The sequence below is a fragment of the Populus euphratica genome, unplaced genomic scaffold (assembly GCF_000495115.2).
Source record: "Populus euphratica unplaced genomic scaffold, PopEup_1.0 scaffold88.1, whole genome shotgun sequence".
Taxonomy (NCBI): Eukaryota; Viridiplantae; Streptophyta; class Magnoliopsida; order Malpighiales; family Salicaceae; genus Populus; species Populus euphratica.
In genome coordinates, this window is record NW_011499956.1 from 333,956 (window position 1) to 402,171 (window position 68,216).

Consider the following 68,216-nt stretch of genomic DNA (forward strand, 5'->3'; position numbering starts at 1 on the left):
CTAAGATTTCATAAGTTATAAGATTAATTTTGATTTAGAAAATTTGTTTGGATTCACTTGATTTTTCATGTTATTAAATTGATTAAATTAGAGTTGTTTTATTTTTGTATATATTATTAGATTAATCAAACTTATTAAATTAAATTGACTCAATGATCCGAGTTTCAAATTTCTTTTACTTGTGTAGAAATCTTAGCATCTTCTTAGATTTTTTTTAAAATGAAAAATTTGTATAACCCCAAGACATAGCACCAATCACTTAACAATTAAAATAGATTTACTCAAGTTATTTTTTTATTTTTTTAAATTAAGTTTTTTTTGTCACTTTTGACCTTTGATATTTGGTTATTTGTAATTGGGTTTCTATTTTGTTTGTTATAAGTTTCATGATTTTATCATTATTTAATATTTATATTGCGAGTTTTGTATAGTAACCATAATTTATTTATATTAATCTAATATATTATTATTTTAATACATTTTTTTTAAAATATGTTATGTAATATATAATCATTTAAGTATTTAAAAAGCTTTACAATTAGTATGAATCTAATTTTTTACTTTCTAAAACTTTTATATATTTTTTTATGTTAGAAGAAAATAATTAAACTTGCAGCGTAGCATTGGTTTTTTTTAAAAAAATAGTTTTCAATAAAAATAAATTATTACATGAAAACTAGAGCCTAGAGGCTAGAAGACCCTAGATCCGTCGGAGTCTTTGCAAGGTCCCCGCAACGTTGATTATTTTAATGTTATTTCGATCTATCTCTCTATACTATGAGAGTAGTGTTACATATACAAATTTTTTATATGATTTCTCTGTATACAAACACATGTTAGGGTCATTGTTTTATGAAAGATCAATTATTTTAATTAATAAGACTGACATTTTACCATTCATATGTTCAAACATAAGTTTATATAAATAAATTTAGTCTGAGAAAATACCTGTATCAGTTTTTCTATATTTCTCAATTTCATATATACCCTTCTAGTTCTTAAAGAAAAATAAATTGAGGCATTAGACTATGATGTCATGGGAGCTTTGATTGATGGAGTCTTGCTGCAAATAGAAGGTATGCGATGTGCTTTTCTTGCCCCTTTTAATTCATAGTTATTAAAATCAATTTAGGTTTATTTTGGTGCAAGATCTAGAATATGGGGCAGAAGAATTAACTGATCAATAAAAATTATTTTTTAAAATAATAATATTATTTTTTAAAAAAAAATCAATAATTTTTAACTTGATTATAAATTAACTCTTCAAGTCAACTACAAATTAAATTTTTTTGAAACTCGATTTATGATATGGATGAATTTATCGGGTGCTAAATTACCCCACCAAGTTGCAATTAGGTTTAATAATAATAGATGAAAATATTTTTTTGAATTTTAAATAATTATTTTTTTATAATTATCAGTACAAGTAGAATAACTTCTTTCTTTTGTTATTTTTAATTTAATTTCATTCTTAATTTTTTTATTTTTTATTTAATTTCTTTATGGTTTAATTTTACGAGATAAAATTTTAAATTATAACGGAAGGATAATCTCAAAGTTTTTACAATTTTTATTTCAATCTAAAAAATTATTTTGTTTATTTATTTAGTGGTTTGAGAGAGGAGATAGAAACTTGTTGGGAAAAGATGAATTATTGGTTGTCCACCAAATAAAAAAAACCTTTGTATCAATGATGAGAAAAGTTGAATGATTTCACTTGATTTATTTTAGGTTTTTAGAGTGTTCTGGAGATGTTAAATAGTTTTATTTTTGGTAAAAACAAACTAAAATTGGGTTTTAGAATCCAAAAATATGAATCTTGATGTTCTAATCACTAAATATAACTAAAAAACAAAAGACAATAGTTTGATTAATGGTTTTTATTTTTTAAATATATTTCTACCCCTTTTCATTAATGGTTTCTATTTAAATATTAATTTTCTTTTATTTTTTCTTAAGTTGTATGGTACTTCAAAGAGTTAGTTTGATTTGTATTAATTACTTTCCTCTTATATTTTATAAGAATTAATTGTATTTATATAACTTTTTTATAAAAATAAAAATCATCTATTATTAACAACAACATTTAGCCCCTAAATAAATTAAATAAAAATGTTTAAATTAAAACAATAGTTGATGTAAAAATTTGAAAACACAATTATTTTTTATTTCTACTATAAAAATCAACCTTTTACTTTAATATTTAATAAGTGTTAATAATTTTTTTGGACATATTCGTTCATATATTTATTAGTTTATTTATAAACAATAAATAATATTTGTTTTTCAATTACAAAAATATAACACATGGGAGCATATCCATGATGTATTTTTTTGTCATGTTAAAAAAATTACTTGAAATCCTATTTGCAATGGAATAGAATTTTGTGCAAACAACATGTTTTTCTTTATGAATTTTAAAACACACAAAATTTATAAATAAATTTACAATATTAAAACATTTTTTATTACAAAAGAATTAACTTTGAATTGTATATGCGGGTACCGTTTTTAATAAAACTAGAATAAATACAAAGTGAGTTTTTCATGTTTGAATGTCGTGAAGGTTATTATTTATTTATTTTTTTAAATAATTTTTTTTATATTTATACATCAAAATAATTTAATAAAAAATAAATATTTTTTTTAAAAAATAACATGCGTTTATACTCCATGGCCCCTGATCATATGGGCAGACACAGCTTCAATGAAACCAGCAGCAAGAAGAATCAAAGAGCTGGGGGGGAAAAAGAGAAGGTAAAATAAATCAAGCAAAGCAGAAATGCAACAAATTCAGGATCAAAGAAAGAAGAAGGTGTTAGTAAGTTGCTTCAAACAAATTGGGCGATGTACAGTTTCGTGCATATTGGTTTTGCTAACTCAATTTGCTCTGACTTTAGTCCCCCACTTCTTCCCTGCTTCCTCTCTACTCGTCCAACTGACACTCTCAGGTCTCTCTCTTCACATATTTGGTATTGCATGAATTTTTTTATTTTATTTTACTTGAAGACTTGAAACCTTGTTTGGTTTTTGACAGTTGTGGTGCTAGTGTTTGTTTTGGGATTAGGGAGATGGTGCAGGCGGATTGTTGGAGTGTATGCATCCGCTCCAGCACTCGTTTTCTTTAATATAATCTTTATTTGGGCTGTCTATATCTTCATTGCTAGACAAGGTGATTGCATTTTCACCTTTTCTTTGTTTCATTACTAGTTCATAATTTTCTGGGGTTTTGGGTTTTGAATTGTTGAAGTAAAATTTTAGTCGTGTTTGCGGGCTATATCCCTTCTATCTTTACAGTGAAAGAATTCATATCTGCACAGGCACAATTGTTATTAAATTTATCGAGTTTCATTACTTAGTTTTTGGGTTTAGGACAACTTGGAGAAATTGATTTTATGACAAAAATTAATATAGAGAGCTGAAGGATGGATTTTTTTTTAAAAAGCTAAATGGTTTTGGAATGTGTAAGGGACTGGGGTTTATAGGAGCTAAAGTTGGAATAGGTGTAGTATCAGAACCATCATGTTCAGGGGCCGTTCACAGCAGCAACTTTGGTAATGTCAGTAGCAAGTTTAGGGTTTTTAAAGGAAACATTTCTAGAGTTTTTAGGATAGAAAATGTAATATAAATTCTAACAGGAATGTATTCAAGTTTGGGGAAGAAAAGGAAACCCGTTAGGTTTCACAGTGAAGGATAGCTGAATGCTCCATTGGCATCATGGCTGGAGTTAGGATTGCACTGAAAATCCCAGTTTAAGCCAAAAACTTCAGACTTTCCTTTTTTAACTTCACTTCATCGAAGGAGGCTTTATAAGCCTACATAAATGTTCTAAATAATCTTGACACTATAAAGATTTGTATTCCAAAGTTTGACCACCTGACTATCTGGTGTGTTTAGGGGAAAAAATGCAAAGAATTTAGGGAGAAGGCAGGGATGCGGGGTTCAGGTCAATGCTTATGACTAAGCCTGCCATATGAAGTGCTACAAATGGGATAATTGATGTATATGAACTAATAGTGGTGATTGTTTGGGAATAAATCCAATTTTATATTTACTGAAACTAGCTCTAAAAATTGTTAGCTGATTCTTGCAAGTTTATGACTTCCTTGTTTTCCTTATTTCGCAGCCATTCCGTATTTCATCAGTATTGTGTTCAACATAGAGGTTACCCTGCTCATTCTTGGTGTATGTAGGTTGTTTTCTCTCTCTCTATCCCCAGCATAGCTTCACCTCTTATATTTATCTGGGACAGGGGAAGAAATTTTCTATCTGAAGTTTTCCTGGTCATCTGATCATCAAGCCGTGTGTTCTTAATTGCAGTATCCTATCAAGTGATCCTGGTTTGGTAACTCATGGATCTTCAGATGCGAACAAGCTCATTGAAACTAAAGCTTTTGGAGTTGAAGCTCATAACAAGGTTATAAATTTTAACTGAACTACAAATGAAAGGAACTTCACCCGAGCGGAGATCATTTTATTTTTTTTTCACTTAGGAGGAGCTAGAGACTTAACCAAGGGGTATATTGTATGGGCTACTTGCAATTTCATTTTATTTTATAATCTTGAATTCATCAAGATTTCTGTTACCATGTCTGTCTTAGCTACTCCTTTCCCATTTATTTTTATTTTTTAGTTTCAATAACTCAAAAGGAGATGTGATAGCTTTGTGTTTATTTATTTATTTATATTTGCCTCTCAATGCAGACAGAAACATGCTTTCAAGGAAATGTAATGGTTTGATAGGTCCAAGTAGCAGAAAGCTGGACAAAATGCTTTTAATATAATATATCTTGATCATCAACAATTTAATGCTTCTTTTAGCTCCATACTAGTGTTGCTTTATATAAATCTGGAGCTCTCAGTTTCTCCATTAACATCCAATCACGCATTACTCAACTAGATTAAGAAGATGGGCTTTTCTTTCTTTGAGCTTTTAAAGTTATTCCTTCACATTTACATGCCAGTATGTTCTTTGGACTGTTATTGTTCATTGGCTTTTCTGACTCCTGGCTCTTATTTGGTCCTTCTTCTGTTCTTCTTTTCTCCCTAACTCGTAACTTATTTCAAACTTTGATATTCAGTCACCACTCTCAAACTACATGTTTCCAGCTCAATTCATGCTTGACTGTTGCTTTGTAATGGGATGGTGCCTTTTCTATAACAGGGTTCTGCTCTACTCAAGAGGGTGAGGTATTGTAAGAGTTGCAAAGCATATATAAAAGGATTTGATCACCATTGTCCTGCTTTTGGTAACTGTATAGGTAATTCTTATCTGATCCACGCAATTTCCAATGTAACTTATCCATCATTTTGTTAAATTGATAAGAATTCTGTCTCTCTTTGTCAAAGATCTGTTAGTTTATTCACTTTGGAACTTTTTAATCCTTCGCTACACTGTGCAGGACAGAATAATTATGTCCTCTTCATAATTCTTCTAGCTGGATTCCTTACCACCGAAGCTTCTTACATTGTTTGCTCGTCCCAGTGTAAGCTCATGCCTCCTTGATCTTGTATGGAATTGTACTTGTATTTCCTTTCCATTTTATGTCTCAAATTATGATGATTACAGCTTTTTGACCGTCCCTAAGGATAGATCATGGGTCAATAATTCAGATAGATGAGCATGCTGGGTTTAGGGTGTAAACTCATCTAATCTCCTTATTCCTGTATCCCTTCAGTTTCCAGAGGATCCTGGATTCTAGGTGGAACTTGGTTTGAGGTAAGTCATTGTACAGCAGATGTTACTTTTACTGTATATTGTCCTATTATTCTAAATTTCTTTTAAGGAAGCCATTAGTGCCTCTACTGTTTATGCATTTATGTATGTGATCCTTGGTAGACTGATCTAGCTGGCAGTTTGGTTGTTAGCACAATGTTATTCTCTCTTCTCCAAGTGACATGGCAGGTTTCCTTCATGTTTCATCTAATTTTTCATTCTGTTATTTTCCTAAAGCTGTAGTAACAGAAAATGAAAAGAGCCGCTTACATTTATAAATTATATTTTTTGTTTTGTTAATGTAGGGGGTGTTCTTCACATGGCATCTGTATTGTATATGCTTCAACATCAGGACTGACGAATGGGTGAGTTCATCTGTGATGCTATAAAAGAGAAAGTTCCTGATTTAAAAGTGCAACAATAGGACAGCAAATTGTGTCAGAGTTTTGTATCTGTGTGCGAAGTAAAGAATAGGGATTGAGTATTCAGCTCTATACCCTGTAGGTTTTTACATAAACAAGTTCTGATTGAGTTGCCCACCTATCTGACTAACATATAGTTTGAAATAAAAAAAAAACCTGAGAGTAAATTGTTTGTAAGACATGTTCTGTTGAAGCTTCGCAATTTTCTGACTGATGTATGGAAATGCTTTCTAAAGTACACTGTTCATTTTGCAATATAGATATTTATGATTAATGCACCCTTCTTCAGATAAACTGGAAGAAATACCCAGAGTTTCAATTTGTCATTCAATCCCAACCAGGTATATATATTTCTCAATATTGTTACTGGTGATTAATATCCATAGCCTCGTGTGTAATTTGAGTTTAATCTTCCTGATGCAGGGGAAAGCTTTACTAGGGTTATGTTCAAAAATCCATATGATAATGGCTATCTTCAAAATGTTAAGGAGTTTTTATCAGTAAAAGGCTGATAGTGCATCGATGCGTGTTTTTCAATGTGGAGGGGTGCCCACTTACTCTAATTGTTCTTAACTGAGATCCTGAGGTTTTGAACTCTAGTATTCATGCATATACTAGTTGGAGACTGGAGGAGATACGGATTGGAGTTTCACTAATTAAAGTTCTTGGCTGCTAAGGGGAGATCAGTTTGCTTAAATATTGAGTTGATATCCTTCAACCAATGCACAGACTGATGTAACACTAGAGTAGAACCTTCTTGCATCTGTTCCTTGAGAGAATCAACAGAACGATGTCTTGACAAACCCTATATTGCTAAAGTATAATGTTATAAAAGTTCATATTTCTTTTTATCATATGTTCTATGATTAAATTTTTGCTTTAAACTTGATGACACAGCTTAGGGGATGCTACCCATGCCAATCTTTTATAAGTCTTCCTCTGGAATTATTTTCCTTGAATTCTTGAAGCGAATGTGGCCTTTAGCTAGAAATCTCAATGGCCTTGACCTCAGGCTACTTTTCCTCCTTAGGAATGGTCACAGTAAGCACACCAATCTCCATGCTGGCTTTCACCTGATCCATCTTTACTTTCTCAGGCAACCTGATCATCCGTGAATATTTGCCGCAGCTCCTCTCAATTCCTTAAAATTCGATGCCACTTATCATTCCTTGGCTTCCTCCTGTTCTTTGCTCCTCTCTCCACCGATTTGCGGGATTCTACCTTCTTTCACCTCCACTTTCACCTCCTCGTTCTTTAACCCTGGAAGGTCAGGTTTGAAAATGTGAGCTTCTGGAGTTCTTTCCGATTGATTCTTGCTTTGACAAAAGATGATGCTTCCTGTGTTGAGGCAGGAACATTGGCCAATGTAGTCATCTAAATGATCCCAAATGTCTAGAGAAAACGGATCGAACACATTGGTCCTTCGGCTGCCGAAGAAGCTAGGAATGAGGGATGCCATGCTTGAACTAGTGAGAAATTGATGCTTTGCTTCGATCTGTTCACGATGAGAATGATTGGTTAGAACAAGCTACAGATAGGGGGTGAGACGAGGCTTCTAGCTATATTAAAAAATCAAGAAAAAGAAAGAACATTCCTGTACTTCGTTGCTCCATCCCTCGAATCATCTCGAGCTATAAATATTATAATCTACATCTACAGTAATAGACGGTACCTTCCGTTTTTTCTCCGGTCTTCTAATTTCGTAGGTGTAGATACCCGATAATACAACAAAAAAATGAAAAATTAAAAAATAAGAGAGATAGAGAAAAGCAACTTGATTGGGCCAAGACACTCGGTTGTGCCAGGACTCTAATGAGCTTCAATTCCTTTTCTTTTCTTTTTTCTTCAATTTTTTAGATTAGTATTGGTATATTAGTTTGTGCTTTGCAATAAGTTAATATTGATATTTTTTTAAATATAAAAAAATATTAAGAATATAAAAACTATTTTAAAAGCATTAGATCTGAAAGTCATGCCAGACCCACATGACTTATATCTGATAATCATATCAGATTCATGATATTTGGGCTTGATGTAGATATCATACCCAATAATCTTGGATTTGTGAGATTTATCCGTTCTCTACCTCGATGGAGATATCTTTTGTCTTACCAAAGAAGAATTGATTAAATCATTCAAAAATTAGAGCATAAAGTAGCAATAAAGTTGCTTAGATCTGGTGTGGGCGCCGGACCCAAGGTTCTTGAACCTAAAAGGGCTTCCAGACCCAAGTTTCTTGGGTCTACCGTGTTTGCCAGACCTAAGTGAATTGGGTTTGACATCCAAGCTAGGCCTAAGGAGTTTCAGTTTGACATTCCATGTTAGATCCAAGTAAACAACAAACAAAGAGAGGATAATTGTGTACTTTAATTATCATGAGAGAGAAAATAAAAAAACACAAACAATCAATTATCGATGATAATCCAATTATAATATGTCTATACATGTCGCACCATATGTCAGAAGATATGACTGTGTATCTAGTGATATGACAGATGATCAAATTTGACCACGGAAAGTGTCTCATATACTTTTTTAATGACTCGGGCGTTGTTCACTTATTAAGGCGTGTGGAACACATATTAATAGCTTTATGATTAAAAAATAAAAAATAAAACATGAAAATACTAAAACACTTCTCATGATTCTTTTAATTACATAACATACCATGTAATTTAACTATTATAATCCACAACAATTTGTGTCTGGAGCTAAAGTAAAATCCATATACCATTGAACTTTCTTTGTAATAATAGTCTCATTTATTATTTGTGAATAGTATTTGCTATGCAAAATTCATTTAAAGTGAATTTCTAACATGGTTATACTATTTATGGTCACTTATACTGAGCCCCGCCTTCTCCTCTCTTCCTCGTCCCTTAGCTTGATATAATCTCATTTACTATTTATAAATAGTGCTTATTATGCAAAACTCATTCATAATAGGTCCCGAGTCCTTAGATACGGTTAGACTAGGCTTCATACCCTCCTCCCTCTCTTTCTTTCATTTCTTTTTCCCTTCTTTCTTCAATAGAAAAGAGAAAATATGGCGAGACTATTCATTACAAATAAATAATATCTTTTAACTCCTTAGAGTTACAAGGTAGATTTCTCTCAATTTCTATCCTCCTTTTCTCTCTTTTTTTTGGCATCTCTACCCTCCTTCTCTTTTTTTTTTTTGGCATTATTTTACTATTCATGAATAGTTTTTTATGAATAGTAATATTTACATGGTATTATTCATGTATGATACTATCAATTACTATCATGCATAATACTTTTTTTAGATATTTTTTAGATATTTTCAAAGCTATATATTCTTTTATTTTAAGAGAAAAAAGAGGGAGATCCGAAAGATTATTCATCCAAGAACACTTCAATTACCATCTTATTTACTATATAAAAACACATATCTCTTCTCTGCTCTTGAATTTTTACCTCCTTGTCATGTGATAGAACAAAATCAAATGTTGACTTAAGTATCAATGTATTCCTTGTTGTACGAGAGATTTGTTTTACATGTATAATTATAATATAAATATCATTAGTCAGGAAAAATCAATATTTTTAAAAGAATATTTTTCTCTAAAGAAGCTAGTGACTTTGACATACAATAGGGTCAAGAAAGTTGATGTGTTATTAAACATGGTTGAGCTGACAGATCAATTTAGTGATTCACCAACCTGGAACTTGGTTTGAAATAAGTTGTATAATTATAATATAAATATCATTAGTTAGAAAAAATCAATATTTTTTAAATTAAATTAAGTGGGAGTTAAAACAATCAAACTTGATCAACTTGACATGTTAATCTACAACATAATCGACTCGATTAAATTTTGGTTTGATTTTTGTTTTAATAAAAATTCAAAAAGAGTTATTTTAATTTTTTTAATCTTTGTATAATAATGTTTTAAATCCTAGTCAACTCGTAAGCCGATCCTTGGGTCAGTTCATATGTTTAAATAATTTTAATAACTTTGAGTATATTATTTATATCCAAACTAATATATTTATAAGAAAACAAACTTCTTATAGCCATATAAAACTTCCATAAAAAACATAAATTTTGTACCAATTAATATTGCAAGTGATATATGACATCATTACCTATGTTATAAATAAAATGATGTGATATAGTAAGAAAAGATGCTTTCCACAGGTTTAATATTAAAAACTGAGTACCCATTAATTAAAAAAATAAAAAATAAAAAGAGAAATACAGTTAACCTAGTCTATGATCTAATTCACAATAATCAGGGAAACAAACACGTCAAAGAATAATTAAAAAGAACATCACGTCGCTTTAACCCCTAAACTGCAGAAGCCAAACCCTTCACGAAGGATTAATGATCGCTCAGAAAGGACCCATGCATGAATGCCAAGCTTGTCGAATTCTTAGTTAGGTGAAGTATGCTGCTAAACATTATGCTTTCTGCAATTAACAAGGCAAAGGAGGCAAGTTGTCTCTCGAGAGTAATAAATTGATCCGTCTGATTCCAGGCACCATTAACATCCATGGGTCCATGGAAATGGCGTACAAACCATTTCTTCTACAAACTTGCTTATTGTATTCGTAAAATTGGACTTGGTAGTTCCATCACTTTATTTTCCTGTGAAAGCTAAGGCATAAATATCTGTAATCTACCAATAAATTGCTGTCCAATGAAGTTTTATATGTGGCCTCTTGATGGAATCCATCTTGGAATCTTCAAAGTTGAATCAGAAGCTTGCTAATAACGTACAAGCCACAACCACCCTCTTGTTCATGTCATTATACAAGTTTAATGAAGTGTTTCTTTCCTTCTTGTTACCTTTTTTTTTTATTCAAAGATATTAATTTAGTTTTGATTAATATATAAATTAATCCAGAGACGCTTGATGTTATCGAATTCAATAATATATTAAACATCTTCGTAGTTTTTCTAGTCTGAGGATGAAAATATTTAATATTCTCATCTTTCATGATTTTCATAATATACATTTTACAACCTATATTAATTAGTATCTATTTTTTCACCATACACTATGTGTGTTTTAATCTTATGCAAGGCAGAGCCACGAAAAATGGTCTCTCTATATTTGCCCCCCAATCTTGGCTCCTTTTAAGAAAATTTCCTGGATTCATGTCTAAATTTTCATGTGATTAGGCATGTAAAGGGTGTTTAGAAATATGATAATAATTGTTTATTAAATATCATTTATTTAAAAATATATTAAAAAAATATTTTTTTAAAAAAATATTAAAATAATAAAAAATTAAAAAATTTAAAAAAATTAAAAAATTAGATTTTAGCTAACCTCTATTTAGATTTATATCGCAAACCCAAACAAGAGCTAAATCAAAAAGAAACTAATTAAGCCAACCCAACTAATCCTCCTCCTAAATGATAAAAGCAATACTTAACTTGAGAGACTAACATAAACTTGATGCGCTAATATTAATTACCAAATCACTTTAAAGAAGTTCCATTATGCTAAAAGCTAAACTTATACAACAATATGGCGTTTTATTCTTGTGTTTCACTTACAAGTAAATTGAGAAGAAGCTTTCCAAAAAGTATGATAATGTCTTCTTCACTTTCTCTGTGCATGTATGGTTACATAGTACTTATCATCTGTAGAAAAAATGGTAGGACAAATTCGTGATAATTAAAGCCATTTCTTTTTCTGATTTTCTTTTCTTCTACTGAATATTGGTACGTCTTTATTTTTTGGTAATTAGTTCTTTTAATGCTTGTAGGGGAAACCCATTTGCTATGAAACTTCTTGCTTGTATTCCAAAATTCAGCTGTTTTTTTTCTTGTAGTTCACTTCTGTTTTGATGTCCCATTCCATCTCTAGGGTTTGCCCAATGTTTAAGAATTCAGTATATATATCGAAGACCCGATAAGAAGATGATTTGGTGATAATTAAACAAAATCTCCATAATCACAAGAAGAAGTGTAATGCTTCCATGGTGATTATATATATAAATGGTAGGCCAATGTTGTAAATTCTGTGTCAGTGATATTTGGCATTGCAACACAAAGGTAAAAATTATGATTTTTTTAGTTTTAAATTAGTTTTTATATTTTATTATTGTTTTGATATGTTAATACAAAAAATAAATTAAATAAATTAAAAATATTATTTTAATATATTTTTAAATATAAAAATACTTTAAATTTTCACCACACTTACCAAATAACACTTAAAAAGTGTTTGGAAACATATATCAACTTATGTTTTAATAAAAATAAGTTTTTTTATTAAAAATAAATTTTTTATATTTTTAAATTGTTTTGATGTGTTGATTTTAAAAATAATTTTTAAAAAATAAAAAATATTTTAAAATAAAAAACTCTTTAAAAGAATAAGTACATCCCCATTATACCGAACAGGAACCTATGCTTTGCTTTGGTTTGGAAACCGCAGCTTTAAAGTAGGTTCCAATTGTTTGTTGATTGAAGTCAAGGTGTCGATGAAGTGATTCTAAAGAGAAACGCTTTGGTCTGGGATCTGATTTGCTCTCCTCTCGTACAAACTGTTGCTTTCCAGATTCACATGAATGGCTTTCCATGAGCACTTTCCTTACGATTTACGAGATAAAAATTCAACATTTGACATCTCCCCCTTTTTGACATTTTTTTCTTAAATAGCTCCATTGCTTTCGGTGACAGGGAAAATAATCAAATCCATACATATGAGCATATGATCCTCTTCCTCCCTGCTAGCTCGTTGTTTGTTAATAAAAGAGAATATAAGATCCAAGTGCATATCTATATTTTTATCAAAATGTTGTAAGCAACGATATTTTTATATAAAAAAAATCTATCATATTTTATTTTTAAAAAAACAACAATATAACTAGTGGTAGAGACAAAAAATTTTAAATGAGAAAGTAAATTATAAATACTTAATATTACATATTATATAGACATGTGTTTTATATAGAGAAATCAATTTCAAATTCATATCCTAACTCATATCAACTAAAATTAATTTAAGAATATTTTTAAAATAAAAAAACTTATATTATAATTTTTTTTTCAAGTTTTCATATTTTAAAATTACTTAACAATGACTTTATTATTAATTTTATTAAAGATATTCTTTCTCAATATATATAATAAATCTTTTATTCATGTATTTCTAAATCTTGTAGGGACTAATGGCATTATTAGCAACAATTCTTTGTTAATTTTTTGTTTTACATAATAGGTTAAATATAAATATAAATATAAATATATTTTTTTATTGCATCTCTAATTTTTTTAGTTGTTTAGTATTTTATTTGTAATCACTAATATGTTAATCACTATTATTTCTCATATAAAATTCATAACAAAATACATATTATTTCATTAAAACTCATTTAAATTTATATTCATATTCATATAATATTATACATAAACATATTAATTTAACAGATCCATAACAAAATATATATAAGTTTTTGGCATTTCTTCAAAGAAATATGTCGCCATCCTCATACAGCAAAGGTCTCATTGGCGTCGTCATCTAAAAATATGATGTATATTATATTTAATAATAAGATGTATATTATTTTTTAGAAGTATTTTTTAATTTTAATATAATGATATTATAAAAACATTATTTTAAATATAAATTCCTTAAAAATCAACCGTTTGAAAATATAATAAAAATGATGGGAGCTTATTTATTGGCCACCAATACCAAACAACTCCTTTTCTGGCTGGCTGCTAATAATCCAACGGACAATAGGAAACCACAGCGGGACTGAATGGCTGAGATGAGTCCGAGACTAACATGTTGAGTCAAGAAAAGCACTCTTTCGAAGGAGAGAAGGCCCGGGGAGCCAAAATTTACTGTTTATGGAATCGATCAATCAAGCTGCCCGAACAAATATCTAACTGCTGCCCACACTCTCACTTACGCTCTCTCTCTCTCTCTCTCTGACACGGTCAGCTTCTGGGCAGCTCCAAACTCCAATACAAGGACTCTCTCTCTCTAGAAACAAATATGATAAAAATACCATTCGTACGACTACACCTCACTTTCTTTCTATCTCTAGACTTGCTTAAAGAGTCTAACTTTTGTTTTGTTGCCCGATAACTACTCTGAAGCAAAACTGAGATAGAGCGGGGAGAGGGAGAGAGAGCTACTTCTCGCCAGAGAGGTGGCGGTTAGGTAGTGGTGCAGCTGCTCTCCGGTGAGCGGAGGGTGAAGTGCGCGCCTTTTTTTATATAGAGAGATATATATCATCATGGGTCAGGGACTAAGTTGTGCAGAGAGTCAAGACCATGCGTTCTTCACTGCTGTGCAGTTGGGTGAATTCGACACCGTAAATGCTATGCTTGAGAGAGACCCATCTCTCCTTCATCAAACTACTTATGATCGCCAGTATCCGCTACATATTGCTGCTGCCAATGGCCAGATCGAGGTCCCTTTCTTGCTTTTCTTCTTAACCATTGATTTTGGGTTTTTGATACTGGTTACCTCTCGTCTGGGTTTTTTATTTTGCGGTCTGAACTTTTAACATTTCTCTTGGTGAAAGTCTTTGCGTTTTGCTGAATGCTGATAAGAATGGATTTTGTGACATCTGTTGTAGATTTTAACAATGCTTCTGGAGCGATCTGTGGATCCTGATATGGTGAATCGTCACAAGCAGGTAATATTTTGGTAATCTTGTGTGAATGGGTATTCTCTTTTTGCTTGATCTTGTGGTATAGCTAGCACCTTTTGCTTTATAGTGATCTTGATTTGTTGATTGTGAATGGTGATAGACTCCACTTATGTTGGCTGCAATGCACGGCAAAATCTCATGTTTGAAAAAGCTCATCGAAGCAGGGGCAAATGTATGTCAAAGTTCAAAATCTCCGTCTCGTTTTTATTTTAGAGATTAGCTTATTCTTATTTGAAACTGTGAAGTAGCATATACTGATAAGGTTATCTGTTTGGTTTTTATCAGATTTTGAAGTTTGATTCACTTAATGGAAGAACTTGCTTGCACCATGCTGCTTACTATGGCCATTCGGATTGCCTTCAAGCTATTATTTCTGCTGCTCAATCAAGCCCTGTTGCTGTTTCTTGGTAACTACGTGTTTCATTCTGAAGATTTATTTGGTTTTTTATTGTTCTTTTCTTTTCTTCTCTTTTGATGATTTTGCCTTTTAGTTTTTATGATAATAGCTTCTTTGGAAATTGAAACTAGGGGATATGCACGGTTTGTCAATATCAGAGATGCTAGAGGAGCAACACCATTGCATTTAGCAGCCCGTCAAAGACGGCCTGGATGTGTACATATCTTGTTAGGCAATGGTGCTCTTGTTTGTTCTTCGACAGGAGGATATGGGTAATAATTATATTGATTTTCTTACTCATTTCTTGCCTTTGATATGGTTTGTTGTTTTAATTTTCGTTGATGTATTGCTGCTTACAGTTCCCCGGGGAGCACTCCTCTTCATTTGGCAGCCAGAGGGGGATCTCTTGATTGTATCCGTGCATTGCTGGCGTGGGGGGCAGATCGTCTTCAAAGAGATGCATCTGGGTATTACTTGATTCTATCCTTCGTTAGTTTAGAAGCTATAACACATTCATAATCTAATACTGGGTAACAAAGCATGTGATTTTCATGTTCTTTGATGTATTCTAGAAAATGTTTTCCAATGATTTCAAATAGGCACATAGCATTGGGGACCTTAATTAAGAGCTGGGATAGCCATCATATCTCTTGATCTCAGGTCTTTTTTATAGCTTGAATGTTTTCTTATGTTTATATGGTCATGCAAATGCAGGAGAATACCCTATGTAGTTGCTTTGAAGCACAAAAATGGAATGTGTGCAGCCCTTCTTAATCCTTCATCAGCAGAGCCTCTTGTCTGGCCATCACCATTGAAGTTCATCAGTGAGCTGAATCAAGAGGCAAAAGCTCTGCTAGAGTGTGCCTTGATGGAGGCCAACAGGGAGAGGGAAAAGAATATATTGAAGGAGGTCAACAGGGAGAGGGAAAAGAACATGTTGAAGGGATCTGGGCATTCACTTCCATCGCCATCACATTCTGCTGATGGGACAGACTACAATATATCTGAGGTAATTTCGATGCTTATCTGCACGTATGGGATCATGTTTAATTTTATTCCTTTCAATCAACAGGAAACAAATGTAAACAACCAGATACTGCAGTTGTGGATTTGTTGAGAGCTGGAAATTTTTACACGGAAAATGGATGAGTTTGGCCAGTGTTTCAAAACTGAAACTAGTTTTGAAAGCTTAAACTTTTAAAGTCTCAAGTTTTCATGTGAACTCATGTTTTAGTTTCTGAACTATTCAAGACACAAATAACATTGATTCCACCTCTTGATGAGTCTCTTTTGCCTACTAACCGGTTACGTGCTCATAACTGAATAAAAAACGTGACAGCTTATTTGTTATTCTGCCATAGATCGTGATATTCATGCTTAAGCACGGGTATGAATATGGTTCTCATAGTTGATTCTTCATCCGAGATTGGAGCTTTGCATTCTTAAGTATTATTAGATGAAAGCAAAACATGTGTCTTGCTTGGCCAAAAACTCTAGTTTCTAGCAGTTAAATTGTTTCCTGTTTTAGCTGCCAAAGTCCTTTTTTTTTCCTGCAATTTCTTTATTAAGCTCTGCGGTGGCCAAACTGCTTGGAACAAGAGTAGCAGATGGCTTGATATTGTAACTGACGTGTCTATATTGATACCCTATGTAATGCAGGCAAGCGATACAGAGGTGTGCTGCATATGCTTTGAGCAGGTATGTACAATTGAAGTTCAAGACTGTGGCCATCAGATGTGTGCACAATGCACACTAGCTCTCTGCTGCCATAACAAACCCAACCCTACAACCGCATGCCTTAACCCTCCAGTTTGTCCATTCTGTCGAAGCGCCATTGTCCGTCTAGTGGTTGCTAAAATCAAGAACTGCAATGATGCTGATCAAGACATTGGGGAAATTGGTTCACCAAAGCTGAGAAAGTCCAGGAAGTCACGGAACTTCAGCGAGGGAAGCAGCAGTTTCAAGGGGTTATCAGCAACATTTGGAAAAATGGGTGGCCGTGGCTCAGGAAGGATTGCTGCAGAAAATGAGTGGATGGATAAGCCTTGATGATACTTGGTAGCATTTGGTAATCGAAGATTCCATTTGGCAATCAAGGATTCCTTGTAATCCCAAACAAGGGCAAAAATATCAAGGAATCAGTGTCGGTGCTGGACATAATCGGGTATATATATATATATATATATTATATATATATTGAGAGAGAGGGAGGGAGGGAGAGAGATGGCGACCCCCTTTGGCAATGTAGATGTAAAAACTAAGCGAAGACGTGAGTTTCAGGTTTGGATTGGTAAGTTTGGTAATGTGATTGCCGTGGGTCATATTGTTGTAGTCTTTGTTTTACTTGAGATTGAAGTAGCATTCGTTATTATTTTGGTCGGTCTGTTCAATATCTGAATTGATAAAAGAAAGATCTCCTTTCTTCTTGGAAAATAAAACCTCCATTTTCTTGAATCCCTGCTCCTTAACGTGTTCTGAACAAAAATCCAAGTCAAGCCTCAATCATGGGCTCTGTAAACCAAGGAAATATTGCTATTGGTAGCAGCAGTCGTAATAAAAAAAATGATGCTTGGTTGGTAAAACCAGATGGTTGTGTGAATATGTGATAATGTCCCCGTTGGTCAAACTCTCTCGGCAGGAGAAAACTCCAAAGAAATAGAGATAAATACAAAAAAGAAATTCAACCAAGTCAGGGTGGTGGGGCAAAAGGGTAGGGACGCGATGAACCTGATCTGACATGAGTATAGGTATGTGGATGGATTCTGGGCCTATGAGTGTGAGAAAAGCCACAAGAAATTCACACGCTGCAAACTTGCATTGAGGGACCCATAAATGGCTGTTTTTAATTATATTCTAACTGGTACATGTGATGATGACTCTTCAGACATGTTACAAACTAGGAAGTACCTCATTCTGCAGAAGCATTAGCTATAAACTTACAGGAGGAGTTTTTCACCCCTCCTGACAAGAGCACTGTTAATTAGAACAGTGCATTGCTTTTGTTTTTTTCAATTAATTTATTTCGTTTTTTAATATGTGATTAAATAATTAGCTGAGTTGAGTCTCATTATATTTTATATTTTATTATTTAATATGAATATAATTAAAAATTAAATTTTATAATTAAAATTATTGATTTGACATTTTAATTATAACTAATTCAAATTACTTTTTATTTTTTAAGAATTAAACGTAATCTCATAACTCAAATTATATATTATTTAATATTTGATTTTTTTAATAGTTTGTCCCTATTATAATTATAACTAATTCAAATTACTTTTTACTTTTTATTTTTTAAAAAGTAAACGTAATCTCATAATTTGAATTATATATTATTTAATATTTGATTTTTTTAATAGTTTGTCCCCGAGTTATTGTTTTACTAATTAACCTAATCAATTAAGTTTTTTTAATATTTTTTTTAATTTCATCATTTAATATTATATTTGATTAAAAATTAAATTTTATGATTTATTTTTATATATTTTTTATTAGATTATTCCGATTTTATGCTATTTTTATATATTTTTTATTAGATTATTTCGATCTTATTCGAGAATAGTAATTAATAAATTAATACAGGTTAATTTGGCTCAATTTTTATATTATTTTTTAATAAAATTTTTTATAAATTTTATTATTCAATATTGAGTCCAATTATTAAAAAAAAAAGAGAAAGAGTTTTTGGATATTAACTTCATATAAAATTATACTATATATCACAAATAGCAAACTTAATTTGTAAAATTGTACTATATTTCCAAATATTTTGTATCTGGAATTACTTTATCTATTATTTTTTTTTATTTTTTTTAATGATAAAAAACCAAAAAACTCGGTCACCGGCTTGCCTTCCAGGTCCCTAATTCTTTCTCTTTCGTTGGTCCCAAAAACTTTTGGGATGGTTACAGGAGTAAATGCCCCGGTTTACACTCCTTTTACCAAAGAGTAATATTTACATATATGATCTGCCTTCAATTAGATTACAAAGGTAAGTTAATTTTAATCAGGATAATGGATATGGCCCTCAGAAGAAAACATGCCCCTCTAGGTTTGCATGTGGACTTTCATAAAATTATTGAGTTTCACTTAATGATATTCTTTTAATTATAACATAACCGATAAATCATGATATTCTAGACTTTCCTCCAGCCGCAAAAGATACAGCATCGACTTTCCTTCCTTGCATATTTTCCAAGCTTGGGAAGGATAAGCTGGCGTTAATATAGCTAGGTTTCCCTAACCCTAGCTAGCTGCCGATGAAGGCGATAATTCTCAGAAATATCATTATAAACCAGTGCTTCTTTTACCCGGCAAATGTTGTTTTGTCTTGTCGTTTTTCCCACCAAACACGCAATATCTTCATTGGTTCTCTTTAAGCGTAAGAGGATGTTCTTGTTTGCCATCAATCAGTCAAAAAGATGCACTAATTAATCCCTGTCTTTTCGCTAACAAGCATCATCTTCTGACCTTTGAGCGAAGAAATGGGGAGCTCCATTTGATTAATAAAAGAAGACAGAGTAAATTGTGGACCGAAGTTTCCAATCAAAGTAGCTGAATGTTATGTTCACATGGTTCTGGGAACGTGTTGTTCACGCACACAATAAGAAAGAAATAGCAGCCAGTTACCGGTGGAATCCGCAATCGGCAGTTATGAATTAGATTAGTCTCCGCAGGCGGCCATCAAGAATGAGACCAGTTAATTGCCATTTATCAATTCTTCCACAAACTTAAAAAATACTCGGTGCCGTCGTAAAGAAGAAACGACGTTCTTCTCTCACGCAGGCTGCAGGCATTCAAGCCATTCATAAAAAATAAAAATAAAAATTAAATTAATATAAAACTATTCTTCATTCAAATCTTATTATCTTCATCCTAATTTATAAAAATGAAATATAAAAGAATATAAACTTATACAAGTAATTTTGTGGAAGTTTTCAGCATATAAATAGTTCCTCGACGACTGTGCTTTACGACCATGCTTTTGGTAGGATCTTGATCAAATTCTTTTGGGTCTACAATGGAATATTATAATACCCCCCCGAAGTCCCATGTTGATGAATGGCTTTAAAGTAGGGTATCTGGCTTGACTTTTGTTTGATCTTCTAGTCTTGCGACTTTTTTTTTATTACTTTCATGTTGTATTGTGGTATTCATTATGTTACTGCATAAATCTTGGTATATATATAAGGAAGGTCACTTGTACATAAGATGAGTACATTAGCTATGGTTATAGTATCTTATGATGGTTGGAAATCCAACAATGAATACTTTGTTGATAAAATCAATAATTTCTTTTAAAGAGGGTAATAGCAAGAAAAAGAGAAAATAAAAGAAAGTTTTAGTTGCTAGAAAACATATGCTGAAAGTTGATTTAGACTTTTTTATACAATGATAGTTAGTGTGTGTGTGTGTGTGTGTATATATATATAAGTTTATATGTACTTTGATGGCAGGAGATTTTCAATTGTAGTCCAAGCGACTCTCTTTTTCTAAATATCCAAGAGAAAATTAACCGTTCCATAATAAATGTATTTTACCTATAAAATATTATAAGATCATAGCTATTATCTATTTTTTTCTTAATGTTTTTGTTTAGTTTGTTATTAAATTTTTTAAATAGAAATATTGTTAGATGCATGAAATTAGAAATTAGTCAATTTCCCTGTGAAATTCTTTATTATTATTAGTATGAACTCATGGTTGTAAATTTTATTCTAGTTGATGTTCTATTTTTTTAATTAAAATAATATATGTTGATTTTGGGGCATTTCATCATGCCCGTTGTATTGTTTATATATATATATATATATATATATATAATTCAATATATATATTCCAATTTAAATTCAAAGGTAAATTAATTTGAAATTATATAATTTAAATTTTAAACACAATGTCAAATATCTAAATATTAATTTGAAATCTAAATATTCCTATTAATGATTACTAAAGGGTTGACATGTGCTACGTTGCGGGTGGGATCAAATTTTTTATCATAAAAAAAATCCAAACATAGCTAACGTTTTTTCTAGTAGAAAAAGAAAGTTAAACCATATGAGTTGATCATTTTGAGCTAATTTTCTAGTTGCTAACATTTTTTCTAGCTAATCTAATTTGATTGACACAATAAGTCTAAAGATAATATGGATAACTAATAGTTTAACTAAAAAAAATTAAGATGACACACACACACACACACACACACACATATATATATATATATTAAGAAGACAATATAATAGTTCAAATCGGGTTAGCCTTTCAAATTCATAATTCAAGATGAATAATCTTAAAATAAATAAGATAACATAGAATAAAGTCTGATTTGGATTGCGATTGCCGATTTAAAAGATTTATTACTGATGAGCCGTGACAATCGTATCTATCAAAGCAACTAAAAGAATTATTGAAATAAATTCAAATGAAAGAAAAAAATCTGTTGATAAATGAATTCCAATTTGTTGACCACTACTTACCAAATCTTGCTTTATAATCTGGTTATGAAATTATGATAACTTCAAATAAAGAAAATTAAAATAAATTATGATACTCAATTTCTAATAAATTTATTATTAAATGATAAAATTCAGGAAAAAAAATTAATCTAAAAAAGAACACAATAAAACAATCTAAGTTTAATCTAGTTAACGCGTAAAACTCATGACCCAGGTTATAGGACTAGGATGAAATTATAGACAACAAACCAAAAAATGACAACCTAATCATAATTAACAAAATATTGAAGAAGTTGAATGATGAAATTAAAAACAAATATCAATAAAAAAAAACTTAAGTCAACTATGTTAGCTTGTCAAACTCATTATATGAATTATGAGATTAAGACAACTATAAAGAAAACAAATCAAAATAAATTATAAAGTCCAATATCTCAAAAACTAAGCGTTAAAGGATGAAATTAGAAAGACAAACATAGAATTTTTTTAAAAAAAACAAAAAGACACTATATATGAAATGTAATGGTTATAATGAAACCAAAATATCTCAATTGGAATTTGGCTAAAAATTCAGAATGGAACAAAATTCAGAGCGAGATAAAATTTATTTTGAGTTGTTTTATTTTTTAAAATAATATAAGATATACCGATAATTTCAGATATAATATGACATATTTAACAACCTTGCGTACAATAATTTAAAACAAAATAACATTTTATTCTTCACATACTTTGTGTACACACTTATAGTCATTGTTCATCACACACTATTCATAGGATATTGAATAAACTTTTAATATGGACTCTGGTGTTTCCATCATTTATTATTCCATTATGAAAATTTATTTCTTTTATGTGTTAGTACTATTCACACATTTACAATTTATTGTTCATCATTCTATTCATTGAATATTAAAGGTGATTTATTTACACTTTAGTCCTTGTAGTTTTCAATATTTACATTTCGATCATGAAACTTTATTTTTTTTTTATGTTTTAGTCCATAGATATTGAAATAGGAAAGAAAGAGTCATTGAAAAGGAAGAGAAGTGAGAAATTTTTTAGCTAACCGCATTGCGACAACAAAAAAATAATTTTAATGTCAATAAATTCATTTTGAATATGAGAATATAATGGAGGTGACTTGGACCTTTCGTCACAAGATAAAAAGTAAATTAAAATTCCAAAACTTGTTTTATTTTGAATTTAAATTTTTAGATTAATTAAAATGTGTTTTAAAATAAAAAATATGGTTAAAACTCATAGACTAGACTATGTTGATGGTTCTAAATGAAAACATATTAAAATTTGGATTGCTAAAAATACTCAAAACTAGAATTTTTAGTTATTTATGGTGATAAAAAATTATTGTAATGGATGACATATCATCTGACCAAGTAGATAAAGTGAAGTGTTGTCCACTGTTTTTTTATTTTTATTTTTTTTCTTTCAACTAAAAAAAAACTCTTTTTAATAAAAAATATTCAAAATGATATTTTAAAAATAGATTATGTAATATTTTTCAAATAAGATTAGATTTTTTATGGTAATATTAATAATTAATTTATAAATAATTATATATGAACCAAATATGTAAATTTTTAAAAAATATTTCTCATGAATATTCAATGAGATGGAATATTTATTTTTTAAAATAATTTTCTCAAAATATTGTTTTTTATTTTTTCATACTTGTCACATAAAAATTACCAAGATATTATTTTTATTTTTGATTGAAACTTGCTTTTGAAATCTTGATATGTTTTTATTTAAAAAATCACACTACTAATAAAAAAGATATATTTTTTTCCAAAATAAAAAAATAGATAATGAAAATGAAGTTTTGGATAACAATACATTTTTTTCTACTGAATTTAAATTATTGAATTCTTATAAGCTTTATTTTTAATAATCATAAAACTAGTTTCAGATACATTTTTTCTCTTAAATTTAAACTATTAAAATTCTTATAAATATTTATTTTAATTATCATAAAATAAAATAGAAATTATTTTACAAAATGACCCCAACATTATGCTTCATATTATCTAGTGATTTCTAAACTATTAATAAAACACTAAAAAAGAAGGTGTTTATATTGTTCATTCTCACCACAAAGCACTATTCATTTCAATAATATTTTTTCTTTTTAAATCTATATTTTTTTTTCAACTTGAACTTCATCTTCTAACTTATGGTTTATTAAGAATTGAATTTCATATTTTTTTTTCAATTTACTTTTTATTCAGTTATACTAGTCTAATGATCTAGGTTGCAAGGTTAACTTGATTGACTTAATTTTTTTAATTTGACTTAGTTTTTTAATTTTATTATGTAATATTTTATTGAATATGAATTGGATTTCATAATTTTTTTTTGAATTATTTTTTAAAGGGTTATCCCGATCTCATGACTCAAATCAAAGGTTTGGCGGGTTAATTTAAGTTTACTCAGATTATTTTTAGTCATTTTTAATTTTTATTTTCAATTTTTTTCTTTAACATTGAGTTGATCAAGAATTGTGTTTTATAATTTTTTTATAATTTATTTTTTACGAAGTTATCTAGTCTCATGGTCAAAATCGTGAGTTTGGTAGGCTAATCTTGAGTTGACTCGGATTATTTTTTAGTTTGCTTTTTATAAAGTTATTTTGATCTCAAGACCCAGGTTATAGGTTTGGTGTGTTAACACAGGTTAACTCGAGTATTTTTTTAATTGATTTTTAAAAAAAATATCATCCTTAACATTTGGTTAATAAGGAATCAAGTTTGATTATTTGTCTCGATTTACTTTTTATGAGGTTATCCTAATCTCATGACCTGAATCGCGAGTTTGTCATGTCAGTTTTCTTGTCCTTTTTTATTTGAGTTTTTTTTTTAGTTTTATTCATCAATATTGGATTAATTAGAAATTATATTTCATAATTTATTTCAATTTATTTTTTTAGCTTGTCATAGTTTTATGATTATGGTTGCAGATTTCACAAGTTAATTTAAGTTGAACTGATATGACTTGATATATTATGATTTATATTTTTTTTTTAAAAAATATCTTGATTTTTTAATAAAATTATATTTTTATTAATTATCTAAATTATATTTATGCTAGTCAAATTAACAAAATTATACTGGATCGAGCATGATTTTTTTCTATTACAGAAACCTTTAGTAATGTCTTAATATCTTCATATATTTAATATTTTTTTAAATAACTCGCAATCGAGCGCTACCAATCATCTAGTTTATGACTATAAGCACACGGCCCATGGCTTCAGCCGGAGGACAAATCTGGGCTGCTTGATTCGTGGGATCAGATAACCAACTACTGTCCATGTACGGACAAGGCAGAAACCGGAGACACGGATGCATCTCCAATCCAAGACCGTTGCGCAGCAATCTCCTCGACACTCTCAATCCTGCCTTGTAGTCCCGCAAATTGGGAGCCCCACTCTAGTTATTATGCTCTTGTAAAAGTATTATAAGATAGCAGTAGCGCAGGTCAAGGCCTCTGGATTCATCGGCTAATCGGTTGGTCTTGATATAAAAATAGAAAAACACGCCTTGCAAGGTCTTGGATTGCTTTAATGGTGGCAGAACTATCATGGTCACGAGGAGATTGACAAAATCATAATCTCGCGAAATCTCAGTATTTGTTGTTCAACACCAAGCAAGAGACCACCCTATAGAGAGATATCAAGTGCATAGACGTGAAATAGATTTCTTTTAGCCTGAAACCAATAAAAATGACAAGCTCCTTTATAGTTTTCTACACAGGACATGAAATTCAATCATCAACAGTTACAGCAGGAGAAGGATTTTTTTTGTTTTTTTGTTTTTTTTGGTGCGTAGAAGGTGATTCAAAGAGAGGGTTGTCCACATATGCATGAAAATAGAACTGGCACTGCAGATTCACCACAGTGCTCTAGTTCTTCATTTCCTCTCCTTCCAGCTTCGGCACTGCAGCTTTGACTTGGTCTAGGAGGAGCAACATGGCCATTAACAAATAGTGAGTTGGGTTCCGTAACAGGCTGAGCAAGTTCAAGCTCATCATGAGGTCCATGAATAATTGGGTCGTGGTTCCTTCTATATTCACTAGATGCTCGTCTCTCCACAGCAAGAAAATGGCCAAGAGATGGGGTATTATTCACAACTTTGGCATCAGTAGTGTCTCTTGAACATAGAGAGAAAATCCATGTTTTGGATTTGCAGCTCTTCTTGTCTTCAACTACTTCAACTTTCCTTGCCCTTGTTGATTTTCTAGAGAGCTCTAGTATGTTGGAAACACCTATAAGACTCCCCAGAGTAATGCTCTTGTCATGGAAGAAAGATCCTGTAGACTGGAATCAATATGAATAGATGAGCCTTATTAATTCTAGATTGAAGACATTCAGTTTATCTATTTAATTACACGGCCAAATCAAAAGATGGAAAAACTGCAAACCAGGTAGCATCTTCTACAGAAGAGGTCCGTTAAGGACTGTAAAGCTAGGCAGCTGGGTTTTGGTTCAGATGGAAATGTACAAGGTGATTGAATCCTTTCTTAAGAGTCTCTTATTCTATTTTTTTATACTGTATTTTCTGCACTTTATTTCTCCTATTAACAAAATATCCAAGGTTTGATCCTAAAAATGGAATACCAGATAGGATCTGAAATTGATGTTAACACAAATTGGACAACTGAAATCAATCCGCAGGCGTTAATTTGTGCCCTCCTGTAATATATATCACAAGGGATGCCTGATATGACAATTATGAATTGCTGGTGCATTGAACTGACTACTGATTATGAAAGGTACCTAATTGTTAGTCATTGCACCGTTAAAAAAGAAAGAAAAGGCACTTTGAGAGCGAATTAACAAACAAGATTGACGAACAAGGTCACCAACCCTAACCACTACCATACTTTTTGGATGGAGAAAAGAGATTTTCAATGCTGCATTATTACTCATTCAAAGAAAATGTCGAAGGAAACACTAACCAGTCTTCATTCAATCAATGACATTGTTCATTAAGGTCACTTGCTATATTTCAAAATGGAGAAGAAAAATCAGGAAACCAAAATCTCCTTGTCAAACCCCATAATTACCAAGCAAATTAAGGAATGTGAACAAAACAAACTGAAAAGAAAAGGGGAAAAAAAATCAGGTACGTTTTTATGGAAAAGACTAATAAAAAACGTAATGAAGAAAAATTTCACAGTAAGGTCTTGTCATTTTACTGACCTCAGTGTCTAAGTCTGATGAGGAATCTGTTGAGGAACCAGTGAGTAAGGTGTTGAATGATATTGATCCAGAAAAATCTCCATTTCTAGCTATCCCAACTCTCACATTCAGGGGGTGCAAACCCAGAGGCCAACCTTCTTCCTGCAATCAAATCAGTCAGTGAAATTATTCGAACCCGTTCAACCTCAACATCATGTACACAAAAAAAAAGAAGAAGATAATTGTACTTTAATAAGAAACAAGAAAAACTTGACAAAGAAAAGGTAGACCCTTCAATCAGGTAAATGATAGGAAAAGAACACACGCCCTCATCGGAAAATCAGAGAAACATGAAAATCTAAGAGACAATCCATGTGGGATCATCCAAGAAGTGAAAAGGAAGACAAAGCTATACCTGCTGAGCCATATCTGCCAAGAGTAATTGTGATAATTGTATAAATATGGCTATCGAAGTAAAAGTAAGTCACAGTTAGGAGGTCATTTCCTTTGTGTTTTCTACCCTCCAAGACAAGATAAGACAACTAACGAGGTGTGATTGACTATGAGAAATTGAGAAGTTTAGAAAGTAAATTCCAAAATGGATGCACTTCACCTATACAGTAGTGCAAGAAACAAGGGTTAATAATGATTAAAACCGGCTGGGCTTTAACCTGGTTTAGTGATTGGTCCGTGTCATACGAGTTAATTTAAAAAATTAAAAATATATATTAAAAATATTAATATTTTATATAATTTTTTTTAAATAATACATGTAAATATAAACTATATAAAATAAAAGTGAGATATGTAATGTAATATAGTTATTGTATATCTAAAATTTAAGAAATAATTAATATGAATGTAGATTATAAAAAAAAATATAAAGTGTAATAGAATTAATATAAAAAAATAATTTAGTCATATATAGTTTTCTCATATCATCAAAACATTAAAAAATAATGCATATGGATATAAATTAAATAAAAAAATGTGAGACATTAAATATAGTATTTTTATTCCCCGTAGATTATATATAATTATTTCATATAAAAAAATAATAATTTATATGAATGCAAACTATATATATATATATATATATATATAGTTATCCTACATGAAATGGTTAGAAAAACATTATATATGAATGCAGATTATATATAATTATCTTACATAAAAAAAGTTAAGAAATATTTTGTAAATGTATGCTATAAAAAAAATGAAGAAGGTTAAATATTCATAGATTAATTTTATATTTTTTGTTTTATTTAAAAAAAATATTTAGAAAAATTGGGTCTCACTAGGGTTTCAAATTGCTCAGGGCTAATTATAAGTTCGGATTTTTTCTACTTCAAACTCGATCAAAATTCTAAATCACTCGAGCTCCAGGTGAACCCGGTAGCTCAGGCTGGTCACCCTGCATTGGTTACGTGGGGGAGAGTAAAAAACAAGTTGACGAGGGTCAAAAGGAAAAATGACTTCTCATTTGTATGATTTCTTTTCTTTGCTTTAATGAAATTTTGTTGACTAGAAAGAGGAAACAAAATCATATTGTACCAATAAAAAAGATTAAAGAGAACCCACAATTTGGCTGATGTTCATTGCAAGATCAGATATTGTGCACGGGAAAATCACAGAACTAGCCCTACATTCGATGTCCATGGCAAGATTGAATGTCGATATCTTCAATTAACTTTGTTCCAAGTGTTTTACGTGAAATAATTTATTATAAACCTCTTGGTTTTTAATACCCCATAGTAAATCCCTGTGTTTTCACATATTTTTATAACTTAGTCTTTCAATTTATTATTTTATTTTCTTCATATCCTTATAACGACAACTTATTGGTGTTTTAAGAGAAAACCTCACAGTCCTTTCCTAAAACAATAAATAATAATAATAATAATAATAATTGGAGCATCCAAGCGTTGCCTTCATTCTCCTATCAAAATGGGAGTGGGACATGTGTACTGAAAAGACATCATGGGCATCTGAGAAAAAGGACTTGGAAAATATAGGCATCCACAAAGATTTCATGGCTATTCATATCATCATGAGACCTGTGATCTAAGGAGGATCCAATGAAGATCACTACGGGAAGGAGGAGGCCACACCCTTGGGATTTGGTGGATGACAACATGTATAACGTGGTGGCAACTGTGTTACTTTTGGTTTTCCATAGAAAAAAAAAAAACCATCTTTATTTACGTGAATTGAGTGTGTTGATATGCAAGCAGATAGTCATGGTTTAATTGATTATTTATAAAATATAAAATATAGTTTTGATCATAATTTCTCCCTTATTTCTTTCAATTAACACACAAAAGATGCTAGTGTTTTATGTAATTCTTTTAAAGGGACATGAGCAGCTATCAAGGCGCATCATCCCTTACAAAATAGAGATCAACTACAATGTGTTTCATGCAAGAATGCATGATGAGGTTAAGAATGAGATGGGTGGCAGCCATGTTTCACAAGCAAAAGTGATTTGGCCATGTAATTAATTTATTTTTGTATTTTAAAAATATTTAAAAAAATTAAAAAAAATATTTTTTTTATTTGCTTCAAATTAATATTTTTTGATATTTTCAAATTATTTTTATGTGCTAATGTTAAAAATAAATTTTTTAAAATAAAAAATATTATTTTAATATATTTTCGAGCAAAAAACACTTTAAAAGATAACTATTACCATACTCCTACATACCCACTTTTAAACCAAGAAAAATAAGATAAGTAGTAGTTGATGTTTGATCACTATGATTACCTACCTGGTCAGTGTCTAAAAAGACACGAAGATATATAAGGGATAATCAACAATAAAAAAAGGTACTATGGTGAAAAAGTATGCTTTAAATAATGTAGAAGTCGTTTAGTAGCTTGCTAGTGAGTGAAACTCAGGTTATGAATGAACTTCGTCAATTTATTCATTGAAAAAATTATGCTAAGCCTTGCAAATGAAAGATAGTGCAAGAAACCAATCATTTTGTAAAATTAAGTGCAGTCGATAGGAGAAAACAACTATGACAGATGCAATTTTACACTTGTAAATAGGGGTATAAACAATTTTAGCTCCTTCCATACATGTATGTTCAAGAAGTGTTATTTATTATGGTTTACCACTCATTAAAAGGTTATTTACCCTTCATTAATACTATCATGATAAAATTACACTCCATCCTCTTAACTTAAATGAAAGGACAAGATTTTTAATGTGTGTGTATGTGTATTGTAAGACATAAGCCTACAACTTTCATATCGAGTAAGATTTAAAAAGGTCATTTACAAGTTTAAATTATAGCAATAACAAAGAAGTTCGAATATGTCCTGTAGCCCGAATACTGTTCAGTATTTGACCCATATTTAGAGTTCTAAAAGTCCAAATGCCTCCATTTTTTTCAGCTAGAAAGTTAAGACAAGTTCCTACAACTTTCATATTTAAATGATTCCAATTCTAACGTTATCAATGATGTTTTAGGTATAGAAGAGAAGATAAGGATTGTCACCAAGTCAAGAGTTGGCCACCCACTCATCAATTAGTCATCAAATCAATAGTTCCTAATTTTGGCCTATAAAAGGAGGCATTTGCCATGCATTTAGGCATATTGGTTTCCAGATCAAGATCATGCTCTTCCTTTCTCTCTTTGTATTTTTTGTAATGTTTATGCTTTACTTTCATTAATATCAAGTTTATGCCTTTCATTTCCTTTCCTTTACTTAGTTAACTTTTATCTTATTTTGTTTATTTATTTTTCTTTCTTTCATTATGTCTAGCTAAGTTAATTATGTCAAGGTGAAAAGGTTACACTAATGGTGTAAGAATAAGTATAATGTAAACTTAATATGGACTTTAATGTTTGATACTAACATGTTTTATATTTGCTATCTTGTTCACTCTTTAATACTTTGCTTGTTAAATGACTAATCTTGATTTATGTTGTATAACACTTGGTACAACAAATGCTTGGCACTTTCATAGCCCATAATGTATGGTATAACCGACACCTGAGCTATGAAAGGAACTTGATTTGTTGTTAACATAAGTTATAATCATGAATGCTTGACGAGATTTACAAGTATTAGCATTAATTGAATAAGATGACTAATGTAATCATGTTAACAATATATAATCTGATTGGAACCTCCTTTGTGTGTGGTTTCCAATTCAATAATAAGAGTTTATACTATACTTGTTTGATATACCATTAGTGGAACCTCTAACCTTGACATTTGTTATTATCATTGTTTAATCGTTACATTAATATTCCATCTCAAAGTTCTCATCTTCTTCTTCTTCTTCTATTTCTTTATTATTATTATTATTAGTACTACTACTACTACTACTACTACTACATCAATCTTTTAATCGTGTCACATATCAAGCTACTAATTACTAGCTACATTGGCTTCCCATATCAAGATCTCAACCACCAGTTATCCTGGCGTGAGAGAATGAGTCATTGCAAAAACTAAATGATCTACTTATTATTCAACCATATAAACCTTATTCTTAAATACTTTAGTTTTTTTAATATCATTAATTGGTATCGCCTGTGAAAAATTAATTAAAAAGCCATTAGTTTCTTCTTAGAACTTATTTATAATATTTTTAGGTCATCCTATAATAGACAACCAAGATACATCTGGGTCAGAACACCTAATGAATTTATCGATCACCAGGGGCACTTCTACCTAATTAGATTTTTAACAACTCATCAATTAAGTGCAAGTCCTTACTAGGAACGTATTAGCAACTCACGTATAAAATCAGGTCTTATCATCCTAACAAGTTTTAACACTCTCAGCAACATACAATGTCTAGTGCCATCATCTTCGACCGCTCTTAACACCCATAAACAATTGCACTATCTAGAGGTGTCTGGGCAAAATAACATTCAAAAAAGTATTTTAACTCAATAATTCTCAAATCCCTCAAAGAAAGCACTCTAGATGTATTCTCACTCCTACTAAACATTAATTATTAAACTTGTCATTCCATGCCAAACTCTTTGGGCTATGTGGAGCTCAATAAATAAAGGATTAAAAGACGATATGTATTTTTGAACACCCCTAACAAAATGTCTACAACCCTTATCAAGTGTGAGGCTCTTTTTTTTCCTGATGAGTTTTGAATACTCAAATCTTCTAGGACTATATTTCCATAAAAATAAGCTTGAACAACTATGATGGTCTCATCGATTTGATGGGGCATGTGTAAAATATATATAGTAGCTCGGAGTTACTCATCCAAGGTAGTGACTTAATGTGTAAGATCTTTTCCACAATCTTCAGAGGGTTTATGCATTCCCAATACAACAATATAGAGTTAAACTTTAATGGAGGGTTTAGTAAGCTTTACGACAAGATATCAATGTGTTTTGGCATGAGAACACTGGCTAAAAAAAAGCTTCACAAAACTATTTAGTATTACTCAGTTAGAGAGCGATTCTACGAGGGCATACTTAAAGAGGTTTAACAAGGAGATACACAAGATGAAAGAGTTGTTTGAAACAATGGCATCAAAGGCCTTGATAAGTGAGGTAAGAGAACATGCTCTATAGAGAAAGATTTATGTTTTACCAGATAAAAACTTGTTCAAGGTAAAGCAAGTAATGAAAAATTATATACGTGTGGAAAAAGCAAGAGTGCTCCTGCATGAGTCTTTCTTCTTCTTTTTTACAATGATAACCAATATGAAGGACCTTTGAAGCGAAATCATTATCTTGATAGGAATGAAATCTCAAGGAAAAACCAAGAGGGATCGGTTCATGGGTGCTTGATGTATCCCAAAGGTTTGCTACACCTCTGAGTTATAGTGGTATAACTTAGTTAAAGTTATCAAAACAATCAAGATAAACACCTACTATCTCTAAGATGAAGGAGGAAAAAATCTCTCACACACTTAGTACTTAGATCACCTCTAAATATATTATCTTTGATAGGAATGTAAGGTTATTTCTAAAATAAAAATATTATATCTCTAATATGCATTTCCTAACTTTCACTCTCCAATGTAGTCTTGAATTGACATGATTCTCTAGTAGGGCTTCCGAGCTTTATGTTATCTTCAAGGATTGATATTGATCTCCTGCTTTTTAGTATAGTCTCGGATTGACAGGCCTCCCACTATAGTGTGATCATCAATTAGAAAGCCACAAACCTCCCTCACCCCAGTATAATTTTAGATTGGTACGGGGATTTCGAGCCTCATGCTATCACCAAAGCTTACCCTTTATGGGTTCCTCTCAACCTCTTAAAATTTTTCTAAGTATGAGCTTCCTCTCCATGGGTTCTCTCAACCTTTTAGAATTATTTTTCAAATATAGGCTCTTTATCACTAGGTTACCCTTACCCTTCTATAGAATTTTCTAATTATGATTTTCTTCATGGTTTTCCTCTACATACTTAGAAATTATTTCCATCATGGTACGCACCTCTACACATGGGTTCTTCAATAAATAACACCAAGGTTTCCACTATTCTTTTCATATAAAGAAAAAATCAACAAATACATTATAATAACCAGACATTTTTATAAAGTATTTGCGTATCAATATTACAAAGATTTAGGGGGCTATTAATGGATCAAGATTTATTTATAGCTTCAAAAATAATTTTTTTAATATATCCTGAGTCTAGATTTAATGGGCTTAAAAATCCACAGGTCCAAACAACCTACTTCATCCCAATTACCTATGCGCTCAACCTTGAAGAGCCTAACACCTATGGACTCTTTATAGATAAAGAGTCTAACTCTCGTGGGTTAATCATTGGAAAAAAAAACCTGACACCTATAGAATTAGCCTATAGAAAAAGTCTAACCTCTATGGACTCAACTTTGAAGAAAAGCCCAGCCCTTATGAGCCCATCTTAAAGGAATAGCCTAACATGTTTGGTTATAAAGCCCATCATTTTTTAGCTTAGGTGATGTATCTTTTATTAGGTACCTCTTAGGCTTAACCGCGTGACCCGAGCCCAACGTTGTAAGCCTGATTTCTTAGGACCCTCATGAACCATGAAGATTTTTTACTAACTCAATACATTTTGGATCTTATTCTCTTTACACCCCTGGGTATATAAAAACCTCACATGGCCTATCACTTTTTTATTTTATTAATTTTTATGTAAGAGATATTTATCTCACATTAATGTATGTGTAGGGGATATTTATTTTTTATTAATGTTATCAAGATAAAATTATACTCTAGTCCCTCTACATAAACAAAAAGATAATATTTATGGGCTATAACTACCACATGAATAACTTATGTAAAATGTTCACAATCTTTTCATTCTTAGTATTTTTAGCATATATATTTTCAGAGTCTATCTCTCTAAAATATCATTATATTTTCTCTCTATAGAGTTGCTAACTTAAGTATCTGATAGTCCCCATATTCATTAAAGAAGACCTTTTATATGCATTTGGCTTTTCACATCAAGTTATCAGTTACCAACCAACTTGGATAGGTAAAATAAATCAAATTACAAGAATTAAATGATCGGCCTATTATCCAACCACATAAATCTTATTCTTACGCACCTTGAATTTTTTAACATCATCAATTATATATATGAATATTTATTTAGTTAAGTAATTAAATATTATGTAAAATTTGAGATAATGGATATAAAAAAAGTACTTAGAAACATAATCCTATAATAAGCAAGTATCAAAATATTTTGTATAAATAAAAAATATCCAAGACAGCTACTAAAATAATAATTAGAATATTGCTAATAACTTTCATATCTTTATAAGACACTAACAAAATGCCTATATATAACATTCATTATATAAAACCTCGCTTTCATTAAATGCATACCTCTTTTTCATTAGTTTTACTTCATAATTGTTGTCGTGACTTTATGGTCATTTAGGAATGCGATTATCCATATGGTTGGCTGCGTTACCAAAAGAAATCTTAGCCAGAAACATTAGTCACAGGTCCGGAGGAAATTAAAGACTTTCACCAAATCCTTCTTCCTTTTTTTTTGTGCTTCTTATTTTATTAGTATTTACTTATTTATAAGGCCTTTCAAATAAAAAATTGAATATAAAAAAAAATATTTAGATCATAGAGAACTATTTGAAATTGTTATTAAACTTAGTTTAGAAAACCTCTTGACTCAACTTTTTACCTAACATGAGTTTAAATTTAAATCATGTGGGAGTTGCCTCAACATGGTTCAATTGACTTGGTGAGTCCCAAAATAATCTGAATAACTAGTAAAAAATATGGTAACCTTTTTTATATTGAAATGCAATATATTATTAGATGAACCCGAGTTTCGTGGCTTAACCCTTCAATTCCACCAAGTTACAGACTTTACTAGGTTTAAGAATTTTATTTTTTAAATTATTTTTTATTTAATTATAAATAATAAAAATAAAAACTCAGTAAATTCAAGCACAAATCAATTGTCAGAATGTTTGTTTGAGATTATGATAACGTTATCAAAAGCAAGCTAAAACAATTTGTAAAAACAAAATCAAACGTTATCAAAAGCAAGCTAAAACAATTTATAAAAACAAAATCAAAATCAATCAAATATTAAAAAATAAAATTAAAAAAATAAAAATGAAAATGAAAATGAAAAGAAAAGGGGGAAATTTTAAAAAGAGAAAGAAAAGGATGAAGAAGAAAAAAAAAGAAAACAGGAAGTCACTTTCTTCACTATCCATATAAATACTATAAGAAGTGAGACGGCATCCCACCCCTGCTAAACTTAGTAAGTAATGCTTTGATCTAATTGACCAAGTCCTTGTGTTATTTTCATGATTTATGAAATGCCCAAAATAGATTTTTGTGATCCCATAGCTTTGTTGATAATTTATTTTTTCAGGAATGCTGTTGATAAATATAAAATAATATATTTGTCTATTATTTATTATATATACAAGTCCATACCATGATAAAATATTTGATCAAAGAAATATCATGATGATTTTTCAAGAGTAATGGCAGGTACCTAGATTTCTTTAATAATATTATGGCAGCTCTTCCACAATTATAATGCAGCGTTAGGGGTGACAGGATTCAAATACCATGATTTCAACTTTTCCATAGCATAATAATATTATTTTTGTATAATTATTTTCCTGCATTGGGAAATCAGAACTTTGTTTTTGGGAGAATGGGGAAAACAGAAGACGCCGTGAAAGTTAATCGATGGTTCAGAGCCATCACCCAGAAGAAGGAGCCGCCAGCTAGAGAGAAATGACCCTTTGCGATTGTGGGACGCCCCAGGACCGAGAGTGGCTCGTGGCTCATGGGAGAATTAAAGCTAACAATTAGCCCATAGAGAATTTCAAATGGTTATGCCCAATTCTGATGGACCACGGCAGGTATGGATTTCAAGGGCCAGAGATTCTCATGCGGCCCATGATCATCATCATAATGCTAGAACTTTAGTTTAAAAAACTCCGAGAAGATTGAATTTATTATTTAAACGTGGTTTTTAGCATGAAATTGAATGAGAGTGGGTATAATATGATTCAAGATTTTTATATATTTTTTTTAAATAAAAGCTTCAGTTCCTGGAGTTAACCCTATATAGCAAAGTTTCCATTTTTTTATCATATAAATCAATTATTTTGCACATTTTTTAGAAAAATGTTGTTATATATTATCCAAGGTTTAAAAAAGATTATCGTGATGAAATCATGTTATTTTTTTAAAGTCTTCATTCTCTTTGCCCTTAAATATCAAATTAACCTTTTATTAACTCATGACACAGGTAGTCATGCTTAATTTCTTTTGACAAGCTGTTGAGGAATATGCTTGGCCCTTTCCATTTTATAATTTCAAAATTTCTTGGATCATTTATATAAGCCATTATTTGTCTCGGTTTGTATGTGGTTTTGTAGTTTCGATATTTAACTTGTATTAAAAAAAATTAAACATTATTAATTTAAAAAATACAAATAGAAAAATTCTCAAATATTATAAGATTTTATAGTTTTATCAATAGATCGAATCCTTCTATTAACTTTTTGTAGTTTGGATATTAAACTTTTTTATCAATTAAAAAAAAGAACAGGAAGATTTTCAAATATTATAAGATTTTATAGTTTTATTGACAAATTAAATTTTTTTATCAATTTTTTGTAGTTTGGATATTGAACTTGTATAAAAAAACTTGAACAATATCAATTAAAAAAAAATGAACAGAAAGATTCTCAAATTGCTGCAAAATACCTTGCTCAAAGGTAAAACTTCGATCAAGAAAGCTTCTTTAAGTATGGAATGAAACTCTTCATAGTAAAAAAAGATCTAATTAAAGATATTCCAGGATGAAAAAAAAGTGTCCAAAGCAGAATCAAAATCAAACTAGAACGACATATATAGAAGCCGACATGCATATATTAATAAGGTGATAAAAACCTGGAGGCTAGAGCATGGAACCTTTTCCTTTCCAGTATCACCAGCCCATTGAATGCTGCCTAACAAATATCACAGAGGATATATTTGCAATCAATGTGAAGTTCGAATTTCTAATTTCTTCTCCAGAGCCAAACAAACGAAAGGAAAGTGTTAATTAGGTTTTCATTGTAAATACAAATCAAGAACTTTTCCATCTTAAAAATTTTATTTTTCAAAATAAGGTATCCTTAAGTTTATTTACCATAATAAGACACTTTTTGCCCACACTTAATTAATATGAAGTGGAAATAAATAACTGTTTCCTAAAAGGGTGTTTTTTTTGTTAAATTCAAGATTTTCTAATTAGAAAATTAGAAAGTATGGGTGATTATTTTTGGTTCGGTTCGGTTTTTATCTATAAAAATAACCAAACTGAAATTTTATAAAATACAAAAAATAAAACCGAAACCTGTTCTAACTGACTAGTTTTGGTTTGGTATCGAAACCTGTTCCAACTTACCAATTTTGGTTTGATTTGATTATTTTATATCAAAAATCAAAACCAAATGATTGGTTTCAGTTCTGTTTGGATTGGTTTAATTCGATTATTTTATATTAAAACCAAAAACTAAATTTTGTTTTGGGAATTTTTTGGACTTTTTGATAGGTTTTGGTTTCGATTTGGTCAGTTTTTTTTTACCCCTACTAAAAAAGGTCTATTTTGAATTTCTTACGGTTGTCTTTTTTACTAAGAGAACATACTAGACGTCAACATGCCCTATGCATAGGGTTGAACTTGAATTATTATTTTTTTACAAAATATATGTTTGAAAAAAGATTAAAATGTTTTTCACACCATAAAAATAGTTAAGTCAGCCAGCTAAACTCATGATTTAGGTTATAAAATTAGAATTGGTGGTGTGCATTTCTTGTTTAGTCCGATTTTCACCTAAAAAATAATCAAACTAATTTTTTTATTTAAATCAAAACCAAAATCGGTTTAAACCAACAAGTTTCTGTTCGATTAATTCAAAGGAAAAACTAGAAAAAATTGATTTCATCTTGGCCAAATATATCGAGCGGGTTTTTTCAAAATAAAAAATAAAGAAGCTAGAAAGGACAAGTATCAGACAAATATTTGGAAAAAACAATTCTCATTTCTCACAATATCCATGATGATGGTCGCAACATACTATAGCAAACCAACAACCTCTTAAATAAATATGAAAAAATAAATATATAATAGATATATAGAAATTAGAAGAAAAGTTAGTAGTTACTTTGGACAATCTGATAAGTCTCCCTCTTGTTAAGAAAGATCTCATTGACAAGAATATTTTGTGTGCCACTTCTAATGATGCATTAAGGACAAATATATGTCAATTCAGTAGATCAAAGTTTTTAAGGACTCCTAGGTGATTTATCACCAAGCAGCACATCTGCAAATACCATGAAAATTGAAGGGGGGCTTTAGGGCTGCTATTTAGATGTTTAATCCATTTAGAGATGAAAAAAGAAAAGAAAGATTAAGAGAGAAGAAATAAAAGATGAAGATTGAAAAGGGAGGCTCCAAGATTGCTATTTAATTGTTTAATTTATGGGCTCTCTTCTTTAGCGGTTGGCGGTGTTACAGAGATGACTGGAGCTTACTAGGATTTAAAGAAGAAAGTAAAGGTAGATGGGAGAATAGAAAGGTATTTATAGTACCATCGAGGTCTAGATTTTTTATTTATATTTGAATCGGTTTTATTCGGTTCGGTTTATTTTGCTTCAGTCTTTTAAAATCAAAATCAATTATATATATATATAAAAGGATTCGAAATAAAAAAATAAAAATTAATATTAAAATAAAAATATATTAGAGAATAATTAAAAAATTTAAATTAAATAATGAAATTAAACTAAGAAGGATAAAATTAAAAATAAAATTATAGAAGAGGATTGATTTAGGAAACTTATGTTGGGCACGATTACATATAATTAGACAACGCCTTCGGCCATCTTTCAGCTCCGATGATCTATGGATATGTCATCTCAAGCAATGAAAAGCCAGGAGGACATGAAAAGGCAGTCCAGGACAGTCTTCAATCAATTGCTGCTCTGAATCTCTGATGTCTTCAGTCACACGAGGGAATATATATCTCCCTTGGCTTTTGCTTCACCTTGCTGGCCTCCAATGTGGAGCATATTTGTTTACCTCGGGGAAGTCAACGCATTTACCCTTCGCTTAAGAAAGATGTCGATGAAATTATTATACCTATGCTTCCGAGAAATTTAGAGCTTCTTTTTTTTTTTGTTCTTTAAACTAATTCCTGGATACAAAACCCTTCTTCTTCATCTTCATAACAGATATAAAATCAGTATTCAAGAAACAACATATAACTACTTGGTGGGGTTTGTTCAAATGAAGAAAATAAAATAACTCGAGGGGTCCAGTAAATTAGCACCAGAATCCTACGAGTAATTAAGTCAATAAGAAGCTGTATGAGTAGATCGGTCATAAGCGATCATTTGGCATTAATATTTTGCACAAAGCGAGTTACAGATTCGGAATCCATGCCTGTGCAAGAACCAAGAAAGAGGGGTTGAAAGAGATGAAACATGAACCTGCCTTGTAAAGAAAGAAATTATAGGAATCTGAGATACAGCGTTGATGATATTAGGTTCCTGGATATGGTTTTGCTAGTTAAAAAAAAATTGGTAAATTAAAAGAGAGAGAGAGAGAGAGAGATAAGATTAAGAAAAACGTAACTATAAATTTTACTTCACGAAAGTACATAATTATATATAGAACCTCTTATTTATTTGGTGTCATTATCTTGTCTAACTTTCTTAATCTTGCCACCAAGATCCCCAGCAAGAGCCGGAGGAAACAAGGATTCGATCTCATTGGACAGATCAAGTAAGACTCCCCGTTGAGGCGATTTTCGTTTGGCTGATGGGAGTGATTTAGGTTTTCTGGGTGCGGGCGGACATTGAAAAATGACAGGAATTTTGCGATTCAAAGAAGTTGGAGTCTTGAACCCATCATCATCGTCATCTTTATCATCTTCAATTTGGAATGCTTCTACAGACGGCAATTTTATCTTCAAAGTAGGCACCGATATCTCGCAATCGTCTTCTTGCTTTTCTTCTTCTTCAACTTCTTTTTCCTGATGAAGCTCTTGGGGTACAATTTCACAGTCATCTCCAAGTTCTAATGCAGATCTCACAAGGAAATTGAAATCCATGGGATTCAGATCTTTCTCAGAGAAAAACATCTCAGAGTTCGACAATCCCATTAACGAAAATGATTTCAATTCGGAGAACATGATAAAAGATCTCTCTTGATTAATAAAGCAAACAAAGGACAAACACAGTTGAAATGTAGAGCTAGATTTTGAGAAACCTAGCAAGCTAGCAGGGAAAAGGGAAAAGAATGAAACAAAAACAAGCAAACAAGGACAACCAGAAAACGTTTATGGCAAGAATGCAGTAGTACGTAGCAGTGGCTAAGAATACAACCATATAAAATGGCCACCTTTACTTCATGTCTATGAGCTTGTTTGGATTTTAGCTATGGAAATGTTCTTGAAGGGGGAGGTTGTTTGGATTTTAGCTATGGCAATGTTCTTGAAGGGGGAGGAGAGAGAGAATGTAGGGAACTTAGAAACACACTTGGGCGAAGGATCCAATGCCACATATATAGATTCAGGCATTGACATAAACTCACTCTCTCTATCAACAAAAAAGTCCCTCGCTTTCTCGTTTTAAAAATGAGGGAGCTGAGCTTGACAATGGCGTCTTTTTCAGTCTTTATCGGGTCAGCCATTAACTAACTACTATAAACTCTGTGGCTTAAGCAAAGCGATCGCTTTTTCTTTGATTTCTACGAACTTTGAGGCACCTATGCACGTGCTTTACGACAGCAAAAACACATCTCGTGTTAACATCCGTTTTGTTTAACTCTTCTCGCAACCTGACTCTCGTTTCTCGCCATACTTTTTATGACTCCGCAGACAACTTCTCGTCTCTCCATCAATGTTTTTTCAAATTGGTGTCGTTTTATTGTATAAAATATGCAAACTACAAGATAAACATTGATAAAAATACTCAACTGAGACATGCTAAAAACTTAACTAATCAATTATATATAGATTTGAGATGCTACTTTATATATAGATATATTGGTTAGGCATTAAATTGGATTTTTCCTTTTGTATAGATTCATGTTGAATACATACTCATGCATGGGAATATAATAAAAAATACAAACTCGGTTTTGAACATCAGATTTATAATTTGTTAAAAATAAATTCATGTATAATATTATGTTACAAGTTAAAAAAAAAAACATTTAACATGCACAGCTGTTAAATAAATGATGGTTCAAGACACAATTTTACTTATACTTTCTAAATTTATAATTGTGAGATTGTCAACTTAAAATTAATTTTGGTATGTCTATATTTTTATTTGTTTCATTTTATTTTTTTATAACATAATGTTTCTGATGAGGATATGTTATTTAGCATGTACTAGTTTATTGAGTATGATCTCGCTTGCAGCTTAGCATAAAAAATAATATCTAGATTATTAAAAACTTATTAACATTATCATACATGAAAATCGAGACAACAATACAAATTTTAAAAATCCTAACCTAACTATTTTCCTAGCTCAAGTATCAAGTTGTGTGGGAGTTACCTCGCGTGACCTTGTTCACTTGATAGGTTCAAAGAAAAAAAATCAAATTAATAATGCATGATAAAATTAAATAAAAACACTATATTAAAGGATGAAATTGAAGAATTGATATAAAACATAGTTATATTGTCAAGGGGGAAATAAACTTAAAATTATAGATTATTTATTGTTGTTTAAGTCTTCAAAGAACTAGATTGTAAATTATAAGGGTGATATATATATATATATTAATTGTCATCATAAAGAAGAAGAAAAAAGAGAATTGTTGACCTCTGGGTCACATAATAATGTTTTGTATATTTTGATCATAACAATTAAATTAAAACAAATTAATGATATGTTTGGAAGAGATTAACTTTAAACATGTTTATATGAAGATCACATTAACAAATATAAGGAATTGAATGAAAAAATTCATCAACAAGTTCAAGAGGTAAAGTAAGTGAAGACTTAGTTTTTAAGGATTTATTTTAATGTTTATCATTAAATCTTCATATCTTACTTAATAGCAAGCTAAAATGAACTCACACACTTCACATTATATGTATAAATAGGATTGATATACATTTAATCGGTTTAAGTTTTAGCAGGTTTGAAACTGTCAAAAATAGTTGTTAAGTTGAATCAGTCCAATACCGTTATTCATCCCGTGATGAACACTTGAGAAATGTATAGAAACTGATTGACCAAAAAATATGGTCATTTGAACATATCGACCATTTTAATTGTCAAATACATTCTAATGGCTATAAACAATTAGTCTCTTTTGGAAACATATATATAGCTCTCTTTTATGCAAAATTAAAGAGAGAATCTAACATACATAGTACAGAAGCTGTTCCAAAAGAAAAAATCAATTGGAAATCATCAATAATAAAATATTCTAAATTATGCTAAATTAAATCTTTATAAGTGTTATTGGGTGAGTTATAGAGATTATAATTTTTAGTTGTGCAATCTGCTTTTTGAGAGAATAAATCTTGTTTTAAATAAATCATAATTGTAAATATTTGAGAGTTTAGATAAACTCTTGGCATTAGTGAGATATTGTTACTAAAAAAATTTTGAAGGAGGAAACATCTTCAAGTAGTGTAATTATTTGATGTGAATTTATCAAGAGCATTATATCTTTCACTTTAAGTAATAAAAGAATATAATATTCAATTACAGTTAGTACTTGAGGTATGAATGTAGATTTTTTGAACCACGTTAAAAATATAGTTTACAATCTCTCTTTCTATCTTTTTACTTTAAACACTTTAATTATATTATTTGACATTGTATTGTATTATATGTACTTGGTGTGTTTATTTATATTATTTGATATAATTAATGAAACATCTAATTCACCTTCTTTTTGATATTATTGTTATCTTAATTTTAGAACAACAATTTACTGTTCATATGGATAATTAAACCAACCTCAATTTTTTTAAGTTATTAATATAATTTGATAATGTGGTATATATATTTCTATAAAAGTGCATTTGGATTAAAAGTATATTTATTTTACTTTTTAAGTAATTCTTAATATTTTTCACTTCAATATATAAAAACAATCTAAAATTATATATAAAAAATTGATATTTTTTCAATTTAAATACATTTTAAAAAACAATGAAAATATACTACCAAACATGGCCTTTAAAAATTGAAAGGTGACATAATGTATAACTAAAAAAATAGAAAGTTAGAGGTTTTATAGGCCTCAAAATTATAATTAAATTGTATAGAAAACACTGATTTGATAAAATATAAATATCATAATAATATTCTTAAATTTTTTTGAAAAATAATTTATATAACATTATTTATAATAGTTGTACGTATAACTAATTAAATCCATATAGAAAAAATGATTTTTTTATTAAAAATTACATGGCTAGTAAAATTCATCTATTATTAAAGTTATCAAACTGAATAAATCCTAAAAAAAATTAATAATTAAAAAAATAACATACAAGGAATTAAATATTGTACGCTTCACATCAAACTCTCCCGGTTGAAAAGGAAAAAAAAAAAACTTGTCCTCAAATTACAATCAAAAATTGAATTCGACTAAGTAAAAAAAAATATTTTAAATAAAACAACAGAAGCAACTTCATCACATCATAGCTTATTTCATTAAATTTATCTATATTATTGAATTTAATAGCACCCATATCAACTCTAATTAGAAATACCTCCTATCAAGATAACAATGCCATCCAAGCAATGGCTCTTCCGTTCACCAAAGGGGGTGTTTGGGAGCTTTAACAGCAGGCCCGCCCTTCTCAAAAGTTTGTTCCCAATGATTAATTAGAGGCGGAGGCCGCGGAGCCCCCTTCTGTACGTCCTTTGAAACTATTGTAAATCTGTCAATAAAAAGAATTAGGGTTTAGATAATTCCAAGTGTCAATAATAAAAATAAGTTACCAGTAACTATAAATTATTTTAATTTATTTAGCATTCAAATTTCTGAACCATATAAAACCCAAAAAATCTCAACAATTAAAGAATTCACAAAATAAAAATAATTATTGCAAAAAAAATAATCTTTATGACCCATATCTTTTCACTCCAAAGTGGTATATTTCACATTTAAAATTTAAAAGGTGTTCGAAAATATAATAATATTAATTATTTTTTAAAATATTTTTAATTAAAAATATATTAAAATAATATTTTTCTATTTTATTTTTCTCAGCCCGGAAAAAAAGTAAACTAGATATTAAACTAGTTACTTGTGGCTCGAAAATGCTGTTATCTTCCCTTCCCACTAGCTAAGCGATCTTGTGGGTGCTGATGCTGCTGTCTCTGAAATTGGGCACGAAACGACAAATTGTCCAATGTTTGATGGGATCCGCGTGGAGCATGTTGGATCTGATCTCTTGGCGAAGCAACAAAGTCACCTGCGACGAAACCCAAATTATTTGACAACATTAATGTCATGTCAGGGAAAGAGATAACAGGACAAAACTCTTGATGGCCAGCGCCACTTTAATTAATTATACATCTCCCACCATTGTATTATCTGGTTTATTAAAATTAACTATGATTTTTCTTTTTTACAATCAATCTAAGATATTTTCTTTGGATAATTCTTTCAACCACGCACCCATAATTTATTCAGAAACCAAAAGCTGTTGTTTTGGTGTCAAAATGCTTAATATATTCTTGTAATCTTCTTCCACTTTCATATTAATAAGAAAATAAGATTAAATATGTGAGCGGGTTTATTTAGAACACACAAGCGAGTGAGATTTAATTAATTATTCGGGTTTACCCACCGGTTTTATGATTAACAATCTGATTATGAGTTAAATGGCACGCTGCGCCGCTCGGGAATCACCCAGGTCCCATCGCCATGTGATTTTCTTTTTGGGCACCATGTCCAGTGAGAAGTACGGAGGCTAATCTTCCTAGGGAATACCAAGACAACGATGCAGTTTTTACAAAGACGTTTTGAAAGCGTTTTTTGAAGATATATTTAAACTAAAAATATACTAATTTAGTATTTTTATTGAGAAATTTTGATGTAGTAATATTTAAAAAATTAAAAATTTCATGAATCTTTAAATCTTCAAACAAATGAACCCGTATCCACTGTCGTTTCATCAGAAAGCTGCCTCTGCGTCAGCGGTATTAGAACGGCGGTACTCACGTGGGTCCCAAATAAAGGCCGATTAATTTCATGATGTAGGTCCACCAATCTTGTGGCTGTAGGCCCTGCATGCTCATGGACTTTGGATTCCTACCTGCTGATATAGATAACGAGATTATTATGAGCACTTTTAAAGCTCCCATCTTAACTCAACGGTTGATTTTGGACCTGGCTCGTCCACTTCCTGACCAAGCTCATTGTAAGAATAAGTTTCACTTGGAAATAACTTTATTTGATTTAATTTACTTGAAAAATCAACTTATAAGTCAGTTTAACCATTTTTTAAAAAAACAACATAATTTTAATTTTTTAAAAAAATTATTAACTCGATTAATCCTATATCCTGATTCTAAATATCATTTATGTGTCGAATTAATCTAAATATCCTTAATAACTATAAATTTTTAGAGGTGTTTTATTAATTTTTTTTAAAACAGCATAATTTTAATTTTTTTAAAAAAATTATTAACTTTATTAATTCTATATCTTAATCCTGGTATTATCTATATGTCAGATTAATTTAAATGTCTTTAATAATTATGATTTTTAGAGATGCTTTATTAATTTAAAAAAATAATAAAATTTAATTTTAAAAAAATTATTAACTTAATTAAACCTTAATCATGATCTTGAATTTCATCTATGTTTCAAATTAACGTAAATATTTTTAATAGTTATAATTTTAAGAGGTTGTTTGTTGCTGTATCTATTTTTTATTCAATTATATTTTTTAAAAAATTTGAATTTTGAATTTTAAATTATTTTAATGTGTAAAATAAAAAATAAATTTTAAAAAATAAAATAAATATACCAAACACGACCGACGGATCAAATGTGGATCATTTATATCCCCTCAAACGATAAATTGACGGTATATGATCACTTGAATTGTCTTCTTTCCAGCGGAAAGTGGGGGCCCCGATTGGATTGCTTGGATTTCATCACATCATAGACGTGATAAAGGGTCTGCTTAATTTGAGGCGGGCCCCCTCATTGTCTCACTTTTGTCTTCTCTTTCTGTGATTTTAACCTCAAAGTTCATTTAGAAATCCAAATCACAGCAGCTCCTGGGAGATCGCTTAATTAATTTCGTATATAATGGTTATTCGATAGTGCTCTGAAAATAGTAAAAGAGTTGAGTTGATCTGATTTTTGAAATTGACAAAAAAATAAATAAAAAGTGACTAAGGTGATAGCTTGGAAGTCAAATTGGAAAGATAAAGGAGAAGGAATGGAAATACACCAAAATACAGGGCTACAGCAACAAAACCTTCCGGCAGCCCAGCTACCATGGTTTCATTAAATATTGTTATTATATAAGATTGCTTACTGCATGCTTAGAGGCTTAATCATGTTGCATATTGTGATTAGGAGTGGAAATAGTTATGATAACGTGGGGTACGGTACTTAAAATGAAAAGGGACCTCACACACACACACACACACACTCTCATGGCACATAATTGCATCTCATGCTCATGCCTAATGATTCTGCTTCCCATCTCCGATCATCATGTCCCATCCCCGGCAATCATCTCTCCCCATTTTCCTACCCTTCGTCTTCCTACTTTCCGGATATCTTGTCTTCCCATATCATGAAAAGAGGTGCCTTTCATTGCATAATCAGGTCACTACAAACCTCTTGATGAACAGAAGAAAAGAAAAGAAAAATTTCTCACACTTGTAGCAGTATATCTGATAGTTCATTAGTTTGATCTGACAATTTCGTGGAGAATATTGCTGAGAAATAGATTAACTGATCCAAAAATGTGTACTTCTCCTTGTGTCTGTGGACAATGTAATCTAGTTTCATGTATTGGCTATATGTAAAGCAAAACTGCTCGGAGTTAATGGAGTTTTCGTATCTATATTTGCCTCAGTAATAAAAGATCCTTAATTTGGCAGTTCAAACAAAATCTTTTTTATATAGTTCTGGTCAAGCAAGGGGCCTGCAGGGCATGTTCATTTTATCTTGGTTTCCACCAAGAACCAAGAACCATGGCCTGCCGACCCTTGTTTGACTATAAGATGCCGAGAGGACAACCTTTGTTCCTTTTCTTTCGATAGGAAATCTATAGGAGTACTCTTGTCTGCTTGATCATGAAGGAAATTTGGATCAATTAATTCCCATATAATCATATTATTCCGTCCAAATGGCATAGATGACGACATATATATAAAGTCCAGAGAAATTTGTTAACGGTTTTATTTTTGCAAATTAATGAATCATTCAAACTGGTAATTTTTGTGTCGAGTCCATAGACTATTTGTATCTTCAAGTACAAATATGAAACACTTAAAGCAATTAACATTGACCCACAAAACATTATTTAGCCAAGTGCACAATAATCCTCCTAATTCTCCGATTACCTCTTGATCATACGAACATAAACTGCTTAATTCATAATTAACTCATATATATCTTTTTGGGGTATAGATTACTGAAAAAAATATGTGAAAAACACCAAGAAGTAGCAGGAACCTTACACCACTTGTGCTTACATAGAGTGGCAGAAATTAACATTAAAAGAGAGCGGGGTAAACACTGCTCCTTCAGCATATGGGGATGACAAAGCCACGTCATTTTTTCAAAAAAATACATGTGATTTATTTCTAAAGGCATTTACTTGCATTTTAGGCGCTTGGAGCCCAGCCCAGGAACACAGACCTGGCATGCCAGCCCACCCTCACGAGCCTGGAACGAGCTGCCCTGCTACCTTTTTAATTTTATTGTTTACTGAACTATTTGTTTTTGCAGTTTTTCTAGGGAAAGAATAAGATTCATTCATCTATGTTACTGATTTTAATTAATAAATATTGAAAAAAAGATGATGTGCTTAAATTTTGTTGGTTTTCATTCAAAAAAGGACATGGTATTATACATTGAAACAATAAAATAAAAATACAATTATAAATTTTTAATTTGAATTAAATTTGTTTCAATAAAAATGGCTACTCATTAGATTATAAGGTGGAAAAAGAAGAAATATTTATAGGAAGATTTTATGGTTTATTTTATATCTTTAGAGTTAATTAAAAATTAGTTCCTATTTTAATTAATAATTTTAATATCCAGTTTGATTAACTTTTAAAAATATTATTGAAAATAAAAAAATCAGTATTGCTTACAAGAATTTATAAAACTATGTTATGATTTCTTTTATTTTCTATAAAAAATATATATACATATATAATTTATTATTTCTTGATACCCTGACTTTATATTATACATTACTTGAAGTGGTAAGATGAAACATATGAATGAAACAAGATCTTTTTCCTTAATATTAACTTGAAATTAGCAAATTAAGTATCAGTAGTAAGTAAAAAGAATATACTTTATAAGATAAATGTTATTGCTTAAGGGCATCCCCGTTTCGGAGCTGGTGGTCTCATCACTTTTCATGCGAGAATATATGGGTCTGTACAGGAATTAGGGTCGGAAAGAGTTGACGGTAATCTCCATTCGTTGTTTAGGGCTCTAATCTCCCTAATTGTGATTTGGGCAAAGATCAGGGCTCCCTTTTGGGCTTGTACTCTATTTGTTATAGATAGCAGGTTGGACTTTGTGCTTATTTTTCTTATAACATATACGGCTTAGTGTTTCCCTGTATAGTATAATGCAGTCTATAATAAAATATTAAGTTTTTTTTCTTTGTTTTCTTAAGTGTTGTTTAGTTTTTCATTTATTTTTGTAATGAATATTATTTTTTGTCAATGTTAATTTTTTTTTCTATTAAATTATCAAAATTTTATGATATAAATTCTAGGTTTGATGGGTTAATCTAGATTTTTTTTTCTGGTTTTTTTTTTTAATTAATTTTTTTTAATTTAGTTTGTTAATATTAAATTTTTTCTATTTAACTATCAAGTTTTCATGACACAGATTCTAGGTTTGACAGGTTAACTTAATTAACTATGGGTTAACATGTAAATTTTTTTTCTTATTCAATTATCAAACTTTTATGACATGAATTTTAAGTTTGACGGGTTAACCTGATTTGAAAGATTAACCCAATTAATTATATTTTTTTCATTAGTTTTTTCTTCTTGTAGGCTTTCTTTTTGTTTTTTCTTTTAAATTAATATTTTCTTGTTTAATAATTTTTTTCTTTTTTCCTTTTTCTTTTTTTAAATTTAGTTTGTTAATATTAAAATTTTTTCTATTTAGTTATCAAAATTTCATAATACGGATCTCAGGTTAACTCAATTAATTTAGATTTTTTTTTATTAATTTTTTTTCCCGGTAGGTGTTTTTCCTCTCTTTTTTTTTATGATTTTTTTTCTTTATTAGTTTTTTTTTCCCGGTAGGTGTTTTTCCTCTTTTTAATTAATTTTTGTTTTATTTAATTTGGTTTATTAGTATTAATTTTTTTCTATTTAGTTATCACACTCTCATAATACAAACCTTAAATTTGACAGATTAACCTGATTTGGTGGGTTAACCCAGTTTATTCATATTTTTTTCTTTTTTTCATTAGTTTTTTTCCTTTCAATTTTATTTTTTAATATTATAATTAACTCACAGTGAAAAGGTTGGACAATTGTTTTTCTTTTTTCTTTTTTTGTTTTTTTAATGAATATTTTTTTTGTTTAATTTAGTTTGTTAATGTTAAATTTTTTTTTATTTAATCATCAAACTTTTATAACATGGATTCCGGGTTTGATGAGTTAACCCGGATTGGTTTTTCTAGTTTTTCTTTTTTAATGAATTTTTCATTTAATTTAGTTTTCTAATGTTAATTTTTTTTTATTTAGTTATTAAACTTTCATGACACAGATCTTGGGTTTGACGGGTTAACCCAGCTACTTTTGGGTTAACCCGTAATTTTTTTTTCTATTCAATTATTAAACTTTTATGACTCAAATTTCAGGTGTGACTGATTAACCTAGTTTGAAGGGTTAACCCAGTTCATTCAGATTTTTTTCTATTTCTTTATTAGTTTTTCTCTTCATGTAAGATTTTTTTCTCTGTTTTTTTCTTTTAAATTAATATTTTTTTTGTTTGGTATTTTTTTTGGCTTTTTGCTTTTTTTCTTTTTAATTATTATTTTTAAAAAATTTAGTTTATTAATATTAAGTTTTTTTCTATCTAGTCATTAAGCTTTTATGACATAGATATCAGGTTTGATGGATTAACCTAATTTGACAGGTTAACTCGGTTAATTTAATTTTTTTTTTTTTTTTTAAGTTTTTTTTCCTTTTTTTTATTTTTAATTAATTTTTTTTTGTTTAATTTAGTTTATTAATATTTAATTTTTTTATTTAGTTATCTCACTTTCATGACATGAATCCCAAGTTTGTTGAGTTAACTTTATTTGGTAAGTTAACCAAGTTGATTCAGATTTTTTTCATTAGTTTTTTCTTTTAATTTCATATTTAAATATTAAATATTGTAATTAAAAGGTATCAAACTTTTTTCTTCTAATTTCATGACACGAATCCAAAGTTTGACGGGTTAAACCAATTGATTCAAAATTTTTTCTTTTTCTTAAGCAATTTTTTTCTATCAATTTTATCTTTTAATATTGATTTGATTAAGAATTAAATTTTATAATTTATTTTGTTTACTGTTCATTAGATTATTATGATCTTATGAGGGGATTTTATTGTACCTTTCTTTGCAAAGCACTATTTTATAGAATAATACTTTGCTTTATTATTTTTTTCTTTCCAATTAATCTTTTTTATTTTAATTTTATTATGTAATATTAATTTTTTTTTCTTTCTAATTATCACATTTTTATAACACGACCTTATAACTAGATCCATATCTAAAGCTTTGAGTTTGATGTTGCAATCAAACTTACTTAAACTTGTATCATGAAAGTTTAATATTATTATTAATATTATAAATATAACTTTTAGGTCAAGAATAGTAGACAAACTTAGTGCTCTTAGATATAACTTTGTAGAAAGAATTAACACTTTCAGATTTTAACTTATTTTAATTTTTTTATACAAAAATAATTAATCTACGACGTAATACATACCACCTTTTAGTTTAGAATTTAGAACTTATTGATAGAATCCTTTTATTTTTCAATAAAAACACATGTCTTATAACATTTTGCTGGTCAAATATTTCATCTTTATTTCTCAACTTCAAAGTGAAAAAAACCCTATACAATCGTTTACTATGTGTACAGGACAACAATATTTGACTTGATAAGGTTATCTTGCCACTAAAAAACCACATACGAGTATTCATCCACAAGTGGTCAAGGCATAGAATATTTTACTTTACTAACTGATTTCCTGATCATATAAGTAATAGGATGATTGGATCTTGTAAAACTTGATTGATTTGGGATGAGATTATCATATTAATGGAAACGCTATTATATATAGCTATAAGATTTAATTTTAAATTGTGAATTAAGTAAGTTGATTTATTTAAGTTTTTTTAAAATTTAAAATGATTTTTTTTAATTACAATAGAGGTTTTTTATGGACCCAACCAATATCAAGCAATAAATCATTGAGGTGAATTATTAAGTTGAGCCTAGTCTTATAAGCATGCCCTTATAATGTAAGCATTGTGCCTAATCTATCCTAGGCTCTATCTTATTAAAATTATGTTAGCTTTATGGTGTGTTTGATATTATAATAAAGATTATAATTATGGTTGTGGCTGTAGTTATAATTGAAAGTTTTTTCGTTTAGAAATATATTGAAAATATTTTTTGTTTAGAAATGTATTTAAATAATTTTTGATATTAGTATATTAAAATAATTTAAAAAATATAAAAAATAATTTTAAATAAAATTTTTAATTCTTTTTAGTGAAACACAATCTGAACCATATTTATAAACATGATAAAATAATATAGTAGTTTTGTCAATGCTAAGTGTCTAAATGTGAGATTTAGTGAGCCAAATAAGCTCGAGACAATTAGAGAACAAGTTAATTTACAAGTTGCTTACTTGTGTAATAACTTAACTCCTAAACACCTCATTTATTTTTATTTTATTTTTTTATAATGATAATATTATTTTTAAAATTTTTATTTTAATATTATTTTAAGGTTGTATTTAGAAAGATGGTTGAAATTATATTTTTTAAAAATTTTAAAATTTTTTTAATAATTTTTTATATTTTAAAATTATTTTAATATATTAATATAAAAAATAACTTTTTAAAATAAAAAATATTTTAAACTATAATCACCGCCTAAATTTCAAACGCTAAACCAAAGATGATTTCATTACAATAGTTGATACAATACCCTGATCATGTGATGACGTACTCTCATGCCACGCATTCTCTTCAGTTTAGTGCACAAAAGTATTCTACACGTGCTCTCTCTCTCTCTCTCTATCCCGCCAGTGGCTCATTCCCCCTTCCAGCATCCTCTATCTCCACTAAAAGTCAACACAAATGTCCAACGTACTCTACCCTCATTTCGTGGAACCCGACAAACACTGAACACCCTCCTTCCCCCAAATAAATAAATAAAGAATTATAATATTTCAATCCCACAAAATCTCACTTTTGATTTGCTCCTCTTACCGAATCCTGCGACTCATTCGAAGAAATACCAGATTCTCTCTCTAGCATCTCCAACAAGATGGAGCTCCTACACCCCGCCCACCCGCCCCATCACAACCCGAACTCAAAATCCCATTCTTCGGGGTTAGTGATCGGTCCTGACCGGATGTTGACCTCTGATCAGTTGCTGGACATTGTTGAAGAAGTTAGCAACGAAAGAGTGTATGTGGCTGTGGGGAATTCTTTAGAGAAAGCTTTGAGCTTGCTCAACTGGGTTTTCAATAACTTTGGAACTAGACAAATTTGTTTGCTTCACGTTCACCGTCCTTCTCCTCTAATACCTACTCCCTGTAAATTCTCTCTCTTGCTTTTTTTTTGGTCTGTATACTGTTCGCCAATCTTGCAATGTTTATCGAGTTCAATTTCTATCTTCTTTTTTTCTTCGATTCTTGTTCTTTGCTGGGTTATTCTTAGAAAGTTTCTTGGATCCAAGATGGGGTTTTTCTTTATTCTTTAATTTACTGTTAATTTTGTTGTTGCTGGGATTTTTATTGTAGTGGGGAAACTGCCCGCAAGTCAAGCAAATGCTGAAGTAGTGTCAGCATTTCGAAGGGAGGAGAATGAGCAGACAAAGAAACTTATAGATTATTATCTGATCATTTGTAGTAGAGCAAAGGTGCGTTGTCTCCCAGATTATATATCCGTACATGTAGGGAAATGATATTTTAATGTTGCTTGGGAAGTGATTTTCATGTCACTTGACTTTAAGATAGGGCGTTACTCTTCCTGGTCTAATTCTCCTGTTAAAAAATGCAACTTTGCCTTTGACACTGCTGCCAAGCTCTCTAGGGACTTTTTTTTTTAATTTAATGGCAACTTGATATAATTATAGTATTACTTTAATGCATTTGCATGTAGAGTAACCAGTTGAACGATTCTTCATTACAGACATTTATTAATCACTGGGAAAATGCTCACTTTGCAGGTTGAAGCAACTATTATTGTAATTGAAAACGACCAAGTCCATAAGGGGATTGTAGAATTGGTGAACAGACATGGTGTGAGGAAGCTTGTTATGGGGGCTGTAACAGAAAAGTAAGTAGATCACCAGTATCTCAGTCACTTATATGAGTTTTGGGGTGATCGCCATGGTGTCTCGTAAGTGAAAATGTTTTTGTTGATTCTAGCGGTGCAGCACCTGTCTGTGCACTGCATAGTTTCATGTTTTTCAAACCTGCAAGCCATGCACCGATAGATTATATAGTAAGAATATAACGCGTTATCATCTCTTCAGACAAATATACATTCTCAATCAAAGACTCTACTCACTTTTTGAGTGTTTAAGTCAGCTTCAGAACAGGATAGTAATACCTTTTATCATCTTGCCACTGAAGCAAATTTTCAACAGCAGACTTGTATTTTCCCGGCACAAACTTTGTTTTCCTGTTGCTGTTTTGCATACTGGATGCGTTGTGCTCTACTTGGAGCCTTATATGTTCTTTTGTTTTTATTCACCCATCAATATTTTTGTTGTTTGCAATCAAAATGGTTCGATGCAGTTGTATGAAGGTTAAAAAGAGCTCCAGCAAAGAAAACTATGCAGCAAAATATGCTCCCTTGTTCTGTGAGATATGGTTTATCAACAAAGGGAAACATGTGTGGACGAGAGAAGCTTCTGAAAATTCAAATCCTCTACCACAATGTGCTCATGCTGAGAATATGAGTTTTGAAACTCTAAGATCTGAATCTTTGCGATATAGCAAGAGTAACTTGCCATTCCAAAAAAAAAATCTTCGATCAAACTCTGCTGCAAGAATATCCTGTGCCAGAATTAGCGGTTATGTTCAGAATGAATCAGTGTGTGCAGAATCAGTGTTGCCAACTATATATAGTTCTTATAGTTCATGTTCCTGCCATCCTATCCAGAGTTCAAGTAGCAGCTGTGCTCCAGGATGCACTTCCACTGAAAGAAGAGTTGCTTCAGGTTCTGATTCAAAATTGGAGGAAGAAAGCTCACATTCTCATGTCGAAGACGTGCGTTTAGAAACAGAAGCACTGGGAAATGAATCATTTGAAGATTTTTTGAAGCGCAAAACATTGGAAGCTATCAGCAAGGTAACTGCACTTAAATATTCCTGGTTTATTTCCAAATTTATTTTGCAGATAATGTGGCTGTATTTATGACTCCTTGCAGCATATACTTTGGAGGAGACTATAAATTAGTGGTCAACTTACTGTGTCCCTAGCATGTTCTGAATCTTCTTGGTAGAAATATCAAATTTTTTGTGCCCCTCGCACTAGTAGTTTGTACTTGCATATTGAATCAATTGTAAAGAGAAAAGGTCGACAAGAAAAGAAAACTTGGGATGCACGACACTTTTTTCCACATTTATCTTGTGAAATTTCAATTTTTTTTTTGTTTTTGTTAAATAATCATCTCAACTCAAAATTTTAAACTATTAATTGAGACTTTAAGATATAATTTATATTATTATTTAATACACATTCTCAAGTGAAGTCTCTTTGAGCTTCAAACTTGTACATACCTACTACCTTTTGCTTAATTTTATTAAATAAAATGAGGTTGGTGAGATTCAAACTCATGATCACTTAATCAACAAGGTTTTAATACCATGTCAAAAAATCATCCCAATTCATAAACTTAAACTATTAGATGAAACTTTAAGATGTGATTTATATTATTCTCTAACAGTTTATGAGCAATAATCAAATGAGAAAAATTGCTTAAAAAACAGACATTAACGTGTCATAATCTTCTTTAATGTATTTCGATAGCTTGCCTTTTCAAATTAGTCGTGGTAATTAATACAAATTCACGTTATGGAATCTATCAAGTAGTCCCAAATATATTTTCGCCTTTTTTCTCTGAAATATTTATATGGACGGTTAAGTTAGGGGAGTGTGCTAGATATTTGAAGATTTAAGCAACATGTGAAATAAAAGAAGGGTACTCTTAATTATTTCCTCGAGGGTAACTTTTGTATATGCTGTACTTGTTTTTCATTGGAGAGAAAATCTAATGCCTCTCTTCTCATCAGGTCAAAATCTTTGAATCTGCCCATGCACATGAAGTTAAACTTAGAAAAGAAGCTGAAGATGCACTCAATAATACAATAATGGAGCGAGAAAAGCTATTGGAAGAGAAAGATGAAGCAGCTAGAAAGCTAGAGAGGACCATGAGAAATTTTGCTCTTCTAGACAGTCGTGCACAAGAAGCAAATTGCAGGTCTGAGGAAGCTGCTGGAGAATTGAAACTCATTCAAACATCCATTTCATCTCTGAGGCAGGAAAAGCAGAGGATTCGACAGCAGAAAATTGAAGCTGTACATTGGCTTGAGCGGTGGAGAAGCCATGGGCAGGCAGGAGCTTCAAACTGCAATGGAATTCTTGGAATTACTGAAGAGTTGCCTGAATTAGCAGAATTTTCTTTGTCTGATTTGCAAACTGCAACATGCAACTTCTCTGAGAGCTTCAAACTTGGCCAGGGAGGTTGTGGCTGTGTTTACAAAGGTGAAATGCTGGGTAGAACTGTTGCTATAAAAAGGCTGCATCCAAATAACACGCAAGGGCAATTAGAGTTTCAAAAGGAGGTTAGAGATCTCCCTCCCTCTCTTTTTCTATCTACGTAGAGAGAGATGTCACATGTAGTTCTTCACTGGAGCTTCTTGTAGTCATGACTTGAAAATATCACTACTAATCCTTTAAATTGTTTACATACATGCCTTGGGTGTCCCTGGTTACTTGACAATTATTTGGACAAATCCACAGTTAGATGTGATCTTCATAGTATTATGATGTTTGAGACGATCAGAAAACAATGGGCATATTTAGCAATCTGATTCAGAATAATGTTGTCATCCGTGAGATGCATAATAAACCATCTGATTCAGAATCTAGAATGCTAAAATTGAATTGCTTTGGCATAATTTCCCAGCACCTTGTATCTCACATCATATGTCTGAAATAACATGCAGTTTTTATTTAACCAGGTCCAAGTTCTGGGCAAACTGCAGCATCCTCATCTGGTGACTGTGCTTGGTGCATGTCCAGAAGCATGGTCTCTTGTATACGAGTACTTGCCCAATGGGAGCCTCCAAGATCGCCTTTTCCAGAAAAGCAACATTTCCCCTTTGACATGGAAGATCCGAACACGCATTATAGCTGAAATCTCAAGTACCCTTTGCTTCTTGCACTCTTCCAAACCTGAAAAGATTGTCCATGGTGATCTTAAACCACAAAACATCCTCCTGAATTCTGAACTTAGCTGCAAGATATGTGATTTTGGAATTTGCAGGCTGGTAACTGAGGACAGTCTTTATTGCCCAAGTATTCATAGGAGCGATGAGCCAAAAGGTTCCTTTCCGTATACAGATCCGGAGTTCCAAAGAATTGGAGTTTTGACACCGAAGTCTGACATCTATGCCTTTGGAGTGATCATTCTGCAGCTAATCACTGGGAAGCCACCTGTTGGATTAGTAGGTAAGGTACGTAGAACACTCTCATGTGGGAAATTAGCCTCAATTCTGGATCCATCAGCTGGAGAATGGCCGATGTTTGTGGCAAGGCAGTTGGTGGATTTGAGCCTGCAGTTCTGTGAATTACGCAGTAGGGATAGACCAGACTTAACTCCTACACTGGTGAGGGAATTGGAACAATTGCATGTTTCAGAGGAGAGACCGGTACCATCTATCTTCTTGTGCCCCATTCTCCAGGTAAAGATAGCACACGTGTACAATGAAATTGGGAGTAACAGGATTGTACACTACAGACACGCCCTTTCTCCCTCTTCCCCAACCTCTTTCCTGCAATTATTTCATTTTCTTGGTATGCATATGCATAGGCTTGGCTTTATCAGAACTTACAGGCTCATTGTCATATTGAAGTTGGAAAAGCATTCCTCCAAAGTGCAATTTTTGCCAAATGCTGATTACCCGAGAGCAGAGGTGTCATATTTTGCTCAAATTGGCTTACATATCAAATGGTTTTCTTTCAGGAAATAATGCACGACCCTCAGGTGGCAGCTGATGGGTTCTCATACGAAGGAGAAGCCTTGCGTGAATGGCTGGCAAATGGCCGTGAAACATCACCAATGACCAATTTGAGATTAAGTCACTTGCTTCTGACTCCCAACCATGCTTTGCGTCTTGCCATACAAGACTGGCTTTGCCAAATTTAAAATCCCATGCATTCAGTTACATGGCTTGTTCATCATGTTTGTATGGATTGCATTTTAGGCTATCCTTGCTTCACCGTGTATATAACGGAAATCACTGCATGTAAAATAGCGGGTAGTATTTCAAACGTTGCGATAAAATTCCGCTGTGTTCGATTATTTGTACAGAATTGGTCCCGGCCAAGTGAATTAAACCCGAAAACCATTGTTATACAAGCTGGGTGTGTATAGATGTCTAAGAAATTTGAAGCTTCTGACTAGAAATGGCAAACTTTGATGCAATCATATTAAGCCATGGAGCTAGTTAGACATTCATATTTCATTTCTCTAGCTAGGATCAATATCTTGATCGAAAGGCAGTTGATAAGCATTTCAAAAAAGTGCTAAACAAACCCGTCTTATCTCATTATACATTAACATAACAGAAATTAAATGCACGCCTGATTCTTCTGGGGGGCGTATAATTATCAAACCCGCAACAAGTATGATAAGAAAAAACCTTGGCCACTGACTAATTGTACAAAGAAATTCGCAGACGTGTTGTTTACTGGATTGAAATCCTAACATCCTTGCAATATCCCATCTCTAGCTGAAAGGAGGGAAGCGGTAGTTTGGTTCTCAGCATCACTGAAGGGATGATCTTCCTCTATGATCCTTGGTTCATCTCTCCTACCAGCCAAAAGTGGAGTAGCCTCCCTTGTGCCGTTCCATAGACGTACTTCCTTTTTAGGAGCCAAGTTTTCTTTGAGATTTGTTCCAGGTTTCTCGAGCACCTGCCAATTGTTGACACTATCCCAAGAATCCAGATTCACCCTTTTCTGGCCGGACTCATAATTTGCGTCATTTCGGCTCTTTTGAAATGTTTGGATCGAATTTTGTTCTTTCGGGGACAATAATTTATTTTCCCAGGAATCATTCTGAGAATCACTTCTTGCAAATGTTCCATTAGAAGATTCCTGTAGAATGCCTCGCGCTGATGAAGAAGTGTGGCAGAAGCTACCAAATCCCTGAATCCCTCTAGTCACCTTTCTAGCTCGCTCTCTTTCTTCTTTGAGAAGAGGTCCCTTTTCAAGCAGGTTCAAGATTCTCTCTGATTTCTTTCTAACAGCGAGACCCCAGTTGAATCTGCACATATTTTTCATTTTTTGTGAAGACAAAGCCAAAATTGCTTACAACGCATCTATATACATCCAAAGATCATCAGAATAACAGAAATATATATGAATACAAGTATAAAAAGAATCACAGACCCTTTCACATCTATACACTGAAAGCTTTCCATCTCCCTAATGACATCTTTGTCAATCTGGAACTCCCCTGCCACACTCTCTGGTCCATGAGTCAGCAAGTGTTCAAGTATAATAAGGGAATTGTAAGAGGGCCTCCAGTTCTTTCTCTCAAATCTCAAGAATCTGATTTGGCCGAAATATTCAAACATACAATGGAGGTATCAAGATCATGCAATTCATGAGAAAAGGAATGATTTTAAAGAGAAAAAGACCATGGAACCAGAAATGAAAACCTCTTGTGTAGGATCTCCACAATTCTCCAATAATCATCAACTTCAAAAGCAGCCCTTGAAATGGATCCAAGTGTAGGGTTGTCTGGTGCCCATGGATTCCCACTTGTAACTTCTTCAGTCAACCTTCCAAATATTATTCAAGCACCATCAAGAAAACACATATAACCCATATCAAAAAGACATAATAATACACCCAATATCACGTCAAATCCTAGTTGAAATGAATCACTACTGGTGTTTAAAAGCTTAACCCATAAATAAAAAATGCCTTACAGTTCTGCTGGTGTGACATCAGTGAGAGCTAATCTAGCACTCTTGATCTTTTCCTTGAAGAAGAAAGAAGTTTGCTTCTTAAGTTCATGGAATGACAGCGTCCCTATATTGTTGTTGCCATTGCTTTTGCTTAAGATAGACATGATTCAGGATTCAGACTCAGCCAAGAAAAGGAAAATCCTAAGAGTTATTTTTACATCAGGGCTACCCTAACTAATAAAAACTTAAATTCTTACAGTGGACAAATTCAAAATAATATTTAATTCAAGGGACGGAAATTATGTTAATAGCGATTGTTTCAAGGTAAAGTAAAATAGTGAAAAGGATGTCTAGGTTTTTTTATACGAATAATGGATGTCATGCCAACATGTCCACAGTAAACATTATGGACAGAGGGTTCCCAGTTTGAACTTCGAATTTCAACTTTGTGTCTGTAACAAAATGTATTTGTCCTCTTCTCCATCTTCCTGCAGAAATCATGTCCTTGGAAGGAGCGGGGTGATTTTGACAGTTTGGAGGTTTATTACGAATAAATTACCAGTCCCTCTAATTCTACAAAATTAATCAATTGGTTATTCTTGTCTTAAAAATAATTAATTAGTCTTTTTACAAGTGCTAGTGTGTTTTTATGAATTTCTTCACAAAATAATCATCTTCTCTCTTAAAAAAAAAAATCACTTTAAGGTGATTTGCTTATTTTTAAACTTAAACTTAGATACCAAAATCTAAAAAAAATATTATTCTTTTAAACATACTAGGGTAGTGTAAGAAAATTTGATTTTGTTATATAACAACTCGATATATTTTTCATGTCAATTCTTTCATTCCAAATCTAATCTTGTATAACTCTTGAATGCATGAATGCCCCTTTTAGATTTTGTTATATACATAGAGAATGAGAGAGCATAAGGAAAGATTTGTAGTTCTTCCCTTCTCCATCGGCTGTGCATCTCCTCCAGCGACACCACCACAACAAAAACAGCATCAAAAGTGAACGGAAATGACTTTGATGAAGGAAATAAAGTAGAACTGGAAGGCAATAGATTGCTTGGAAACGGGCAGTATGAGGAGGCGTTTGCTTGAAATTGGTATTTTCTTGTAATTGCAATTTTGGTGGAAGTCTGAATTTAATTAATATTAAGCTTCATAAAAATATTTTTAATTCAATAAGACGTTTCTAAACTGTTACATTTAAATGACTTTTACTGTTGTGTTAATGTTATGTAGTATATTTTCTTTTATTTCTAAGCTAATTGCCCCATTTGTCTAAAAACTCCTCCATCACAAAGCATATTTCTAATTGCATGTATTCCAGATAAAAATTGCATGTATAGTTAATAGTGACACCACATTCTCTTCAAAACGTATTTAATGTGGTTGTAGTTGTTTTTTAAAATGTTTTTTATTTAAAAAAATATGTTAATAATATTTTTTTTATTTTAAAAAAATTATTTTTAAGATCAACATATCAAAATAATTTGAAAACATCAAAAATATATTAATTCAAAATAAAATAAAAATTAATTTTTTTTTAAAACACTTTTGAAAAGTACTTCTAAATGGGCACTTAGTGAAGCCACTTGTGTTTGTGGTGATGATTAGTTTTGTTGTTAATAGATTTTTAAAAAAATATTATAGTTTGATCTTTTTTGTTATTCGTATTTCAACTTTAATTTTTATTCTTTTGATTTTGATTTTTTTTTTTTTTTGTAGAACTTTAATTTGTTTTAATTTCATCTTTCCATCCCAATTTGCTATATATTATTTTTTTATAATTTGATCCTCATTCTTTTGATTGTTTTTTAGGTTTTTTTGTTGAATTGATTTTTCTTTTCAACCTTACCTTTCAACCCTTCAATCAAAAATAAATTTTATTTTGTATTTCAATTTTGATCCCTATTATTTTAATTTTAAATTTTTTTTGTCCTTTTATGTAATTGATATTCTTTTTCCAAGTGAATCCTTTGACATTTAATTGGTTAAGAATTAAGCTTTGTGGTTTTTCTAGATAGGGTGTTTTTGGTATAATGTCTCGGGTCAAGGGTTTAGACAATTAACGAGGGTTGACGTTATTTTTTTAATTTCTTTTTAGTTTTGTGATTTTTTATATATTTTTCTACTAGGTTATCGTGATTTGATGACCTAAGTCACAAGTTTGACGGGTTAGTTTGAGTTGACTCGTTCCTTATTTTCTAAATTACAGGTTTGTCATACTAACTCGGATTGACTCAAACTGGTTTTTTAATTTTTTTTACCCAATTTTATCATTCTATATTTAATGAGCTGAAAAATAAGTTGCATCACGTGTCCCTGTTTACAAAAATATTTATTTCTCAAGTTATCGTTATCATTTTTTTTGTTTGCTATCATTATCTATGTTTTTATCATTTGATTAAAATACAACCAAGTTATTTGACTCATTCTGATCTATGATTCGAGGCACAATTTTTTTCTTTTTCTTTATAATGCATTTACACTACCTAAACATTAATCTTAATACAAAAAAATATCCAGCGACAGAGTACGGGCACACAACTAGTTTCATCTTTTAAAACAATTTTACAATGTTAAAATGAGGCAATTAAAAAAAATCTCATTAAAATTGTTCTAATAATTTGATAATGAAGTTAGGTTGAAAGTGTAATTGTATGTAAGTTTTATTTAAAAACCATAATGTACTTTTATTTATCATTCTTAGACATATAGGGTCGTACTATTATAGTGATAAAGTTGTGAAAATTAATGGATTGAAATTTTTACGAGCTATGATCTTTGATTAGTAGAATGATTAGGCTTGACCTAATTGACAAGTTGATGAAATTATTAACTTAGCTAGTATCCAAAGTGACCAGACTTGTCCCTTGTCTAGAGGGTTAACTGAATGTGTTTCTCAAGTTTTCATGTAACACACAGATTCTCTAATGCTAAAGTTAATAAAATATAAAAGAACTATAATATACAAGAGAGTAAAGAATTTGAGAGAGTATATTTGTGAATATTGTGTGTTTTTGTTGAATGGTTATTTAAGATTCCTAAAATTGTTGTTTATGGTTTCTCCTGAATGAACTTGAATTGTTTCACTACTTAATTGGTGACTTGAGGTGTTGATAGACTTTGGTCATATCACTAACTTCATAGAGCGTGAAAAGAAGTGTTGCAGGTAACTCATAATGAATAAAGTTACAGTATCACATGGCGAGCGAAAAAAAGATGATTATTATTGGTAAAAAGGTTGTTGTTGTTGGTTGTGGTGTCTTGTTGCCTATTGATGAAGAGGTAGTTGTTTGACAGGTGTCTTTTTCGTTCCAAATAGGCAAGAAATGACCATTAACAAGAAAAAGGAGATGATTTTATTATATATAAATGTTTTTGCTAACAAAATATTATAGACTTAATGTTCATTTTTAACTAATTCATTTTAGTTGTTAAAATTTTACTTTGGACAATTTGATCTTAATTAAAGCCCAATTGCTTTTGGTTTCTTAAGTAAATATGGAATTAGAAGAAAATAGACCAAAATAAAAAGGACACTAAACATAGGTGGCGTGCCAAAAATTGTGTGTAAAATATACTTAAGTCCTCAATCTTCAAAAATAATTTTGTAAAAATTAAAGATTGTAGGCCATGGTTAGGGATTATGAGAGATTTAGATATTTGATTTAATTAGGTTGATTTATTATGTTTCAATGATGTTAGGATGTTAGGAATTACTTGTGAATATTGTAATGCAGGTTGCTAAGAATTTACTTATTGTTAGTATATTTTAGAATGATAAAAAATATGAAAATTTTTGGAATTGTGTAACTTTTAGTGTTTAAGTAATGTTACTATCTTAAATTGGATTGGTATGTTGATGAAATTGTGTTTAACCATGATTATGATTCAAATGAAATAGAATGTCTAAATATAGGGTAATGTTTATAGGTAAAAAAAATTGGTCATTTTTACGTGATAGCTTGTAGTTTATTGTATTGGGAATTAGGTGATAACAACATTAAGGATAAAATATTAATTATAAATAAAATCAACTAGTTTATGGTTTTATTTATTTTTATTGTATATGCAGGTAATAAAATTTTGGTTAGTCTCTTAAATAAGGGAGATGCTGGTAAAACTTCTTTTTTTTTAAGAATAAAAATCTTATTACCTTTTTAAATATTTTAATTTATGTAGATGCCTAGGAAAAAGTTAATATCGCATTGTACAAACAAGATTGTTGTTAGTTCTTTTAGCAGCGCTTCTAAAGACCATGAGTTATTAAGTGTCGACCATGAACATGTATCTGAGGCATAGACAGTCATTCTTGATACGAGTTAGTCGAGTGTTATGCCGCCATATAAGGGGAGATCTTTTCAAAGTGGGATCCATTTATTGGGAAGTACCTTACCCAGTGGAAGCTCAACTACTTAGTGCAAGCTTGTTTTCCTTTCATGCATTACTAAAAAATAAAAAAATAATAATAATCTTTGTAAAATTAATTTTAATTAACAAATATAATTTTAGGTTTATAAATATTGAAGTTACCCGAACGATAACATCAGTAATAAAATCATCGATAGAAGTAGTATAGGTTCAATGAAGTCAATTTTAAAAAAATTATGAATAAAAACCTGTGATTGATGTATGGTTCATAAAGTTTCAGGTTACTATTAACTTAAATAATTTTTTATTATGTTAATTTGGTTAGTTTATTAATATTAATGAAGTTATTCTTTTACAAATTTCAAATGCAAGGAAAAACTTTACTGGATAGAGTTGACAACGTTATTGTTAGGAGGGTTTTAGAGAATCATGTTACAACTAGCTAAGACTGAAGTCAAGAAAAATATTTTTATCCAAATGTTAGAATTTTATTTTTCATTTATTAACCAATAATTCATTTATATTATATAGGTTGCGTGATTTTTGGAATGAGAAGCAAAAAAAAAACCAAAAACATATGCTAAAAGATTTATATTATATAGGTTGCGTGATTTTTGAAATGAGAAGCAAAAAAAAAACCAAAAAAATATGCTAAAAAAAAAAAGCTTTCGGACTGAAAGGATGTGGCGGTTTGTAAGGATTTTAGACCTTTGTACATCTCGGAGGTTATATAGGCAAAATATATTCAACACTTAACTTTGAGCATTTTGTGTGATAGCCACGATCTAGTGTAGGAATCAAAACAGGAAGATTTATTGCTCCATTACAACACATACTAGTGGATTCATTCTGTTCATTTTGCATGTATAGTGGATAGTAAGATTCATTTCTTATTACATATATTTTTTTAAAAAAAATTGTTTTATATGAATATGTTTAACTAAAAAAAAATCTTTTACAAGCTACGATTCTTGAACATGAACCAAGATTGATGAAGTTTTTTGTAGAAATACACATACAAAATGATGATTATTAAAAAGAGGTGCAGCAGCTCGTGGATAGCCAAACTTAACACTTCATGGCATTTTAGATTTCAACAATTTATTCTCTTAAGTTATTATTTTCTTGAATTTGTTGATTTTTTTTTCATGAAATATATAACACCCGATTGCCTGAGAAATACAGAAACAATCCATCAACCAATCCAAAACTCGATAGAAATCGGGTTACAATATCTCAGGCATTACAACAGGGGACTTGCAGACATTCCAAAATGTTTTAACTGTTGAATGCTCGCAATCGATTCTAAGCACTTAAACTCTAGAGTTTGATGTAATTTTAAAGCAATGAGTTGAGACTTGAAACTCATCTTGTTGCTGAGACAAAACTAATTAATATTAAGATGACCAAACCCCGAGGATTGTACATGGAGTTGAAATCATAAATAAGTGGTCCATGTGCTTCCCTTTATCATCTCTCGATCTTGGCGAAGACCAACCTCCTCATCCTCCTCCCTCAGCCCCTATCTTCTAAAAAAATTATATTTGAACTAATGAATTTTAAAATTTATAATAAATATTTTGTTTTTATTTTATTTTAGTTACTTTTTACTTGGTTTATTAGATTTTTTTATAAAAACATATTTTACTAAAATTACTTATGTTTTTATCGATGAATTAAGTACATCGGTATATTTCAGAGAGTTGAAAAAGAATTACAGAAATGTTATTGTCACGTTCAATCACCAATAAAATTAAATTGTCGATAATAATAAAAAAATCACTAATGAAATTACAAATAATTATTTTTATCAATGAAATGTCATATTTACAGGAAATGTCACTGCCACTATTTAATCCCTAATAAAATTTAACCACCATTGGTAATGATAAAACATAATGGAATTACGAATAATTTTTTTTGTTGGTGAAATATCATAGTCTCGGTAGCAATACCAATAAAATAAAGTGGATATTTTTTCCTTGTTTGACACTTTTTCGTCATATGTAAATCTACAAATTATTACATTGCAAATGAATTGATCCACAGAATAGGAATCACTTAGGAAAGTTTTTTCCAACTAATAGTAACCGCTTGTAACCCTATCGGTAAAAATCATATTGACAAAATTATTGTCTAACTATCGATGGAATATTCCTTCAGTAAAATGTAGAATTCTAATAGTGATACACTAACCAGATTATATCAGTCATTCTGTTAGTAGTGAACATTCATGCAGTGATCCATTCATGAGATCTACATGTGAATTCCTTCTGGATTCGTAATTGATGTATGATACAAGCTTTATAAGTAGATTAACTGGTGATGGAAGAGTATCAAAATCAAGTTCTGTTGAAAAGCAATACAAAACTTTATAATTAGATTGACTGCTAATATTGAAGGATGAGACCTTATGTCCAGAATGCTACATCTCATAATAGTTGAAGATGATGCAACATAGAATCTTACTACATTACTTTAAACGCAATTTTAGCTCGCCTCAAGTGTTTTCTTTACTGCCAAGCGACGTCAAGGGATGGGGGGATGGGGCTAATTGAGAAGTTTTAAGTAAAGAGGGACTCAACTGAAGAGACTTTTTGTTGGGAGCTACAACAAGAATCAATGAATGGTTGGGGGACTAATCAAGAGGTTTCTCCTGTTTTTTAACTAGAATTATACTTACAGATTAAAGGGTAGGTAAAGTTTTGGGTTGAGGACATCCAACTTAAATTCGTATGGAGGATGGTTTTAAAATTATAGCCATAAAAAAAAAAAAAAAACCTCTTACAGCTATATAGATTTTTGCTCTATCAACAGTCAAACAACTAAACGGGGGTTAGGGCTAGTCACTAATGTTTTTGACCTTTGCAGTGGATTGGAATTCTCACCATTAAAATTGAAAAATAAGGAAAATAGTTCAACTGTGTTAATTACTGCCACTTTTATTGCTTAATAATCAGAAGAATAAAAGGCTGAAGAATTCACAAATAAGGTGCTTTGATTCTTGGACATGAGTGAGGTAAAGTGTTTTGCAGGCCCAGATGCATACTGATTAAAATAACGGTCCTGTTCTGCTCATTGCTGAAACTAGAAACCATATCTTTCTTTCTTTTTCAAAATTACCCACATTTTCGTTCATGGTTTGTTTGATATATAGGAACTGATTGAGAATGCAGGCGCGGCTGTAGTGCAACCATGTTTTTAAATAAAAAAATATTATTTTGAAACATGAATTGCACCGCAAAAACTCATTTATAACAGTTAGGAATGCTGCAAAATGGTCAATACCAGCTAGTTGACATTGTTATTAATTTGTTTGTTGCATGAATCGTCATGCATAAGTGAAATGGATGAATACATTAAACCCTCCAAGCCTGACATCACATACAAAAATTACTAGAAAATGAAAGGGATAGGCTACAAGAGAAGCGCATCATTACTGAAAAAAATGTTAGTTTGAAATGAATGACATAATTGTTTTTATGACCGATGAGGTCTGACAACAACCTCGCCATCCCCCTAACCACAGTGCATTTACTATCCAATTTCGAAGTAGTTAGCAGTTAGAGAGATTTATGACCTGCTCAGCCAAGCAAGCCACGCCCCCTGTCTGTAACCTTATCTCAGGGCTATTGTTTTGCTGCGTGGCATAAGCAAGAGACATGTACAACAAGTGTGGATAGTCGAAGAGAATTTGAGGGTTTTAATGCTGATTGGTTGTTAGTGCTGAGAAAGAAGAAGAAAAGAGCAATGGGTTTCTTTGACTTTATGATGGGTCAGCGAGGGATTTGCTTATGACTAGCGCTCCCTCACTCACAAAACCAACCACCGCAAA

General features: G+C 30.8%; 6 protein-coding genes and 1 long non-coding RNA gene across 10 annotated transcripts; 4 read left to right on the plus strand and 3 right to left on the minus strand.

The window, feature by feature from the left end:
- Positions 1-2,683: 2,683 nt before the first annotated feature.
- Positions 2,684-6,992, plus strand: LOC105138333 (palmitoyltransferase ZDHHC7-like). 3 transcript variants are annotated; one of them, XM_011044383.1, is made up of 11 exons: positions 2,684-2,951; positions 3,038-3,172; positions 4,127-4,193; positions 4,321-4,417; positions 5,165-5,261; positions 5,403-5,486; positions 5,679-5,719; positions 5,840-5,905; positions 6,022-6,081; positions 6,428-6,479; positions 6,562-6,992. In XM_011044383.1, exons 1-11 carry the CDS (start codon positions 2,783-2,785, stop codon positions 6,648-6,650), a joined length of 957 nt encoding a protein of 318 aa, XP_011042685.1. In that variant the 5' UTR covers positions 2,684-2,782; the 3' UTR covers positions 6,651-6,992. The 3 variants fall into 3 exon arrangements, with proteins under 3 accessions (XP_011042685.1, XP_011042687.1, XP_011042686.1); XM_011044385.1 differs by having other exon boundaries at positions 5,840-5,901; XM_011044384.1 differs by lacking the exon at positions 5,840-5,905.
- A 7,153-nt stretch (positions 6,993-14,145) lies between these two features.
- On the plus strand, positions 14,146-17,641 carry LOC105138334 (putative E3 ubiquitin-protein ligase XBAT31). The gene is made up of 8 exons (XM_011044386.1): positions 14,146-14,545; positions 14,714-14,773; positions 14,889-14,960; positions 15,074-15,195; positions 15,317-15,457; positions 15,545-15,652; positions 15,900-16,194; positions 16,845-17,641. The coding sequence occupies exons 1-8, from the start codon at positions 14,369-14,371 to the stop codon at positions 17,232-17,234; spliced, it is 1,365 nt and encodes a 454-aa protein (XP_011042688.1). The 5' UTR covers positions 14,146-14,368; the 3' UTR covers positions 17,235-17,641.
- A 7,606-nt stretch (positions 17,642-25,247) lies between these two features.
- LOC105138335 (uncharacterized protein At3g17950-like) lies at positions 25,248-27,425 on the minus strand. Of its 2 annotated transcripts, none has more exons than XR_844748.1 (3): positions 27,137-27,246; positions 26,868-27,008; positions 25,248-25,982 (listed from the first exon to the last, which is right to left on the minus strand). XR_844748.1 is itself a non-coding variant. In XM_011044387.1 (3 exons), the coding sequence occupies exons 1-3, from the start codon at positions 27,271-27,273 to the stop codon at positions 25,503-25,505; spliced, it is 633 nt and encodes a 210-aa protein (XP_011042689.1). In that variant the 5' UTR covers positions 27,274-27,425; the 3' UTR covers positions 25,248-25,502. The 2 variants fall into 2 exon arrangements, 1 of the variants encoding a protein (XP_011042689.1); XM_011044387.1 differs by lacking the exon at positions 27,137-27,246 and adding an exon at positions 27,262-27,425.
- A 12,521-nt stretch (positions 27,426-39,946) lies between these two features.
- LOC105138337 (cyclin-dependent protein kinase inhibitor SMR3-like) lies at positions 39,947-40,514 on the minus strand. The gene has a single exon (XM_011044388.1). The coding sequence runs from the start codon at positions 40,489-40,491 to the stop codon at positions 40,012-40,014; it is 480 nt and encodes a 159-aa protein (XP_011042690.1). The 5' UTR covers positions 40,492-40,514; the 3' UTR covers positions 39,947-40,011.
- Positions 40,515-40,700: 186 nt separating this feature from the next.
- On the plus strand, positions 40,701-40,934 carry LOC105138336 (uncharacterized). Its single transcript, XR_844749.1, has 2 exons — positions 40,701-40,792; positions 40,835-40,934. It is a non-coding gene; the product is annotated as an uncharacterized LOC105138336 (long non-coding RNA).
- An 11,934-nt stretch (positions 40,935-52,868) lies between these two features.
- On the plus strand, positions 52,869-58,454 carry LOC105138338 (U-box domain-containing protein 33-like). The gene is made up of 7 exons (XM_011044389.1): positions 52,869-53,380; positions 53,588-53,706; positions 54,016-54,125; positions 54,590-55,145; positions 56,090-56,641; positions 57,041-57,763; positions 58,045-58,454. The coding sequence occupies exons 1-7, from the start codon at positions 53,110-53,112 to the stop codon at positions 58,225-58,227; spliced, it is 2,514 nt and encodes an 837-aa protein (XP_011042691.1). The 5' UTR covers positions 52,869-53,109; the 3' UTR covers positions 58,228-58,454.
- Positions 58,455-58,590: 136 nt separating this feature from the next.
- LOC105138340 (uncharacterized) lies at positions 58,591-60,369 on the minus strand. Its single transcript, XM_011044391.1, has 4 exons — positions 60,020-60,369; positions 59,747-59,869; positions 59,475-59,636; positions 58,591-59,349 (listed from the first exon to the last, which is right to left on the minus strand). Exons 1-4 carry the CDS (start codon positions 60,160-60,162, stop codon positions 58,785-58,787), a joined length of 993 nt encoding a protein of 330 aa, XP_011042693.1. The 5' UTR covers positions 60,163-60,369; the 3' UTR covers positions 58,591-58,784.
- Positions 60,370-68,216: the final 7,847 nt, after the last annotated feature.

Excerpts from the sequence above, each read along its gene's own strand:
- LOC105138333 (XM_011044383.1), top strand. The coding sequence starts at position 2,783 with ATGCAACAAATTCAGGATCAAAGAAAGAAGAAGGTGTTAGTAAGTTGC. Across the intron at positions 3,173-4,126 it reads TATCTTCATTGCTAGACAAG|CCATTCCGTATTTCATCAGT; the intron begins GTGATTGCATTT and ends CTTATTTCGCAG. Across the intron at positions 5,487-5,678 it reads CATTGTTTGCTCGTCCCAGT|TTTCCAGAGGATCCTGGATT; the intron begins GTAAGCTCATGC and ends GTATCCCTTCAG.
- LOC105138334 (XM_011044386.1), top strand. The coding sequence starts at position 14,369 with ATGGGTCAGGGACTAAGTTGTGCAGAGAGTCAAGACCATGCGTTCTTC. Across the intron at positions 14,774-14,888 it reads TGGTGAATCGTCACAAGCAG|ACTCCACTTATGTTGGCTGC; the intron begins GTAATATTTTGG and ends GAATGGTGATAG. Across the intron at positions 15,196-15,316 it reads AGCCCTGTTGCTGTTTCTTG|GGGATATGCACGGTTTGTCA; the intron begins GTAACTACGTGT and ends AATTGAAACTAG.
- LOC105138335 (XM_011044387.1), bottom strand. Across the intron at positions 25,983-26,867 it reads CATCAGACTTAGACACTGAG|TCTACAGGATCTTTCTTCCA; the intron begins GTCAGTAAAATG and ends TATTGATTCCAG.
- LOC105138337 (XM_011044388.1), bottom strand. The coding sequence starts at position 40,491 with ATGGGATTGTCGAACTCTGAGATGTTTTTCTCTGAGAAAGATCTGAAT.
- LOC105138338 (XM_011044389.1), top strand. The coding sequence starts at position 53,110 with ATGGAGCTCCTACACCCCGCCCACCCGCCCCATCACAACCCGAACTCA. Across the intron at positions 53,707-54,015 it reads TCATTTGTAGTAGAGCAAAG|GTTGAAGCAACTATTATTGT; the intron begins GTGCGTTGTCTC and ends CTCACTTTGCAG. Across the intron at positions 56,642-57,040 it reads AATTAGAGTTTCAAAAGGAG|GTCCAAGTTCTGGGCAAACT; the intron begins GTTAGAGATCTC and ends TTATTTAACCAG.
- LOC105138340 (XM_011044391.1), bottom strand. The coding sequence starts at position 60,162 with ATGTCTATCTTAAGCAAAAGCAATGGCAACAACAATATAGGGACGCTG. Across the intron at positions 59,870-60,019 it reads GATGTCACACCAGCAGAACT|GTTGACTGAAGAAGTTACAA; the intron begins GTAAGGCATTTT and ends AATATTTGGAAG. Across the intron at positions 59,637-59,746 it reads GTGGAGATCCTACACAAGAG|ATTCTTGAGATTTGAGAGAA; the intron begins GTTTTCATTTCT and ends CGGCCAAATCAG.